The sequence below is a fragment of the Natator depressus genome, chromosome 7 (assembly GCF_965152275.1).
Source record: "Natator depressus isolate rNatDep1 chromosome 7, rNatDep2.hap1, whole genome shotgun sequence".
Classification (NCBI taxonomy): Eukaryota; Metazoa; Chordata; order Testudines; family Cheloniidae; genus Natator; species Natator depressus.
The window spans coordinates 19,608,120-19,680,208 of record NC_134240.1 but is presented as its reverse complement, the minus strand read 5'-3'; the positions used below and the strand labels follow the sequence as shown (position 1 = coordinate 19,680,208).

General features: G+C 42.7%; 2 protein-coding genes across 5 annotated transcripts in view; both read left to right on the top strand.

Annotated features, from left to right (window-relative positions):
• The window catches only part of CCDC174 (coiled-coil domain containing 174), a 39,172-nt gene extending 30,359 nt beyond the window's left edge, over window positions 1-8,813 (top strand). The window contains exons 10-11 of one of the 4 annotated variants that reach the window (XM_074957603.1): window positions 1,541-1,690; window positions 5,765-8,813. In XM_074957603.1, coding sequence (XP_074813704.1) covers window positions 1,541-1,690; window positions 5,765-6,039 — 425 coding nt within the window. In that variant the 3' untranslated portion in view covers window positions 6,040-8,813. Of the gene's footprint in view, window positions 1-1,537; window positions 1,691-5,764 lie in introns of all 4 variants that reach the window. The other 3 variants (XM_074957602.1, XM_074957605.1, XM_074957604.1) reach the window with 3 other exon arrangements.
• Window positions 8,814-12,432: 3,619 nt separating this feature from the next.
• C7H3orf20 (chromosome 7 C3orf20 homolog) lies at window positions 12,433-60,339 on the top strand. Its single transcript, XM_074959685.1, has 15 exons — window positions 12,433-12,862; window positions 13,734-13,844; window positions 14,598-14,714; window positions 15,707-15,809; window positions 17,438-17,629; window positions 22,563-22,715; window positions 24,719-24,839; window positions 25,965-26,096; window positions 31,369-31,489; window positions 32,756-33,011; window positions 34,120-34,432; window positions 36,489-36,605; window positions 45,219-45,361; window positions 57,269-57,394; window positions 60,193-60,339. Exons 1-15 carry the CDS (start codon window positions 12,433-12,435, stop codon window positions 60,317-60,319), a joined length of 2,562 nt encoding a protein of 853 aa, XP_074815786.1. The 3' UTR covers window positions 60,320-60,339.
• The last annotated feature ends 11,750 nt before the right edge of the window (window positions 60,340-72,089 follow it).

Sequence of the window (72,089 nt, the reverse complement as noted above, 5' to 3'; positions counted from 1 at the left end):
TCCCTCAGTATCGTGGAAAAAATATTCTGCTCAGATGGAATATCTGTGTTTGAATACCAACATTATATATTTTGAATATATTAAATTATATGGCTTTGAAAAAATTAACAGTTTAAATTAATTGCACATAGGTATAAAATCATATATACTAAAAATAGTGCTTCCCGTGGAGAGGCAAGTGTTGTGTTGTGTGCATTGTACTGCCTTTTAGGTTCACACATGCCAGGAAGAATTATGCAGGTCATTCTAAGCTAGAATTGCATGTATTAAATGGTGATTTTTAAGATAGCCAATTACTTGAGGTATGAAGAAATACAAGCAATTTGTGTAGAGTTATCTTGTCAGCAATGTCAGATACTGTATATTCATAAAATTAAAATGATTGCAGGTGGTAATTAAGGGCCAGAATCTGTATTCAGATGACTGTGCACAACATACATTTTCTATTAAGCCTATAGCTTAATTTATGTATGCAGAAAAACCCCTTCTGCCATGTGATTTTTGTGAGAGTTGTTTTAAGTAAAAGGTTCAGTACGTACAAATGGACACATTCCAAAGCTTATTTGTAAGTTGGTGGTACAAAAAAGAGTTGTAGTACCCTCTAGTAACAGCAGTCTGTGGGTGAACATGATGAGATTATGTCTTCACTGCAGAGTTAAATTGAGTTATCCACACTTAAATTAGCTCCACTTGAGTGAGAGTGGCCACACTGTGGAATCACATTCAAGCTACACAGAGTGGTTGTGTTAGTGGCTAAGTTGTACCAACTCAAGCTTTAGCCTAGACCCTCTGATGGATCAGCCACCACACTCAAATTAAGAGTTTTTGGGTGGATGAAATTCAAATTAGGGGCAACACTCAAGTTACAAGCTCTGAAAAAGGTGAATGTCAGAAATCATGTAAAGGGAATGTGGCCTCATTTCACAACTTGCAGACATAAATTTTTGAGTTCTAATCCCAGCTCTACACTGGCTCCATCTATGGTATTGAGTCACGCTATCTGCTTCCTCATCTGTCAAATAGAATTAGTACTTTCCACCACCCAGTAATGAGAGAGTGCTTAAATGTAAAGTGCTTTGGAAATGCAGAACAGTAGTATATCAGTGTTAAGTATTATTCTTACAGAGAAGAATAAGAACACAACTTTTTTCTAAGATCACTGAAGCGGAGATACATGCAGTGATATTTTCACTCTTCCCTAATTTCCCATCGTCAGTAGACCACTCAGCCTATTCCTAGGTATGTTATTAGGTAATACGTTTCCAGCAGTCTCTTCTTTTACACTCAAAAGCTAATGAAGGGTTGTGGATTCATTTCTAGATTATCTGGCTTATCCACTATGGCTTATGAACTAATACACAGTAAATTAACAAACAAACAAACAAACACCTCCCCAGTCAGATGTATTTCATTCTGATTAGATAACTGCTGTAGACGTTATCAGTGTGAATGTGGAGTAGCTCTTGTCATGTATCCTATGATATTTGAAAAATAAACCTATATCCTGTTAACAAATTTCTTTTCCCTTTTTCAAAAGAAGAGGAAGCAGTTATTGGACCACTACCAGCTGAACCAGAAGCCCCTGTGGCTCCAAGAGTTGCAGAAAGTAGAAAAGTGGAGGTCATCATTCAGGAGAGAAAAGATACAAAGGCTGGTGTGCCCTATGTTCGAGAGTGGGATAAAGGGAAAGGTAAGAAAACTGAACTATAAACGTAGCATGGTATAGTCAAAAACACTGTTTATTAATGGGCTCAGCACTACTGTCATTTTTATACATGATGAAGCTGAAAAGTAAAGAAATATACTTTCCCTTTCCCTGTCAGATTTACATTGTCATTACTTTATAGTGAGCCTAGAAAGAGATTGACAGCCTTGACCATGACATGAGCAGCTGCTGTAACATATCCTAGTTTTACCATTCACACAGGTTATTGGGTTCCATACAAAGATACTGATGGAGGAAGGTTGCAGTGTGAATTATTTTAGTTTGTAACCTATCCTGATATGCAAAATAATTGCTGTAACTTTATACGATGTGGTATAGATGGGCAGGATGTGTCACACAGAAGAGCCTAAACTCTAAATGCATGAGTAGGTAGAGTATTGCACTAAATTACATAAACAGACACCATGGAGGCAGATGGAGTAGTGCGAGGTCACTTTCCCTAAAATGCTTCATGGTCAAAGTGAATTTTGAGGGAAGGATTTGAGGGAAAAGCAGAAAGGCTCTTGGCACACAGCAAGTGGAGGCTGTTCCATGATTCTTGTGGAAAAAGGTGCAGGTAAGAAGATAAGAAAAGGAGGAAAAAGAGGAAACAGTGAGAGAGATGTAGGCAGCATTGGGCAGATCCTTAAAGGTGTGGACAAGCAGTTTGAACTTAATGCAAAAGAAGTGTAAGTGTTTGTGTAATAGAAAATAGTAAATTTGGAACTGAAGTGAGGGCCCTCCCTCCTAATGAGGTATAGGTAAATATGTGGCTACAGCAATTTGTATCAAATTGTCAAGAGTTAAGTGATGTAGTTAAGACCACCATATTAATTTATACTGAATAAAAATGATATTTGACTTTTGGCCTTCTGATTATGAGGTGACATCAACCCCACTACAGCACATGAGGGTAACTTAGTTTAACTGGCCAAACTTTTTCTGAGAAGTGAACAGAAGTGCTCTATGAAGAAAGTAAGTAACTTTATATCTCAATCATTAATGTACAAGTGCCCTCCGCTCTTCCCATGCCTTTATTCATGCTGTGGTTACACATGGAAGCATCTTCCTTTTCCTGAATGCCAAGTGACTTTGCTGTCCTTCAGATCCTTTCTCAAAACTCACTCCTTTCATCTCACTCCCTGCCATTAATCTAATCTCCGGTACTCTGGCCTGAGAGCGCCGAAGGAGCATTGTGACACAACGCCTGACCTCTAGGCGCTAGAAAACCACTCGAACAACACTGGGATTTACAAAGCCTGAGTTAGGCACTTAGGCACTTTAGACCAGGGGTGGGCAAACTTTTTGGCCTGAGGGCCAAATCGGGTTTCCAAAATTGTATGGAGGGCCGGTTAGGGGAGGCTCTGCCTCCCCAAACAGCAAGGTGTAGCCCAGCCCCCGACCCCTATCCACCCCCCCCGCTTCTCACCTCCTGATGGCCCACCCCCGGGACTCCTGCCCCATCCACCACCCCCTGTCCCCTGGCCGCCCCTGAACCCCCCTTCCCTGACTGCCCCCGGCCTCCCCATTCAACCCCTCCTATCCTTCCTGACTGTCCTTCCAGGACCCTGCCCCCGGCCCCTGACCACCACCCCAAACTCCCCTGCCCTATATCCAACGCCCCCTGCCCCCTTACCTCGCTGCCTGGAGCACTGGTGGCTGGCGGTGCGGCTGCACTAGGACAGGCTGGGCTCTGCAGCTGCGCTGCCACCGGAGCTCACAGCCAGTTGTCCTGAAAATTTAGACAGTGAGTTTAGGTGCCTATAGGGGTGTCACAGTTCTCAGGCTGTTGACAGGCACCTCCTACTGGGCTGGCACTGAAAAATCCTTAGGGCTCTCCCATCTGCCTAGGTAGGGGTCCCTATGATACGAATTGTGTTACAGTCCTTTTATGTTGAAGTGACTCTTGGCTCCCATTCCCCAAGTCCGTTGTGTATGGTCTCAGATCCCTAACCCCAGAAGGGGGTAGCGCCACCAACTGCCTGTTATGTTCACCTTGGGACTTGCTGACCCTACTGTATGTGGCCAGTACCCCAGGGTTGTTGTCTCCTTGTAGGCACAAGGTGAGGGGCTCCCTGAGCTGTTCCCGGAAGGCTTCCAGAAGTCATCTTCGGGAGCTGTAGAGCAGCCATCTGCTCTCTCCCAGACCTGCCCAGAACCTGTTGGGAACTTCCTGGTTTTAAGCCCTTTATTCCACCCTTGACATGATTGATAGGGCCGGAGGAGTGGGGCCAGCCTTGCCCACAGCAGCTCTTTAACCCCTTCCTTACCGGTTCAGTGTTTATACCTCCTGTCACAGAAGTTTAGGCAGCAGTTTTGTGCATCGCACAGGAGCCAAAACTAGGTCTTAGGTACCTAAATTAGGGAATTAGGTACTTAACTCCTTTTGAGCATTCAGGCCTCTCGCTTCACATTCTGGCACCTGGTTGTTAAATAAAATAAAAACAGATGACGTATATTAATCATGTACCGTCTACAGTATTCCCCTCCTATTGGTTATTTGTGCATCTCCTACCTTCCTGCCCTTAGCCAACATGATCTCTTGTCATTATTCTTTGCTCTGTCTTTGTGGTTAGATTGTAAGGACCTCCGGCGCTCTGACAAAAACTTTGTCACCCTATATAACTTGGGGAAAAAATGTTAGTTAAGCCCCCTGCGCTCATACTTGTGGGGGTCATCTTTTTTTTTTTTTAGTCTGTGTTTGTACAGCACCTACTACAATGGGACATGAGCTATGACCGGGGCTCCTAGATGCTCCTAGATGCAAGAAGTAATGGGCTTAAATTGCAGCAAGGGAGATTTAGGTTAGACATTAGGAAAAATTTCCTAAGTGTAAGGATATTTAAGCACTGGAACAAATTACCTCGGGCGCTTGTGGAATCTCTGTCCGTGGAGGTTTTTAGGAGCAGGTTCGACAAACACCTGTCAGGGATGGTCTAGGTCAAGGGTTCTCAACCTTTTTCTTTTGAAGCTCCCGCAGCAGGCTGTAAAAACCCCACTGCCTACCTGTGCTACAACAACTGGTTTATCTGCATATAAAAGCCAGGGCCGGTGTTAGGGGTAGCAAACAGGGCAGTTGCTCGGGGCCTCATGCCACAGGGGGCCCTGCAAAGCTAAGTTGCTCAGGCTTTGGCTTCAGCCCCAGGCGGTGAGGCTTTGGCTTTCTGCCCTGGGCCCCAGCAAGTTTAATGCCAGCCCTGCGTGGCGGACCCCCTGAAACCTGCTCGCGCCCCCTTGTTGAGAACCACTGCTCTACAAATAGTGCATAGACCTAAATTACAAATAAAATTCGAAAAAATAGTTACAAATCAGTGATTTGTAAATCAGTTTGTACAGTGTAAGATGTGCAGTTCCTTGCTCTGTTTCGAAACTTTTGTTTGCTACAGTTAATATTTGTATTGGAGTAGTGTAAAAAAGCCGTCTTCAGAACTAGAGCCCCTTTTTGCTATATGTTGTACAAACCCACAGCACCTGCCCCCAGGAGCTTATAATCAGTTGACAGGTTCCTGTATCACTGTACATGGGGTCAAAAGCTGTTCAGTTCAGCTTCAAAATAAAACGTATTTATCGTGAACTTGAGCTGTTGTCACATCATTTTGTAGCTACTTTTAAAAATTTGTCATGGGAAATGATTGAGAGTAACAGAAGTTAAAATGCCTACCACCGGAGGGTATAGCAAATTCTGACATTGTTGACTACCCAAGCATAATAGTCATTTTTTAATATTTTTGGGTTCTTACTGCTTTGATCTCATTTAGAAGGTGGGCTTCCCCTTATAATTAGCAACTTTCTTCTTAAAATAACCAACATTCTTTAAGATAAAGGGTAAAAGTTGTCTTTAAAATTTTAAGTGATTTGGTTCCTGAGGTTTGAAGCAAGTGGAGTGTCAACTTAATACTGAGGAAATTAAGTGAAAGGCTCTGTTGCAGACTATTTCAAGCAATTCAGTTTTCCATTTCTGTTAAACGTTGAAGGAGAAATTCCTTCACAGGAAGGGAACATAAATGATCTTTGTACAGTAAAATTTGTTTAAGTTACCATGTTTTTCCTATCTAATAGAGTTTACTTTTGGACAATGGTCAAAGAAATGTGCAGATGAACGAGATCCAGAATTTGCACCACCTTCCAATTACTTTGTTTGTCAAAAGAAAGCCAATAACTACCAAAGCCAGAGTTGGAACAAGCTTGGATCCTCTCCTGAGAAACTGGGACAGGAATCAACACAGAACAAGCAGTTTCCATCGATGCAGAATTACCGCAACAGCTCAGAGGATCAACAACCAGTTTACCAAAGTCTAGATGACATGTTGTCTTACTACAAACAAATGACTTGAGCTTATCAAAAGCATAAGCAAGAATCTTAACTTAAATAAGTGAAATAGAATTATGTTCTTAGCATTCACCTATTGTTTTCCCCAGATTTGGGGGAAATAAGGTTCCTGTAAGTAGATATCTTATTAATTAAAGAAATCTGTTATGTGAAGTAAGGCTGTCTGAACTGTATCACACAACAGCCACGCATTTGCTCCATCAGTCCTGTATTGTATTAAAAGGATACGTTTTGATGGTGGTATTTGATTGTGGAATTTGACACTTATTCTTTACTCTCTAACCCTATTCTTTGTTATTGTCCTGCATTTTGCCCCTATTTTGAAATTTACAAATAGAGATGTTATTTTAATTAGATAAAGCTTGTTTTAGTCCTTTTTTCAATGACACTTCCTCTCCCCCCTGCCCAAAAAAAAAGGGATGTTGTTATAAGAGCTAACTTCGAAGAAGTGTCAAATTGAGAATACTCTGACAAACTGAAAATCAAGTCCATTGATAATATGGTCAGATACTTCTAAAGAAACAACATGCAGCCAGTTACCCCTATTTACTAATTAAACCATCTAGTGTTAAATACAAAACCCATTTACCAACATGCCGACATTACTTTTATATGCTATTGCAATAATTGTCGTATAACCAAATTGATGTGCACACTACTACTACACTTCAATTAGCTAAATAGACAGTGGGCGGTGGTTGATATTTAGAAAAAATAAATTCTGATTTCAGGGGGCAATTTGGATCATTGGAGTTTGTATTTTGAAAGCTTATACAAGGACACCAAGATAGAAGAGTAAATTTTGAAATGAAATTTCCCAAATTGATAGTATTTATAAGGTTAAGTGACAGTGGCAAAGTGATAAGCACGGCAGCAAACACTGCAGTGGGCATGGAGACAATCAATGTTTTATTCTTGTAATAGTGCTTTTCATCCTAGAGTCTCAGAGTGCTTTGCAAAGGTTGGTAAATAAGAGTATCCCCATTTTACCAATAGAGTCAGGAGTGCCAAAGTAACTTTGGTTTCATATTTCTGTTAAATAGATTTAGTGCTTGTAAAAGGTGCTGCAGATTGAAAAGTTTAATCCACCCAGTGTGTACAGTTCAGCTAACAGTGCAAACTTCTATGCCTTCCTCTCTGATGTTTCAACCCTGACCGGGACCCATTTTTAAGGGTTGAGAGGGGACGTCCATCCCCCTATCCCTTTCATACTCTGAGTTTCTCCCAGTGTGAAAGAATTTGAAGCAGCAAACTAGAAGCAAACTGTTTTGATAATAATTGTTTGGGCCATCCAGTCACCTCTCTCCTTCCTGCAAAACAAAAACACATAACCATGGATTTCTTTCTAAAGAACTCAAAACAATTAGCCAGTTTACACTGAAGTAAAATGAGAGGAAACCGTTCTAAATCTGGCCACTTTTATTGACAGTCAAATTTTTAAACTTTTTTTATAGTGATAAGGTGGCACAACAAAAATGGATGTTTTTCAGCTCTGATCTCTCTGGTTTGTGTCAAAATTAATGCCCACCAGATGGCAGCCTACTACTTACTTGCTAGTAACAACTCACTGCAATTGTTTTCATCCATGTGGACAATTTATGTACCATTCCCTTCCCAGTAGGATTTGAGGAATTACCTGTATGCATCTCCAGTACATTGACAGACTATTATAGAACCCATAACAATTATCCCAAATGCTACACTGAACAATGTATAGCTCAGGATCTCTGGGCTAGTACGCAGCCCTCTCTACATTTAGGCAGCTGCATTCAAGAACGACACCTGCAGATGGAACCCAGAGCTGAACGTGGAACGGGCAGGGCAGTCTCAATGGAGTGCCATTAGTTGTGGAATTTGCAGACGTTATGCTGAGGTTAAATCTTGCAAACTTTAGGAACTAATGCATTTTTGAACTCATGTAGCAAATAGCTCAGCTATACGATGTCCCCAGCACTGTGCCCCTGGAATAAATAACCTAGATTCCTCTTATAAATAAAAAGCTTCAGTGTATGGGGGACGGGAGAATGGTTTGTTAGCCTAGAAATGTTGACATATCATTTAAAGAATGTAATGGTAGCTAGAATGTATGGCAGTGGAATCTGTTGAAAAACACAATTGGCTTTTGATCAGAGATTCAAGTGTCAAAGTCCTTTACAAATATTAACTAAACACCTTCAGGAGGTAGGGAAGTAAATAGTACCATCTCCATTTTATGAGAAGGGAAATTGAGACCGGTTATGTGACATGTTCAAGGCCACAAAGAACCATCAGAGGAGGATAAGGATTTGGGAGTTCCTGATTCCCAGTCCTATGTTCTGGCCACTAAGCCACGCTAACACTGTACTCCTATATAATTCTGAGGCTCTCTTTTCCCCTAATTTACTGCTTGTCAATTTACCAATCAAAATATGGGGAGGACTCTTCTCCCCTCGCAGAATCAATTGAAGCCTAAGCCCATTGTGCACATTCTTAAATTCCTCTTAAATTTTAGGCCAGAGTAGTTTTGAAACGTAGGTGAGCAATGCTGTGTAAAAAGCAAGTGGTTTATACTATAGGGTTCTGACCTATTGTGACATGTAAATGTTCAAGTTTTAGAATGTAGAACTTGGAGCAAATACCCTGTTCTGTTCTCTTTGGCAACTAATATAGCTTATAATAGCAACATTCGTGTTCGGATTACCTTTTACAGGGTTGGGTTTTTTTAATCAAGAGTAGGCTGCATTTAAAGCTGTGGGTTTGATGCATCTTAAATGATCGAGGTAAGAAATTCAAGATATTTTACTGCAAAAAGTTCTAATCTACTGCTGGTTCCCATTTTGAAGCTGTGTTTTGTCATTACTTACTGAAAAATAAAATCTCTGGTGTTCATTAACTAGATGCTAAATTGTACTTAGTATTTGTACTAGACTTGTGTTCTGATCAAAACCACATCCGGAGTACCAAATAAAACCGGTTAGGAAAACCAACAGTTGGTTGCAGCTAAGTGAGCAAATCACCCAGGCTGGAAAAGGGTTATGGCCTGATTAAAACACAAGACGCAATTAGAGCTAATAAACATGATGTTTAGAGGCCCAATGCAGATTTCCTTGTCTGAATGTCTTGAATAATTTGGTATTGGACTTGTGCATGTGAGCTCACTAGTGGATTTTTCTGCACATATATCACAATCTGGCCCTAAATATCTTGCGCAATTAGGAATAAAGGGTAGGTTTTTAAAAGTGCCAGGCACCCAACTCTTGCTAAATTTTAGTGGGATTTAGGTACCTAACTCCCCTGGGCCTCTTTAAAAATCCTAGCCTAAAGGTATAAGCTGAGCCCACAGAAAGATATGGCAGCTAGAAAGTAGCAAAATACCTTGTGTGGGGGACATTTAACATTCTTTTAAAGTGGAAAAGTCGACGTGACTGCTGTAATAGACCTGCAGCAGTATGTCATCTAGTCCATTCGTCTTCCACTGTAGGAGTGTCTCCGCCAGCCCAGACTTCAGTACTTTGTCCAATTCAGCTTTAAATGACCCAAGCAATGGGGCTCATTAGGGTGTTAATCATGGAATCCTACTCAAATTCCAGGAGGAGACAACCTGCATAGTTTAAACACCACACTAGCATTTATTTATTGTCCTAAGCTGGTGTGCAGTGTTGCTATACACTTTTACACTGCCTTTGGATTCCACACCAGAAGTGGCTGCATTTCTGCAATGGGTGAAGCAATTCCTGCATGCAAGTTTTTATCATCTTTCTGGGTAATATGTTTGCACTACTACTTTCCTCCTAGGATCTCAACACTTTGCAAATATTCAGGAATCAAGACTTGCATCCCTGTTCTGAAGTAGGGGAGTTTTGCTGTCCCCACTTTACAGATGAAGTGAAATTGTAGCACACTATGTCTATCATTCAAAGTCACAACACGTCTGTGGCGGAGCAGAGCCTTGAACTCAGGTCTCTTGTCTCCCAGGTCTGCATTATTTGGAGTAGAAACAGAGATTTAATTGGATCTGAGCAGACTCCTGCAAAACAGCAGCCAGAATGTTTTAAATTTTGGGCTGAACTTGAATAACAAGTTGTTCGTTATTGTTTCCTTTGAACTCTATTCACATCTGTTCCTGTTCTATGTTCCTATTTTGCCTCCCATTTTAATCACTGACATTAAGCTTTCCACCATCCCCATTCCACTCAGACTTCCTGTTTTCTGGACCTTTCTGTTTTTTGGGTATATGTGACTTGGGAACTGTAATGTCCTGGGTTTGGTTCTGAAAACGTGCCTAAAAAGCTAGACTTGGAATAAAGTAGAATAACTGAAGGCAAAGGGTACTGATTTCCCATCCTATATAGTAAACATGGCAGAACAGAAATTAAAATGAATGTAAAAATTCATCAGGAGCCAATTTGCATGCCGATGTCTGGATTAGCTAGCCCTTAGCCAGCCACAGAAATTTGAACTTTCATAAAAATTAGCGTGACGCTTCATTAGTTCCAGCTGAAAGTTTACTTTGTAATTAAGAAAATTTGCTTCCTTTTCCTAATTAACCTAAATGTAATTGATCTTCCACACTGAGGCACCTGCAACTATATTTAGAATAAAAGTAAGGGCTACCACTCTGGAAAGTTTAAAATATCTTTAGTTGCATGATGGTAGCCTGGTCTAGACAGGAGACCAGACTTGTGCTCTGCCACTAACTCACTCAATGGCTTGATTTGTGGCACAGATGTACTTTGCAATAGCCACCTTTATAAATTCACTAATTAATTAATGGGAAAGTGCAAGCTGATGGTGACCTTATAATCAGTTGCATTTTAGTCTCTTGAAACCCAGTCTTTGCCCTGGACTCTGCTGTTATCAAAGTGGTAAGGTAGGCATGTTCATGCTGAAGAGGTGTGCTCACCCTTGCTTCTTAATGGCCTAAAGTCTTTATCATCTCCTCCTCCTCCTCTTCTGTTATTCTTAGCCTCCTTGCCCACTTCTGTATCTGTAATTCACTCTCCAGGACTCATACCGTTCTCAGCATCTCTGCTGGGGCTGCCAACAAGAGTACCTAACTGTGGGAGCCGATTCTGTGAGGTGCATAGCTGTGTAGCAGGAACTACAGCAGCCATCTTACTTCCTATACCACCAAAAGCTGTCAGAAGGTAATAACTTTGAAAAACAGGCCTAAAAATAAATAAATGATATTCAATGCATCAGATAGTTTAGCACCCAAGTGTGCACCCAATATTTCAAATGCCAGTACTATGACTACACACAAGTATTTGTGCATGCAATTAGCTAATTAAATACACCTGTGCGTGAAACAGCTATATGTTGGTATAGCAGCTGTCTATGCAAATTAGGGACACAGCTGTGCATGCATTTTGCACCTACAGTTGCATACCTCAACTTTATGAAAATCAAACCCTATTTTTCAATTATCTAAATATGCACACACAGATCAGGCATCAAATACATAGTACTGGCCAAACAAATACTCATATACTCAATTAAGAGAACCTGGTGTAGCCTCATGTATACAGAACAGGGGTTGTCAAAATCATCTGTAGAAGTGGTCTGTATGTTTATGACAAGCACTGCAGTTTGACAGCCTCTGAGACTTGGTACCACAAGTGATACATATTCAGAAAATGGTTTTTATATCTCATATACACTTAAATTCCCTTTGCTGTTTCAACTGCATATGATATTCCCATTCACTTTGTCCTTCAGCTGAGACATGGCACTAGATTCTGTTCTCATTAATACTAATGTAAGTCAAACTGATTTATCTAAGATACTTGTAGCATGCAAAACATTAATTTTTAGGTGCCAAATCCAGAGTAGCTCCAGTGTATCAGGATTTGGCCCACTGTCCATAAATTTGAATACATTAATTTTAAAAAGTCAAAATGAGACAAGTACATCGCAATTATAGATATCTTTTATTATCTTTCACCTTTCTACCCTTTGTTCTCTCCCATGCTTTACCCCATCCCTCATTTTGATGTTTTCAGCTTAAATTGTATACTCATGCACACCAGGGCATGCTTGAAACAACAAGAAAACAGTCTGAAATTCCTGTGTGGTATTGCTGTGTGCTGTTAAATAACTGCCACATTCCAACAGAGGTGGCTTCATTTCAATACTGGGGGAAGCAATCCATTTGTACATCAGTTTAGTTAGTTTGCAAAGCTAATCCACTTCGCAGTCCACCCGGATCAATTAATACCTTAGACTGTAAACTATTATTATTATTCAAATGTAACCATTACTAGCACTTTTTACTATTATTCCAGTGGAACATATTCCTTTTGGTCACCTTGTCTGCAGCATAGGCCTATGATGGAAGATAGATTTTTGTTTCATCATCTGTTTTCCCATAGATCACATCAAATGAAATACCCACAAGTGAAATAGCCACAGGGGTGATATGAGTGCCAAAAGGAGTGATGCCAAGTTGTATGAAAAGTTTAAAGTGGCAGCACCGGAAATGCTGGCTCAAATCATCCAGCTGCTTGCATTGTGCCATAAAATGAACATCCATGTGCCACGAGGGGTCAAGAACCTCTTTGAGTTCACATGGGAGGAGCTAACAGTAATGACAGAAAGGAAAGCCATCACTGGAGAATACTATCCTGTGGTCTATTTAGTCCCCACTATGGAATCATCTTTCTCTAGCACGACCTACAAGAGCCATACGGGGACGAAATCTATCCCCAAAGGCACAATTCCAGAGCCCAGCTATCTGTCTCCTTCAGCAGAAAATCAACAAATACTCCTCAAGTTCCAGCGAAGGTCAGTCCACCTGCTGAGCGAACTCCTCAAGCTGAAGATGAAGGTGATGATTGATTCTGTTACTGGTAAGGACACCTGAGTAATGTAATTACGTAAGTTTTCTTTCGCTACACCGACAGAACACCACAATGGAACCTGCCCCTGGCCTGGGAAACTGTGCTAGAATCTTTATGGTATTGCTCCCATTAACCATGTTGAAATATGATTGTAGCAAGTTTGCCTGTGACCCTAGCATGGAGAGGCCCTTAGACAGTCATTCAACCCAGTTATCTCTACATCTGTTCAATGCCTTTGAGCAGGTATGGCAATTCAGGTAACTTTCTACATAGTTGTCAGTCACAGAGTTTAAGGCCAGACGGGACCCACAGATCATCTAATCTGACCTCCTGCACATCAGATCACTACCCACACCTAGTTACTCTTGCACTGAGCCCAATGACCTGGATTAGACTGAAGTCTTACAGCCCTCTGGAGAGTAAACTATTGTGTGCCACAGGCAGAGAATGGGAGGGAGCTAGGTGCATCGATGCCTGAGGCCCCTGCAATGGCAGAGAACCGATGTGGTGAGTGTGCCCAGATGAGCCTAGTAAGCAACCTCCCATCCAGCATGCTAGAGGAAGGTGAAACCCCCACTCTCCAAGGTCCCTGCCAATCTGACCTGGGGGAAACTTCATTCCCACTTCCTAAAATGGTGATCCCAAGCATGTGAGCAAGACCCAACAGCTAAGCATCTGAGAGAGACCATTCTCTGTACTGCCTCAGTTAAACTGATCTGATATGTCAAACTTTTCAAATGACACCATCAGCTCTGGAGGAGACAGCATATTAACACTTCTATGCACTTGTTATCTTAGGGAGAAACTGATTTATTGATAGAAGATGGCATTAACAGAGAGAGACCTCTAATTTTTTTCTACATGATTTTTTTCCCCTCAGGATGTAGTTCCGATGAGGTTACCAGAAAGTTTTTGGAGGCAGGTCAGCTGCTATGTCCCAAGAACCAGGAGGAGGCTACTGAATTAATGGCACAAGCACCCAAAAAAAGAGGTGGGGGTAGAAAACAGTATCCATGTTTTTGAAGGCTGTGATACAATTGTATCCTTCTTATGGGAAATAAAATAAATAAGCTTAATAGTTTGCCTGTATAAGTGGGCCTTTTCTTACAAGGATCTCAAAAGGGCTTTACACATGCTAATGAATTCTCACAATACTCCATGAAGGTATCCATTTTACAGAGAAGGGGGACTGAGGCACTGAGATATTACCTGACAGAAAATTAATGGCAGAGCTTGGGAAAGAACCCAGGATTCCTCAGTTCTAGCGCCCTCCTCTGTCCACAATAAATAGATTTCCCACCTCTTTGGTACTCTTCACTGTTCTAAATTCATTATTATTAAGGGCTCCAAACAAGTGTGGGACCCTACTGTACTAAGTTGTGAACAAAGAAGAGCTCCCAGGCTACATAGGCAAGACAAACAAAGGGCATGGAGAAGAAATTATAATCATAACCCCATTTTATGGATGAGGCAAAGAGAGATTGAGTGACTTGCCCAAGGTCATGCAAAAGGCTATGAAAAGTAGGGAATTGAGCCCAGATCTCCTGAGTCCCAGTCCAGTGCTTTAACCCCAGGAACATCTTTCCTCTCTTCCTCCGGCCCCAGGTTTATAAACCAGGCTGACAAGACTTGTGACACAACTGAGGCGTCTGTCTTTATTTCCATAGCTATTTTCATTTGAAAGTTCTTGGTTGGTTTTAACTTCTAAACCCCTAATTAAGTTTCTGCTTAATCCCAGTGTCAGCCAGCACCTGCAAGCCCATCCCTATTTCCTCCACCATCCAACTAATACACCAAGTCTCTGTGTCCTGCCTAACCTTCTCACTCGCTTCAAAGGAAAACAAACTACCAAAGGCCCCAGGTAAGTGTGATTCCTAGGGAACGCCTCACCCTCACCATGAATAGCAAGTGCTTTACCCTCAGCCAAAAGAAAGGCCCATATAGGAGTCTGTGACAGGCAGGGTGGGGGATCCCTCATCTGCATTATTAATATCAGCATCACTCCCAACTACACAGGCAAATATACCAGCAAACGATGGGAGATGCTATACAGCCTGGGTGAAGTTTTGACTGAACTATCTATCTTAGTGTAGTAACGGGAGCCATATATGTACCTAAGTGCCTTACAATCTTTTTTAACACATTTATTTACCCACCCAATGCCCCTGTGAGATAGGTCAGTGCTATTCTCTCCATTTTACGGATGGAGAAGTAAGGCACAGAAAGGCTAAGTGACTTGTCCAAGCTCATACAGGAGATCTGTAGCAGAGCAAGGAACTGACCCCACATCTCCTGATTTCCCGGCTAGCATCCTAACTCCTGGATCATCTTTTCTCCCCGCCCCCAAACAAGCAATCTTCAGGATCTTTTTATTCAGATGAATGTAGAACTGTATTCCATTTTGGTATTCTGCTTTTTTCCCTTCAAGGCTCCTTCCTGAAATCCCTTCTACTGTTCCCATGTGTGTGTTCCATATACTGACTTCTGCTTTATTCCATTACAGTTACAACTGCTCAGAAATTTCCTGATGAAAAAGGGGAGAATATTTTCATGAAAAATATCCCCATTTTTCAGATGGCTTTAAAATTACAGTGGTTTGTAGATGTGATGGAGCAGGGTCTGAAAAGGGTACTATGGCCATTCAGAAACAAGCTACTGCTTCTTATTATTTTTAGGGCGGAAATTAATATAGCTTTCAGACAGGTACAACTTGTCCATGGTGAAAAGGGGGTTAATGTAATCTCAGCTCCCGCATCCCTTTGCACAGATAAGATTCTCAGGGCAAGGGCAATAAGAGGGACTGTTTAGGAGACTAGCTGCTTTTAGCCTTTGTCCCAACATTTACTTTTGCAGGTTCCTCTAAATTCAAACCTATGCAGGAAGTGATAAATGTTGACCATCAGCATGACCCGTGCCCTGAAGCCAGGCAGAAGCTCAGAGAAATGTGCCGACATATGTAAGCATCTCCAATGGCCAAGGCTAAAGCCTAAGACATTGGTGGGAAAAAGACTAAAGTGGTGGGATAGGAACATAGAAAAGTCCATGCCAGATCAGATTTATGGTCAGTCTTGTTCAATATCATGTCTCCAGCAGTGGCCAGCAATAGATTTTTGATCGGAAGGCAAATCCATAAGGGACAATTATGGAATAATCTACCCACAAAAGTTTCTTCCTAATTCCTCTCAGTTAGTGGCTGGTTTACAATGAAGCATGAGGGCTCATATCTCTAAAACTGTTTTTGACTGATAGGTTTCTCTTGTCTGATTAACTTCAGGTTTCAAGGAAATATGCATTTTAAAGAGTTGTGTTTGTTTATCTGGCACAGAAACAAACACTCTGAGAACATCTGTATTGGCCATGAAGCTATAGGCCCTCCCTCCCAGGTAGCTGACTTGAATTGAAAGACTAGAATGCCAGCAAGGTTCTCTGGAAGATAACTTTTCACAACAGTTTATGATAGATATATATATAACTAGTGCTTGTCATCCTGAGATACCCCAAAATGCTTTAAAGACCACAAAGATTTCAGCCATCTCTGGAGCAGAACATAATATCCAATCTGCGTCCCACAACAGTGTCAGAGGAGGGGAAGCAAAAGGTTAGTTTTTTAAATTGAAACTGCAGGGGGAATTTGTGATGACACAATCTGTAATTACCCAAATTGGAATTTAATGAGGATGCTATGGTTAAGGCTCCTATTTGTGAGAAATGTTCCCTTTGATCTTTCCTGACCACAGGAAGATAGGATCTATAAACAACTATTAGAAATGTAAAGAGGGGGAAATGATCAGTATTAGTAAATGGAAGGGGATGAACTCAGTAGGGGAATAGAATATTATCTTCAAGATGTATAGAGTATTACATCACTGGGGGGGTTAAAAAGAAAATAAAAACTATAGCAAATAAAGTGCTATAAAAAGAAGAAGGAATGGGTGGCTCAGAGAATTGCTAGTGAGGAATGAACTTTTCATGCCTATATTGACAGGCTGATAGTTGTTACCATCGGATGGCTAGTTGGTGACCAGTCTCACATCTGGTTCCCATTGGCTAAATATCCACATGACAGAAAATTGGCACTGAAGGATGCCCTTCGTGGTAGTCCCAATAGAGAGGCCAAGAACTGACTGAAAGAGCATCCCTCTCACTTCTAGAGATGTCCCCCCCCCCGACCCAGGTCAGGGATGAAGCACGTTAGCGAGTGGAAAGGCTCGGCAGTAGCTTGCACTGTATCTCATTGTGTGTTACTTGTTTTGTGGATGCATTTCTTTTCATCCAGTACCTTTCAGAAGCAGTAAACTCACTACTTTAAAACAGAAAGTGAGAGAGAGAAAAAAATTAGTAAGATTCTCTAAAAAGAAAAGGGGGCAGGGCCCTTTCTTGACAAAGGTGTCCCCCCCCACCCCCCGAAAAAAAAAAAAGCCTGACTTGTACAGTAGTAATCTTAAAATAAATGCAGAGGGCCAGACCCTCAGCTGGTATAAATTAATGAAATCAATAGAGCCACACCTGTTCATGCCAGCTGAGGGCCTCACGAGTTTGGAATGTTTCAGAGACAGACAACTCCTTTATTCCTATTCACTTTAGAGAGGAAGAGAAGGCTGCAATGAAAGCAAAGGGCCACACCAAACCCCTAATAGTGCAAAACTATGCCGCTGTGCTCGGGTCACCGTCCATCTCCTCTAGGAAAAGTGGGCAGCTGGTCCCACCGCCAACAGAACGCAAGCCTAAACCACCAAGGCTCTATTTTGCCTTTCCTGATGGGACAGCATTTATTTTGTATCCTTCTATTGAAACCAAGGGAATAGGATGGTTTATAACAGGATTTACAGGGAGATGCTTCTTCTGTGCTACTCCACAGCCACGAACTGGTCACGCAATATCAGGCCCTAGATTAACATAGGCTCCCCCGATACTAATCCCCCTGAACCACATAGTAGCGACACAAGTACCATTGCCTTTTCTTGGTGAAGTATCAAAATGTACAGAACATGGTGCAAAGAAAGAGTTGCTGAGGGAGCCAGGCTTTCGGGTTAGTTCCCTATGGATGTCCAAAGAGGAACAAAATATTGTAGATAGTTACTGAATGCTCATTCTAAAGAGAAATCAACCCCTGGTATATCCTAGGGGAAAATAGTGTTCATCCATGAGTTAGATATTTTTTTGGTGAGGGACTGGGAGGGGAGGATTTATAGTGGCAAGATTAATAGACGCTAAGGTTGACTGCCTTCCAATGTGTCTTGAAGCGAAAGGAGAATAGTGCTTTTTCATGGGCTAAGAGAAAATTCAGACTGGAAAGTGATCAGATTTAGTTAGACACACACGAACACATTCCTGCCTATAACACACCCTTGTACCACATAACAACCCAGGATAACATAGTTGAGAGAGAAGATGAGTTCTCCAGGTGCTTTGAGGCTCAGTGGATTCCTGGAGACTACTTTGATCTGATTTCCTGTGAGCACCCAATGACAGATTAACCTTTCCTATTCCCTCAATTGAAACTAACTTGTTCCCCCTGCATTTGTTCCTACTGCATTTGTCTTGATCCTAGAGATCAGAGAGCCAGCCAATGGGTTCTAACAAAAGGTGTGCTCAAGCCACACTGAAACAAAAAGTGGAAGCATTGTCTATAAAAGCATTGTATAGTATTTGCTTTGGTTCTTGCCTGACTGCTGGATGAAGTCCCACATTTAGGACCTAATCTCACGCTGATTGAAGTCAGTGGGAATGGAGAAGGTCATTGGCTTTTGCCATGTGAACATAAGAACGGCTAGACTAGGTCAGACCAATGATCCATCTAGCCCAGTAGCCTGTCTTCCGACAGTGGCCAATGCCAGGTGCTTCAGAGGGAATGAACAGAACAGGTAACCATCAAGTGATCCATCCCCTGTCGCCCATCTGGTCCTTACATGAACCATTGCTAGGGATGGGTGAACGCCAGAAGACTCAAAGGTTTGGTTTACCAAGCACTAAGAAGCTCAGATTACTCAGCCAAACCTCACCTAAGGCATCCAGGTATCATTGGCCTGCTAGACTGTGATGTGACTCTCATGGGAGCAGGTGATTTCTAGGGCTTTTTCCTGGGCTGGAAAGACCATAAGAAAAGCCCCTTTTGCGACATTTACAATGGTCACACTTAAAATGTTTCTATTCATTTGAAAGATTTTACTGGCCGGAGAGAGATTTCTATTATAACTGGTAGACTCTCTCAAACTGGTAGAAAGTGCAACCACTGTTAGTGCTCAGCTGCCAGGATGATTAGGGTGGTGTAAACATTTAGGTTAGATAGATGGAATAGATTAAATTAGATTTTGTCCCTTTTGCTTCTGGTCCTAATTATGATCAGGAAGTTCAAAGACATGGAAGTTATTATTATTCATACGGTAGCAGCACCTGGGAGCCCCAGGCATGGAGCAAGACCCCTTTGTGCTAGGTGCTGTACAAACACAGAACAAAAAGATGGTCCCTGCCCGAAAGCACTAACAATCTAAGCATGCGCTTTTGTACGTTTAGAAATGTAACCAAGCTGTTTTGAATCCCCAGATAATTCCAGTTCAGGTTCAAAGAACACATCAAGTTTTGGATCCATTTTTTGTGCTACCCAAGCAAGTTTTCCCAATGCTAATTGTAGGCCAGTGATTTTCACTGAAAACCCCTTTGCCTAGCACAGCTGGAAATGTTGGCATTCCACTGTCATTCATAATTAATAACCCCGTCCATCCCCCAAAAGACCCTGAAGTTGTTGGGGATAGTGGGGAGACATGCAGCGTCTTTCCCAGCATAATTTAATTTTCATACATTAAACTTTCAGTTCCAGTCCTTCAGGAGGTTCACAGACTGTTAAAAGGCAAGGGGGGGACAAGGGTGCTGTCTGAACTACTCTTGACTCCTTCCCTCCATCTCTCAGGCAATTTCTGCCCACTACCTTTCTCCAAAGGAACTCCATTGCAGTTCAATTTGTGGTTGTTTCACAAGAGCTCATGTTCAGTTTGACCTTTTGACTGAACTGGGAATTAAGAATTTAAAGCAGCTAGTCAAAAAATTCGTATCATTTCTCTAGTTTAAATGAATCCATTCATCACATTTTATCCAGTCTCTGCTTTCTAATACCTTTCTAATATAAATGCTTTCTAATATAAAACACAAAGGGCTCATTTGGCGACATTCTTCCTTTTTTTATTCTGTTTCTAGCTCCTCACTTTGGTTAATAGAATCAATTGCTGCAGTGTTGGTTGTGACGATGTCAGTGAATTAAGCCCTTAAAGAACTGGCGCTCGAGCGAGAGACAGACCCTGTGCTCAGTCAGACAATCTTTATTCAGCTGTCTGTAATTCAACCTATCTCTAATAGTTTAGCAAAATGCACATATCATCAATACTAAGGATGGAAAGGCGTTTTGGAAGTATTTGCAGCCAGGATCGGGTGTTTGCCACTATGCCAAGATGCTATATAATGGGAGTAATTGGTAGCACAGCAGTAACTTTGTAGCTGATAGTTATTTCTAGATGGAGGAATTGCTCTTATGTTTTTCTACACACAAATATCCACCCAATTACCTTTCAGGCTGAGTGACTTATTTTAGCATCAGAAAAGCATCAAGAAAGAACAAAAGTAAAGTTTCCATGGTGTATGTCACCCTCTTTGTGATAGTCTGCAGCAGAACTGGTTGGAAAATGATTTTTTTAAAACACATCCACAATTTTCATTAACATTTTTAAAAAATCATTCTTGTCAAAATGGTCATTCCAAAATTTTGACTTTTTTGAAAAGCTTAACCCCCCAAATTTTTTGGCAAACACACTGTCAAACACCCAAAAATGTTCAGAACCAAAAACATGTAGATTTTTGACTGGAAATTTTCAGGTGTTTTGTTTTCTGATGAAAAATTAACCATTTTCAAGGAGACAGACACTCTGCACAAATTTTCACATTGTCAAATTTTATGTCGAAAAATAGTTTTGACCAAAGATCTTCATCTAGCTCTCATCTGCCTCAACCATGAGAACACAATGGCTACTGTCTCTACACATAAAAACGGTCCTTAGTCCACTACACATAAACACGGTCCACTTCTCATGAAGTACATGAGAAAAGGCATTACAGCTTCCTAACTACAGACACCATACTTATTATTTATTTTAGTAATCTATACTGGTGCTGTTCATCAGTAAAGCTGCCAATTGCAAAAGACATTTTAACAAATGCCTTGCTTCCTAAGAAAATTTCCTTGTTCCTTGATATTACAAAAGTTTGATCAAACTGTCAGGGTTCCTTCCCCACTCTGAACTCTAGGGTGCAGATGTGGGGACCCGCATGAAAGACCCCCTAAGCTTATTCTTACCAGCTTAGGTTAAAAACTTCCGCAAGGTACAAACTTTGCCTTGTCCTTGAACAGTATGCTGCCTCCACCAAGCGTTTTAAACAAAGAACAGGGAAAGAGACCACTTGGAGACATCTTCCCCCCAAAATATCCTCCTAAGCCGCGCACCCCCTTTCCTGGGGAGGCTTGAGAATAGTATCCTAGCCAATTGGTTACACAATCATCAAAGACCCAAACCCCTGGATTTTGGAACAATGGAAAAATCAGTCAGGTTCTTAAAAGAAGGGTTTTATTAAAAGAATGGTAAAAATCATCTCTGTAAAATCAGGATGGAAAATACTTTACAGGGTATTTAGATTCAAAACACAGAGGATCCCCCTCTGGGCAAAACCTTAAAGTTACAGAAAACAGGAATAAACCTCCCTCTTAACACAGGGAAAATTCACATAAAACAAAAGATAAACTAATCCGCCTTGCCTGGCTTACCTATACTGGTTGCAATATTGGAGACTTGGATTAGGATGGGTTGGAGAAGATGGATTTCTCTCTGGCCTCTCTCAGTCCCAAGAGAGAACTACCACTTAAAAAGCACAAAACAAAAGCCTTCCTCCCCACCCCCACCCAAGATTTGAAAGTATCTTGTCCCCTTATTGGTCCTTTGGGTCAGGTGCCAGCCAGGTGAGCTGAGCTTCTTAACCTTTACAGGTAACACGATGTTGCCTCTGGCCAGGAGGGATTTTAAAGCACTGTATACAGCAAGGTGGTTACCCTTCCCTTTATATTTATGACATAGCCAAAAATCATAGATCTTGTACTGTGCCCTGAATATTGTCAAACTCTGGTTCTAGTGGCCATATGAATGGAGCTGGTTCCAGAGATGTAGGACAAAGGTATTCCCTTAGAGACTATTCTGTGGTACAGAACTTATGCTTCTGCCAGGGTACTGTTAGGTACTGAGTTTCAGGAAATGGGGCTAGTGTGATGGTGGGGGAGGAAGGGAACAAAACAAATATGGTTGCCTTGGGAGGCCAAAAATGTCTTGGGCACTGTGAGGTCCAAATGCAAGAACTGGAGTTGGTGCTTCTTCTAATGTGGCAAGATGCAGTTGGACAGAGCATCCCAGAAGGTCTCTTATATGTAAGTAAAAAGAAAAGGAGGACTTGTGGCACCTTAGAGACTAACACATTTATTATAGTATAAGCTTTCGTGAGCTACAGCTCACTTCATCGGATGCATGCCGATGAAGTGAGCTGTAGCTCACGAAAGCTTATGCTCTAATAAATTTGTTAATCTTGAAGGTGCCACAAGTCCTCCTTTTCTTTCTGTAACACGGCTGCTACTCTGAGACCTTATATGTAAGTGTTGACAGTACTTGACAGTATGTATAAGTTACCCAACAGGAAATATTGCTGCTTGCCAGTTCCCCATGTGCTGTGTGGGAAAAACAATCACCCTTCTCTTTAATAATGCTCCAAGTCTAGCTCTTCTGGCCTCTTTTATAGCTGACTACCAGGCATGTGTGCATTATTCCTTCAAAGCCAGGTGAGTGAATTTTAACCTACTTCTATAGTGTAGATAATTCATGGGGTAGGGGGAAGGGGCAAAGTACTGATGCCCGTTTTCCAGAGCTGTTGAGCAGCTCCCATTAAATCCTGGGAAATGTGGGAATTCAACACCTCTGAAAATCAGGCCGGGGGATCTAATATAAGTGACTGACTGAGTCCCCAACAACCGGAAATGGTGGCTTATTGCACTGGTGTAGATGGTGGTGGAAACAGTGGACGGAGCAGTACATGATACAGTGTCATGTATCAAAAGCAGACTGAAAGAAACAATAACCATAGCTCTAAAACAGAAGAGCACATGTTGTGAGAGAGCTTAAAATATTTGCAGCTAACATTATAACCCGTGCATTACATAAAGCCTATTGATACCTAGTGCATGCAATGACTTTCTATTACAGGTGCAACCCTGTCAGAACACAGAGCTGACACATTGCAACCGTAGGGGTTTGAAATCATCCAGAGGGGTGGTGTCAATGGGGCAAGGGGGAGAAATCTTTCTAAACTGTAACATTTAATTTCTAAGGTATGAGGACTTGCCAGTGCTCTTGGATTATGGTTTTTCATACTTTATTATTGTCTATTTGTTTGTATTACCATAGCACCTAGCAGCCCCAGACTTGGATCCGGACCCCCTTCTCTATTGTATCAAACAGATGCTGCTTGTCTTTACTTTCAAGGCCCTTGCAGGCCTTTCCCCTCTTCTGCTTTGGACATTCATTAGGCAATGTTGCCATATCAGTTCAAGAAGAGGTGTGCAAGGACATTTGAATGAATTAGTAGGTGGTTTTTGTTGTGTTCTCGTCAGTTTAGGCCTCAATCCTGCAAACACTTAGGCACCCAAGTAACCTTATGCACGTGTGCAACAATCCCATTGACAACTCATGCATAAATTTACTCATGTGCTCAAGTGTTTGCAAGACTGGGTTCTTGGTAATTCTGTATTGCTTCCATTTGGGTTGTGCGTAAGACTCTAGGCTCCTGGAGTGCTTTTCCAGCTAAGGACACCAGCATACTTTACAAATATTACCTAAGCAAGCCTCTGAACCCTGTGAGGTAGACATTATCATCTCTATTTTACAGATGGGTAGACTGAAGGCACAGAGAAGTTAAAGATTCACATAGCTAATTGATAATGAACAAAGGAACACAACCCAGAGGTCTCAACTCCAATCGAATGGTTCCTTCTCATTAATAATAACTGAATATACTATAAAAAAGAGTCTCCTATAACTAAGGATAGGATTCTGCCATGGAAGCCACGCCGAATAGCTGGCCGGTGGTCAGCCTGGGGCAGTGGCAGCGGTCAGTCCTGGGGCTGCCAGAGCAGCAGTCCCCAGCCTGCAGACCAGTGGGGACCGCTTTATCTGGGGCTGAAGCAGCAGCGGTCAGCCCTGCCGCAGGAGCAGTGGTGGAGCTGGAGCAGCTGCAAGCCCTGGGAGTGCTGTGTTTCTACCCACAGGGTATTTTTAGTGAAAGTCAGGGACAGGTCACGGGCTTCCGTGCAATTTTTTATTTATTGCTTGCAACCTGCCCCTGACTTTTACTAAAAATACCCGTGATAGAATCTCACCCTGACCTATTACTTACTGTTTATGCTTATCATCCCCATCATTCTTTCTGGAAGAAAGATAATTAATTCTCCTGACCCTTAGTCTTTGCACAGAATGGTATTGGTGCTTATTAATGGTGCATGTAAGAGTTTGATCCCAGTGGGTGTAACTGATGGTTACAGTGCATGCCATAGCTCAGGTAGAAAAGGTCATCAGAGAGCTGAGCAATGTGTATGAAAGGGAAGGGGAGCAGAACAGAGCAAATCTGTTCGAGTAGTGGTGCTCAGGGTTGCACTGGGTTTATGTGATTCTCCGTAAGAGTGTAAAGATCTTAGTTGAGAATTCTCCCCTGAGTGTTGGATGTTTATTATGATCATTCCAGCCAATCAACACAAAGTCTAACTAGTATTTCCCCTTCTGTCCTGCCCAGCTGTTCACTTGCATTGATGATGGATCTTGAAGGAGGAGCAGTCAGGGACAGAGATGGATATTTGACTCACAAGTGGAGCTGGGCTTCAAAGACCCAGACTTTTCAGTCTTTAGAATTTCAGGTACAAAACTGAACTCTTGCTAAGTGCCAATATTCACAGACCTAATAGAGTCAAAAATTATGAACATTCCCAGACTTCAGAATAGCTGTCTGTGTAGTGTGGTTTTGCACCAGGAACACTTTTGATCCTGTCTGAGTTCTTCTGTTCGATGTGATGGTGGTAGATGCGTTGTATTTTATTTCTGCCTATTCCCTCTGATATTACTTTGGCACCCAGTCTTAATCTGCAGATTATTTCTAATGTATCAAACCTGAAATAATATGGCCTTGGAAAGATGTCACTTGTCATCTCATTTTCCGGCTATAGCTTCTTGAAAAAGATGGGTCTGCGGCATTATTAGTTCGAAAAGAAGCTGTGTGCCACCAGGCTGAGGAGACCTTCTTAAATGAAGGCTGAAATTTTCAAAGTCTCCTAAGAGATATGGGTGCCTAATTCTGATTACTGTTTATGGAAATTTGGCATCCAAATCACTTGGGTGGCTCTAAAAATCTCAGCTGAATTGTTTAACGCTAACTCAGATAGGACAGATTGAATGGACTGAAGATTTGTGAACCAGAAGCTTCACTGGTTTGCGCTCACTGAAGAAAATGTAGCTGACGCTAGGCTATCTCCCAAGAATTAATTACCCCAGGATGCTAATTGTTTCTGTTTGAGGGTGTTCTCATGGAATACTGCAGACTAAAGCCCAAACCCTGTGAGATGTTGTTTTGAGTACCCTCAACTTCTGGTCTGAATGAAGCAACCCTACAAGTCGGAAATCACAATCCTGTGGGGCTGTGACAAATTCACAGAATTTAACTTTGAGGAGTTTGTCATACGTCACTTCATTTTCAGAACCCCCTGTATTTCCTTTTAGTCACAGTTTTGACAGAAGAGAGATTTTCCCATCAAAATCATTTGAATTTCTGCATGTTTTCAATATAGAAACCTGCCCCTGATTAACAAATGAACTCAGTTTTGCTCCAAGGAGGCAAAAACTCTGGCAAAATGTGTTAGAGGTGTTTCACAGACCTGGGAAGCTGTCAGGTGGAGAGATGGATACAAATCTCCTGGAGTAGCATGTAGTAGGAAAATGGTGGCAGCAAAAATGAAGGCATAATTTACCTTGTCCATTATCTTCCTCAGATAAATGAACAGCTAAAACTGAAGGTACTTGGTCAAAATTCCATTACTCTTTCTTTTTCCTGTTCGAATGAGACCATCAATATGTCTTTGTCAAGAACTCCATGTGCACACACACCCAAAGCTGAAAAATGGGTAAGCAGCAGTAATGTATATATGAATTACATCCAGGAGGATGGCTGATGGGTGCCCCACTAATTGCTAGCCAGTTTTAAATCCATTAACCAACCATAGTATGTGAAATATGGCTAAAATATTGCTATTTTCACAAACCTAGTCAAGCCTATTTACTAGAGTGATAAAATAAGGACAGATCCTAAACTTGAACCAAACATAAAACTTGTTTTGTACAGTGGAAGTCATTAAAACTCTCAGTGTTTGTTCACCTCTCCCTCTCTCAGGCTTTACAAAGGTGCATGTCACCATGGGACACAGTGCAAATTACAAAGGAGCTATCTCCTCTTCTAAGAATAGGAAGGTACCATAGAATCATAGAATATCAGGGTTGGAAGGGACCTCAGGAGGTCATCTAGTCCAACCCCCTGCTCAAAGCAGGACCAATCCCCAACTAAATCAGGACCATAATCATTGCAGGGGACTAGAGAGGCAAATGTTGAGGTTTTAATGGTATCTACTCTAGTTTTAGATAAGTTCAGTTAATATTTTGAACTATTGTTTTGCATGTGACTTTGCATTTCTTGTTTTTGAAGGGGACCAGAAGCAGAAACAATTCAGTATCGAGCCTGATCCTGCATTCCTTATATATCCCAAATGCCCAATGAACCATCAAACCGTACTGGTGCTGCACCTAGTGCAACTGAGAAAGGGGCAAAGATAACTTTTTGCTGCCTCTGTGCCCCCAATCCAGTGACTGACCTGGTATCTGATCCCTCATGGCCACACCAAGCTGTGGTCAGCTACAACAGAGACCCCCCGGGTTGTTCTTGCACCACTTGTGCCATCTTTCCCTGACCTTGCTGCCCTCTACGTAGGGATTGAGAAGAGGATGGGTGTAGAATCATTGTACCAGTTCTGTTCCACCCATGGCTTCTCCTTACCCTGGCTTTCTGATTACAGTGTGCTGCTGAAGCAGTGCAAAGGAGCAGAGGGAGGGACTACAGGAGGGAGCTGAAGATCTGGCCTTAGGTGTGCAAAAAATGCAGGATCAGGCCCATAGTGAGGCATGAATGACCTATTTCTAAACTACGGGGTGTTATCAGAGACATTCTTTACATTTGTAAGTCTTAGACTGTGAGCTCTTCAGGCAGGGATGGTATGGAAGGTACTTATTGCACTGTGGGTATTACTATAATACAAATATTAAGAATAATCAGCAATATTTCCCACTGACTTGCAACCAGAAATGCTAGAATTCACATGAAAGGGTGGTTTTCTTCCAATTTCCAGCCTAGTTTCCTAATCTGAGGGTGTAGCTAAACCGTGGGTTATGCTTCACCCACCCTTCCTATGCACTAGTGGTGACATTTACTCCAGGACAAGGGGGCTAGTGCCAAGCCTTAAGCACTTGAAATCCTGTATTAAGGGTCTGGCTGAGTGGGGCTTTTATGGTACATAAGTAAGTAGTCAGCAGGAATAAACCTTGCATGGGACCTCTGTACTGGAGTGAATTGCCCCCTGAGCCCCAGGCATTACAGTATAGTGCTGTTTTGCTTGCAAATGCTTTTACCTCAGGTTTTGACTTATCAGCAAAAGCAAACATTACATTTAAGGAAAGTAGATAAACAATACATCCCCCTGTTTTAAGACTGGATGTTTTTAAATTGCTTCCCAAGGCTCCCATTGACCTTTGAAAAGTAACCCCTAGGAACTACATTGAAACCTGCCTTAAAGACAACCCTCTCTTTTAAGAATCATTCCCAGGTCCTTTCCTAAATATTTATATTGTGGATGCACTTTTATCGAAAGACAGTCTTTCAATTAAAATGCTTTATTAGCCCAGAGGCTGCCTTCATAGGCTGCCTGAGTGACATATTTCTCCACCATTTGGTATTAATTGGGCCAGACTTTATACTTAGAATTCATCATCCTCCCAGCTGGCATTTTTGTTTTTACTGTTTTCACTTTTAGAAGACAGATAAAATAAAATAAAAGGTTTATTCATCATACAGAGAGGAATCTGTCAACTTCAAAACCAAACAGTATGTGGCAAATAAATACATGTCTTTACTTGCTGCTAACCTCTTAGCCAATTTAAGCTGAACGAATGTTTGAAATCCCATTTCCTTTTAAAATCTTTTCTTTACTTTTTGCATTTCCCTCTCAGTGACATGCCCTCTCAGTGATATGGTCAACTTCATTTTCAGGTTTTCAGTGCTGAAAAGGCAGGACTGCAGGGGAATGTCTATTTGATGGGAAAATGAATGTTACCATTGAATTAAGAGAGGGTAAAATCTTGGAAGCATTTTTTAGTGGTGATAGATTTGTAAAAGCTTGTCTAAATTTTGGGCCTGATTGTAGTGTCCTTTAAGAACTTTAGATTTGGTGTGGAATGCTAGCTTCATTTTTCTAGTATCTGAGAACGGGCCAGATCTTCAGGTGTAAATTAGTGTTGCTCCAGTGACTTCAGTTTACACTAATTAGGGATCTGGCCAATTTAAATCACATATATGTAGATGCTAGACATTCTGGATAGCTTTCAAAATGTTCTTGCTCTCCATGTTTGAAAATGCAAGTTTCACTGAAATATATAAATTTCTATGAAATATTTAAAAATCTATTCTCACTATAGTCAAGGAGAGTTTGCATTCAGTAGGAAACATTCTTCATAGGTCAGTGCTGAGTCAATATGGAACTGTTATGCTGTAGGAGGTCATAGAATTTAACGCCAGAAGGGACCACCAGATCATCTAGTCTGACCTCCTGTATATCACAGGCCACCAACTCCACCCAGCACCCGCTCACTAAACCCAACAACTGAAATTAGCTCAAAGTATTACAGCCCACAGAAGACTAGACTATTATGTGTCACGGGCAGAGAACAGGAAGGACAGGTGCACCAATGCCTGAGGCCCCTCAATGGCAGCAAATTGTTTACGTGAGATGTACCCAAAGGATCCTGGCAAGCAAGCAACATCCACACACTGCAGGGGAAGGCCAAAAAAACCCCTAATGTCACTGCCAATCTGACCTGGGGGGAAAATCCCTTCCCAAATGCGTATATGACAATCATTAGACCCTGAGCATGTGAGCAAGAACAAGCCAGTGAAGCATGAGAGAGAGAGAGAATGCATGGTGTCACCTCAGAGCACTGGTTCATCCTGTCCAAGTTCTCATCTCCAGCTGTGACCATCTCTGATGCTTTGTAGGAAGGAGACAAAAACCCCAGAACACATTGCAGGGGGCGGGGGGACAGGAGGGCAAGATCCATTCCTGATCTCTGCAGGTGACTGGCTGAAGGCTTGAAGCAGGAAATTTTAGGAACATCCCACATGAACCAGAAGGGACCCTCGCGGCTGCCAAGCCCTGCCCTCCACCATCACAAGCGACACTGTCATACAATCCCACTCTTACATTTGTCCAGCTCTCTCTCAAAAATAATCCCTCCACTTATTTGATTCTCTGTGGACTTGGTCTCTTCTTTTACATACCACAAACTCTTCATAGTTAGTGGTCATTCTCACTTTGTACAGCACTGTAGGGTAACTTCAATGCCCTCTGTCAGAGTTAAATCCTCTCTAAAGTTCACCTGAAAACTTCAGTTTACTTTGTTTAAAATGGACACATTTCTACTCCGCTTTCCCTTTCCATAATTACATCCTTCAAGACATCTCTCACTACAAATAAATACAATAATCAGCCTGTAGGAATATTTACCTCCATCTTTTATCCCATTTAAATTTCCATTTAAAACAAGATCACTGTTTCAGTTTTGTACATCACTTTCCTTTTCTCTGTATCCAACTCTGTCAAATTTTTCTATTTCACCTCTCACTGTAGTGCTTAATACTCGGTAGGAAAGAAAGTATATACACATTTATGACGTATGCATAGTGCCTCTATTTTTTTTAAGAGTTTTTGGTTTATTGTTCTAAATAAACTATTTTATGCAAAACAGTAATAAGTAACAATATCAGACCTACATCTTTGTGTCTTAACCAATATATATTAATTAATAAAATCCAACAATAAACTGAACTCTCTTCCCACTAGACCCAGAGACCACCCTTTCCCTCCTTCACATGGAAACAACCAGAAAGTGTTCATAGGGGTGAATTATGGAAATCCTAGATGCTAAGGGCTCCTTCCCCAAAGCACCCAGCATCAGGTACAGCTCATCCCTCTTACTGTGTACCCAGAGGATGCACATGTAACACCAGGCCCTGTAGACGCCAGTTTCCTTCCCATGTAGGAAACAGTAGTAGAAGCCAGGAGAAGCTCAGACAGGAAGACTACAGAAAGCCCCAGACTTTCAAGGCTCCTTCCTCAAAGCAGTGAGTATGAGATACAGTCAGGTGTGAAGTGATAAACCAGGGCCTCCTCACCTCTGAGATCGAGAACAGCAGTAGCCAGGAGGAGCCTTCACAGCCTCATGACACCATTTGCTCAACACTGAAACCTGGATGCTGGATTTGTCCTTTTCATTTCATAGAAACATAGAAATGTAGGACTGGAAGGGACCTCAATAGGTCATCTAGTCCAGCCCCCTCCACTGAGGCAGGACTAAGTATTATCTAGACCATCCCTGATAGGTGTTTATCTGACCTGTTCTTAAAAACCTCCAGTGATGTAGATTCCACAACCTCCCTATCTGTCTGCACTTGTGTGCATAAAGGTCCTTCTACCATTCTCAACCAATCTGCAGAAGAGAGCGGCCTTTCAAACTGCATTTTTCTCTAGCTGTTCGTGGCCCTAAAATAAAACTGAATCAAAAATTTAGTTTATAAATTCTAAAGAGCTGTGAGAATTTTAAGGCATTTCCATCCATAGGGTTTCAAGATGCAAAGGCATTGGAGAAAAGAGGGAGGTTGATTATTTGGCTAACTTATTTTTGATGTCACGTTTCCATTGGAAAGGAAAGAGGAACAACACAGGAGGGATGTGATTAGGTGATTTAGCTCCGATATATTTCTGCTACCTAATATCAACTATTATCAACAGAGGACAGGGATTAAAAGAGAAGATAAGGGAAAGTGAAATCATCACCTAGTCATCCTCATCCTGGGATGGGCGACCAGTTACGTGGGTAAAAGATCCACTCTTTCTGTGAGATTTGAACACAGGACCTTGGATCATAACTAGGAAGTAAGACTGTTATCAACGGAACAGGTCTCTAACAGGACTGCACCAGCCTCCCCTCAATCATAATGTCATTCAAAGTTTGCAGTGCTGGAAACATGATTCCAATCTTAACTAACAATGGTTGGGTTTCTCCTTTCACTCTTTAAAGATACGTGCAAAGGCAAGTGACGGTGAAGAGAAGGAACAACTGGAGAGAGCCTTGGAAGAGATTAAGAAGCGATTTCAGAAGACAGTGAAACAATTTATAAATGCCATTTTGATAGCTTCAGGTATCGTATTTTTTGCTGAGTGCCAACAAAGTGGTTACTCCTGTACATATGTATAATAAGTTCTGGTGTCTCCGCCAAAGGACTTACAGTTTAGCTTCGACACATATTAATGCAAGGATGATGATGTATGGTCAAAGTACTGGAGAGGCTGGGAGAGAGAATTGCAGAAAGGTTTTCTGGAAGAGTTGGGCTCAAAGGAGTGAGTTGAAGGGAAAGAACGATGTGGGTACTGAATAAAGCAGAGCAAATAATTGATTTCTGGTTTAGTGGCTGAACCAAAAAAAATCAACTGGGATTGACCCCAAATGGAAATGTTTTGGCGTTTTTTGCTGAAACAAAAAACCTGAAAAAATCTTGTTTTGGGTCAAATGAAATGTTTTGTTAGACCTGAAATGATTCCCCCTCCCGCCCCCAGTTCTTTGGTTTTGTTTTTGGGTGTCTTTATCCTTTTTTTAATTTGTTAAATTTCGAAACAAAATATTGTTTCAAAACTAAAAGTTACATTTCCAAAATGGAACGTATCAAAATGTTTTGATTTTTTGAACATCTTTTCTTTTTTGGAGCCAAAACTATTATCCCTATCTGACCTGAATTCGTGAATACATTTGACTGACACTGAATTTTTCAAGGAATGATTTTTTTCATCCAGAAAATTTCACCCAGCACTAGAGCTGAAGTTACTTTAATTAAAATATTTGAAGTCATTTAATACTGAAATATCAATGGATATGTTGAACAGCAGATTTGAAGGGGGTGAACTAGAAGACCTAATAGAAAATTTGAATAAAGCCATACAAGTTAGAGGTAGACTGAGTAACTCCAGAATACCTACATACACTTGGGAAGGTACATGAATCAACAAGTTACTCAGTGTCCCATTCACCTTTGGGAACCTTGTTCAAGTTGTCTTCCGGTCCCAAGTGAACATATCCCATTTTTGCTTCATCAAACTATCATGGAACTCAAGGCTGAGTGAACAAGATGCACTAATTTTAAAAAGTGACTTAAGAGCATCCAATATGTGCAGCCAGGGCAAGGCCAATCATGCACAACCTGTCAGAAAGAGGGGAGTGCAGGCATAGTGCTTCCAGGGCTGGTTAGATTTCATAGGTCAACAGCTAAACAGTCACTCTGGTTGTATGAATTTCTGCAGGCATAAAACTCTTGGGGCCTTTCAAACCAAAAGCCCAAACCATCCCCTTCAACTTGAGCTAAAGAAAATTCTCTAAACAAGCACATCCTTAAGTGTTGTTTTTTATTTGGCAGGTATGATTCCTATAGGATATCCAATTCTAGAAGGAGCAAAGTATGTCAAATTTAAAAGGAAGGAACCGTCATCTCAAGCCTGGGCTAAAAGAGTGAACGAACGTGCTCCAATAGCTTCAGAAATGAAAAGGCCTCAAAAACCTCCTAGCAGACCGATTGACCAAAGGATTCCTCCCAAGCCTTCTCGCAGACCCGTGGATCAAAGGAAACCTTCCAGTCACTTGGATACCGTGACCCAACCAAAGCCTGCACCAAGGTTTGCTTGGTGATGCCTACACTCTTCCTGATTGGGGAGAGGACACAGTGTCACTGAAATTTTGGGTTCACAGTTTATTTTGATCATAGAGGAAATGGTTGTGTGGTGAATGAGGTAAGCAGGCAGCTGGCAGGATTAAACTGGATTCTTTGAGCCAGATCCTTAGTTGGTGTTCATCAGCATAGCTCTAATGGGTTCAATGGAACTCTGCTGACATACACTACCTGAGGAGCTGGCCCTTTACATAATATAATGGCATCATCTTGCCTTCTTTTTCAACCTGCTCCACTATTCTTGCTGCAGTTCCCGCTAGAATTCCTAAGTGCGTAGTACATTTATTCCTCAGTGGGTAGATGAAATCCCCATAAATCTCTATACACAGGAAGACTGAAAAGAGTTTTATGATCACATCCTAGAGAGAACATTTAACAGTTGCCCAGTTTGTTTGATGGGTCGGAATATCTGTACCACCACAAGCCCTAGAAATTGAATATTCCTGTAAGATAAAGCTTAGGTTCTACAAGAACTGGTAAAGGGCCATCAAAAGAGTGCTGGTATAGGCCCTGATCCTGCATTAGTAGAATCAATGGGAGCTTCACCATTGACTTCAAAGAGTGTAGGATCAAGCCTTTGTGAACCAGCTCAATCTGACCTGATGCCCGAGTATCAGTTTCCAAGGGTTTGTCTGCATCTGTTGGAGGATTCTTCCCCTCTGTCACACATTCCTGAATGAACACAACTGTTAGTGAGAGAGAAGTTTTGCATCTTCTGCCTCTCAAGAGCCACTTTCCTTTGATGTTAGGGAATATGATGCTTTTTAAGTTGAGACAGCCCCAAGTTGCAAAATCAGGGTCTGGATGCAGGTTCAAAGCCTTCTGCAAAATTTGGGAGGTTCAACTGAATGGGTTTTTGGTGGGTTTTTTTAAGCCTTTCTCTATTTTACATGCAAGCCGACTCAACTTTTTAAAGGGTCAGATTTCCATGTCTTAGGTATACTGGAGCCTCTGCCTGAAATCATGGTAACAAAGTGACCTGTATTTAAATATCTACTGTATATTATGTACTCCTGGTATGAATGTATCTAAACTGAACTTTATATGTCTTGCAGAGTTAAAACCAGTTCAGCTGCAGGGGCACGCCCTGCCAGTACCTGGGCATCGTCTATTGCTGACTGCCCAATTGTGCTCCGGAGGCTACTCTCCAAACAGGACACTGGCCTGGGCTGCAAGTGCGTCGTGAAAATTCCATTTGTTACTGACTTGGAGTTTGACAAGTTTATTTCAGCCCCCAGAAAGTCCGATCAGATCCTGGTGATCTTTGTCTTGTCATCCCAAAACCCTTCCTATTCTCCCTTCTTGGAATGGATGTTACAAAGCCTGTACATGGAAAAACAGCATGGCCGCCCATCCCCTTGTGTTCAGGTAAATTGTGGTTGGGGAGAAGAATTGGAGGACAGGAAACGCACGTAGGCGACCCACAGCAAAGGGGGACTGCCTCATGCTTTTCAAGAAACATAACGTTCAGATTTCAGAGTAGCAGCCGCATTAAAAAGAAAAGGAGGACTTGTGGCACCTTAGAGATGAGCATAAGCTTTTGTAGGCTACAGCTCACTTCATCGGAGAGTGAGTGACACTAGTGAATACTATTAGACTGACAGTCTTGGGGATTATTTTGGGGAAGATCTATGGCCTGTGTTATGCAGGAGGTCAGACGAGATGGTCACAGTGGCCCCTTCTGGCCTTGGAATCTATGAATCTGAGACGGAAGAGCTCTTCGTGGAGCAGCTACAACACACAGCAGCAGCAGTTCAAGTTTTCTCATGCTGTCCACTAATGTGCTCCAACTTTGACCTCGGGCGCGGAGGAACCATTACTAGCGATGAGTGGGGGAGTTCAGACTCCACGTTCATTAAAGTCACTGTTAAGTTATAAAATTTGTCCCTAAACTACTTGATCATTTCCCCTTGAAATGATAAATATGAGGCTTTCTGCTTACCACTGAGCTGCAGAATGTCACTGGTGTGATAACATGCATAGACCAGGCAGAAGAGACGTCTAACCAACACAAGATGTCCTTCTGATTGCTACCATTAAAAGATAAAGCTTAATAATGACTGCACCCACATTTTGCAAACTAGCCACCAGGATGTACTAGCCACCAGGATGTGTTCTAGTAGAAACAACTGCAAGTGCAATTATCTTAATCTCACTAGGGGTCACTATTGATGTCTCAGAACCAGCTGCATGTGCAATTATATGGCAATTATAAGAAAAACAGCCCTTAAAGAGAGAGACTCAAACTGTACATCAGTGTCTCCAGTCCAGTTCAAATATTGAGGATGTTGCTACATCCGTATTATACATATTCAGAAGATAGGTTCTACTCAAATGAGAGTATCAGATTAATTACTGAGTTAACACTTTATGGTGAAAGTCATTCCAGACTGGATTAATAATAAAACCAAGCAAGTTTCACTCAACAGTGACAGTGAAATGGTATAGCAGTGTCAGAGCTCAGAGCCAGCATATATGTAAGGATTTGGGAATTGTATTTCCAACCGTTTTTATACACAGTCCTACAATTAAATGCTGGCCTGAGTTCCAGACGTGGTTACAGTCCTGTATATACACAACTCTGTGTCAAGTCTGCAATTCCCAGCATTCTTTAGCTTATCTGGCAAAGTGTCACAGTCAGCGAGAAGAAATAAATGATACAATCAAAGAGCATTTTGTGTACCGCTAAGGCTATATAAATGACATACCTTTTGCTGCAGTGCTTCAAGGGCCTGATCCAAAACAACCTTGCATCTGGCCACAAATGTGGCAGAGTAATTAGACTGTAATTTCATAACACTGTACTCCTAAACCCCGACCCCCACAAAAAATCAAAACCCCACTCCTCCCCACACCTTGAAAAGGGAGAAGTGCCAGAGACTCCAGGAAGTCCAGTTGGGACTTTGATTGTTCCTATTGATTTTATATGGAAGGCGCTCAAGTACTATGGTGATGTGCAGCAGTAGAAAACCCTAAAATAGACAGATGTCAACCTCTTCTGCTCCAACAAATGCAGTGCAGCAACTCATTTCTATCGAAACCTTCCCAGATAAAATATTTTGGTGACCCCTGTTAACTAGTGCTATGTCACTTGTATCTAAAACTAGACTGGATATGTCCCTCACAAATACTGCTAAGGAGCAATAGCTTTTCGTCGGTGGGATTGACAAAAATCACTTACATTCTTCTCCATCGTCAATTTCAGTGATTCTAACACATTCCATTTTAAAATGATAACAACCAACACTAGGGCTTTATTTTTTAGCTGAGACCCCCCACTAGAGTTCCCAAAGACCTATTTTATTCTATTCAAGTTTTTATACTGTGCGCATCACTATAGTATTAGCCCCTTCCATTAGTGCATTAAGCCACGTGGCTACACATCTGTTACCTAGAAAGAATGAATGTGTTTGTCCATCTCTAGTGCAGGTGTGACCCTTACCGCTTGCTGAGGTACAACATGGACAGTGTCATGAGAAAAAAGCCCCCCCTGCCACCTCTGCTTGTGCGGAAGCATGCTGTCACTCCGGGAATGGTGCTGGTAAGTCTGGAAGTTTTGCCACTTGGAAGGACCCTGAACCTTTGACTCAGTGACTCAATCAGAACACTATGTCTCTATGATGTATGGTACTCATGAGTGACTACATTATACATAGTGCTGCCTGCCGGCCAGCTCCATTGTAAATGAGGCTGAGTACCAGCCTGATCTGAAGGAGAAAGAGTCACTGACTCATTAAAACATCTGTTTGTTGGCTATGAATCACATTAACTCTAGGAAGGATGGTGGTTTAAGGCAGGAGAGAAGTTCCTTTACAAAAAGTTGAGATGGGCCAAAGCTGCAATATTTCAATATGGATCCTGATCCAAACTTCCCCACATTTGGGTGGATTCAGCTCTAATGTCATACAGTTCAAATCCATCTTATAAAGATGGGCCCACACCATGAATTTCCCCCAAAATTTGAAGAAGGCTGAATCCAATGCCTCTAAGAGGAACCCAAGGCCACGCTGTATATGTTCCTCCAGTGCACATCTTGTCTCCGTTCATTATCCATATGCATTACCAAATCAGGAGGTGAATGTGTGACAGGAGAGTGTCTACAACTGAAGAACAGAAGGTACTTTTCTGTTTGGTCACCAGTCACGTTCCTGTTTGGCTGTAGAAGTCTTCCTTATTTTGTTTTTACCAATACAATAGCTATTCAGCTTCATCCAGCACCTTTTGTCCTAGGCTGTCTGAGCACAAACTTACAGTGACGTACAATCTATGTCAGGACTCATTTTACCCCTCCCTGAAATGAAGCCACTTCTGGGGTGGTGTGCATCAGAGCAAGACTACACAGCCCAGCAAGACTACTGAACACTTTAGGATAGGAACTGAAGAATAACATATCTGGATGAAACCGCAGTAGCAGTTTAGGGTGGCAGAATGTTACCCACACTGGAATTTGGCTAGGACACTGGGGTTGGCATCCTTATATTATGAAAAGTTTCTAAAGGGCTTTTAGTGACCACAAGTGGCCCTGTCTCACCTGAGTAATGGATTTTATTGTGAAATACTCACTCTGATTCTGCTCCCACTGAAGTCAATGGCAAAACTCCCATCTAGTGTTGCAGGGTCAAGCTGTCTATGTGGTTATGTAATAAAATTTGTCCCTAAACTACTTGATCATTTCCCCTTGAAATGATAAATATGAGGCTTTATGTGTGCCTCATAAATATGTGCCTATATAGCCCCCATCTAGCCTAACATTTAAGCACATGTCTAAAGTGAAATAAGTAACCCTAATGAGCACTCACTTATGATTAAAACACCCTACAAATAATAGATACAGCCATCTCAACCCTAACAGTAACAGCTACCTCACTGAATAAATAAGTATTCATCAGATATTCTAGATAATCCCTGTGGGTCAAATCTCTTGTTCACTTCAATGAGAGTTTTAACCAAATAAGGACTTCGGGATTTTGCCTTCAATATTTAAGCGCTCAATGAATTTCTATTAGTATAGACTCTTCAGCTGTTCTACTCCAAAAATGTGCCAGTCAGTGTCAGTATGTTGGCTATTCCTAATCATCTGATGACTGTGAATAATTTCACCAGCCCTCTCTGATATCCAGCCAAAACCCTGTCCTCACCCAGTCTCTGCTGGTACATGGCACTGTCTATCCAAAGATCACACAATTTACAATGAATCCAGTCTTTCAAGCTGCTCTGTGAAATAAGCACCATCTCCATTTAACAGCTTGGGAAACGGAGGCAGGAAGGAATTAAGGGCTTTGCCCATACTGCACACTGAGTCAGTGGCAGAGCTGGGACTAGAACTCACTTGCCAAAGGCCCATGTTTTGTACAGAAGAAATACCGTGCTATTGAACGGCTAGACATTCCACTGCTTTGGGAAGGGCTATTTCCATGGAAGTACAGTTCCCTTCTTGGGAGTCCTGGCTCACACAGGTTTTTATTTGGGTTCATTGAAAGAGGCGCCAAGTCAGATAAGGCTGTATAAGAGAGCCTTTTAATGAATGCCCTACTGTGTTCTAGAATGGCTCTTTTACAGCCCTGTAAATCTCTGACTGTTGAAGTGTAACACTCTTGTCTCACTGGACAGACAAGACCAGGGATTGGAATGGTTATAAGGCTATTATTCATTCCATTTAGCAACCAGAATCCGTCGGCTGACCTCTGCAACACACTTAAGCTTATTGTTAACATACAGTCTGGATGTACAGGCAAATAAGATGTTATGGTCAAAACAGAGGTCATTGCAGAAGCATTTGAACTTCATGAAGTGGTTTTGTTTGAAAGGACTTTGATTTGTGGAACCAAGAATTTACTGCTAAAGTTTTTCCAAAGGAAGGACCTAGATGAAGGGATGAAATTTTAATGACAGATTTGTTTAAGTGTAGTTATTAAAATAAGGTTTTGATCATTTTTTGACATGAGTAACTTTAAAGCACAAGGGAAGGGGGGAGGATTACAGTTTTGAAAAGAAAACTAGGGATGGCTGAGGGAGACAGAAATATAGAAAAACTGAGCCACGCCAAGGAAACAGCATGAAAATCAGGCAACCTGGCGTCTCACTGCAGCTTTGCTACTGACTCACTGTATGTCTTTGGGCAAGCCACTTAACTTCTCTGTGCCTCAGCTTCTCCATCTGTAAAATGGACACGATAATATTAATTTGCCATTTTGTAAAGTGCTTTGATAGCCTGGAATGACAGCTGCTGAATAAGTGCCAGTTATTCCAATTGTGCTTGAGTAGGCAGATGTACAATAGCTCTTGCTATGCCTGTTTAATCTCCCCTCCATGTGACACATTGCACCAATTCTCATCATGCCACTAAGCCCAGCTCCCACACCCTTGTTCCTGCCCCACACATTTTTTTTATCTTTGCTGCCAGCAGTAAACAGATCCCGCACATGCCCATGTCTGACCCCATGAAATGCACCAAATCCCTTGGGAGGATTTAAAAAGCCCTGTGTGGGTGGTGGCAGGAGAGGGGAGAGGAGTGTCTAGGAAAGGTCAGTTGGTCTGCTCGGCTGGGCTGCATGTTGTGATTTCTTCCTGGACAAATGCCACTGTTTGAAAATGTGTAAATGCCTCTTAACAGCCACTGCATTGGTGGGTATTATGTGCTCTGCTGAATAACTGAGCTGAGCTAATGCAGAGAGCTGGAGTAGAAAGCAAAATTGTAAGGCTCTCGCCCAGGGAGGAGTTCTTTGTCGAGGAGTATTTGAACAGATGAAGCTGACGTTGGCCATTCCACTCTAAATGACCCTTCCTGATTCCCCTTCCTCTTCCATGACAGTTACAGAGAGACTGACTCTTACGGACTGATAATGGAGCTTTACCTTACCGAACCTCTTGCACAGGGCTGCTTGTGGACCTGTGCTCTACTAGGTACTAGTGTGATGGAAACCACCCAATTGTCTTTTGTGACATTTGCAGAAATGAGTTTGGTCCTGAGATGCTGTTACTGCCTGACATCTCCTTCATTCTCCTTAGGGTAGGCCTCCTGACCCTTGTACCTAGTGCTTAATGTGTAATGAAAGAGGTATAGGGATTCAAGCAATTAGGTACTTGAGGCTCAAGCAATTTTTTTTTTTTACTTTCAAAACTGACGCAGCAAGCCCCAGAGATGCCGGGGCTCAGCCCTGGCAAGCCTTGGCATAAATTAAGCACTGCTTGTACCCCCAGTGTAATTAGCACTGAGCTTAATAGTTCGTTAATCACTTGAAGAATTCTCCTGCCTAGCCCCACAGCAAAGAAATATCAGTTGGAGCAGAGCTGGACAAACACTGCCCTGAGGGTTTTGTAAATAATTTGGTGACATCTAAATTAAGTTCCATTCCACATCATGCACATCCCTTTCCCACAAACACTCCTACATGCCTGCAAGCCATTTCTTTTCCTGTTTGTGCACAGCAAAAGCACTCAGGTAATGCCCCGAGTACAGATTTGGGGGTAGAGAGGGTTTATCTGCGGACACCTGTGTGACTGTGTTTGCATGAAGGTTCACTATAGGAGTGCTCAGGTGGCCATCTTGAAATGTCTGTCAGGGCTAGAAACAGGCCCGTGCAACTTAGGTGACCAATTCTGTAGTGTGATTATCATATTGTGACTATCCCGTACTTAGAAGAATTCTTACACTGAAGACTTCCTGAACAAACGGTATGTTGGCATTTTGTTTGTGAATAGCCAACACACTTGTAAGGAATGTCCTTGCTGGACAATAAGAGTGTGGCTCCAAAAGACCCGACAAACCCTCCTCAGATCGTGCTGTCTCCACAGAAGTGGAAGGGACTTTTAAATGTCTAATAGCTGCAGTCATTTTACTGAACTGTTGCTTTGCCTGCAGGTGGGCTGGGAAATTAAATATTGCCCTGAAAGGGGCTTATGAGTAAATAGATTGATAGGGTCAGATCCTCAGCAGGTGTCCATTGGTGTAGCTTCATTGCCTCCTTTGGTTTACATGGAGCTACACCTGCTTAGGAATTGTCCCATAACATATAAAATTAAGTAGGGAATCTTGATTATTTTTCTTAGTACCTTCCTATTAGTTGTTTTTCCTGCTAAGTCCCTTCTGCCAGAAGCACACACAATGTCACGGAATGAGCTAGGAATAGAATCCAGGAGTCCTCATCCTCCATCCCCCGTTGAAGCTACCAGACTGTTGTTGGGGCTGCTTCAACACAGCTGTTAATTGAATGTCTGCTAAACTAGCTGAGGTTTGCTGCGGGATCTGTAGATGCAAAGAGTTGGACTTAACTTGATAACTGGTGAAAATGACATTGTTTGCTATGAGCCTTCCAACAACGAGGCCCTGCTGTTGCCTCCTTCGATGGTGAACCTGAACTCTATCATCCGTAACATTCCTGTGGAACGCAGTTGTTGCACTTAAAGGTGGAAAAGGAGATGGTGCCGGGGATAACATGGTCCTTCCCCTTTCCAGGGCTTAGAAGCTAAGAAACAGACTCTTGAACATTGTGCAGGGTCTGATGGGCAGCCAACATAGATCATACATTGGGGACATTAATCACTCTGGTTGGCTTGCTCCTTTTAGCAGACAGGCTGCTGCATGTTCACCCATCTGTAGCTTGCAGGTGGTCACTGGGGACAGGCCAAATTAGACAGAGTTGCTCCAGCCTCAAGGTAATAAGCTAATTCATTCAACACTACTGCATTCCCTCAGTGCCTGCAGTCCCCTGTGCTCCAGAAGTTGATGAATACGGCAGCCAGAGATGCAAAATACTTGGGCACATTGAGACTGATTCCAATTTAGAAAGGCCACCCTGCAATAAGGAAGATATTTCAACTCCCAACCCCCCTATGTCTCCCACCTCTTTCACACAGAGGGTAGATCTAATGGGAGAAATCAAGATATGTATCTATAACTATGTCAGGAGACATCGAGTGGCATATTAGCTTTGTTCAAATGGACATGGAAACATCTACCCAATATTGTAAAGTGTGGGTAGGCAGGATAGGAACACAGCAATTCAGCTTGAAAGTTTTTCAAGTAAATGGGTATATTGCACGTTGGTTTCAGACACACCTGCTCCTTTTCCAGATCCTGTAGTTAGATGCCTGATGTCTTTGGCTTTCTAAACATGCAGCCCTTCTGGCTTTCCTTTTGTGAGAAGATATGAAAGTGCTGGTAACAATCCTAACACCAGCGCTGGCTTTCAGTGCCTTTCTACACCCTTTGCTGCTGCTCCTCGCAGTTCAGAGAGATTAATCAGATAACACCAGAGGGAGCTGCTGGCGTTCAGAACTCAGGCCAGCTGCCCACACACGGCACTTTGACCAGAAGAGAGAGTAACTTGTGAGGCAATCAGTGAGCTTCAGCTTTGAAACAACCCTTTTCTTTCTCACACAGATGTACAAATAGAGCAAGTGTGTGATCCAGTAACAACCACTGACAATTGATCATGCACTTTCCATATCTCCCTGCATTCTGTGCCCCACCATCCTGATCTCTCATCCTTCTACTCCCCTTTCCCGGCCCTCCACCCATTCACTCCACTCCTTTTGTCACACTCTGCATATATCCACCTACTCTCTGTCTCCATCCTATTGCTCTGACCTCATGTCTTCCTATCCCACCCCGTTCCCCCTGCCTAATCGTTGTGCTCCTTCAGTCTCCACCCTGCTGCTCTGATCTCATATCCACTGACTCACTCTACTCCACAGGTCTCCACACCCGTTGTCCCCCACATCCACTTGCCATCTCACTTCTCCACCTGTCTTTGCCACCTTCATTCCAGATCTCCTCCCCACGGTGGTCTACAGCTGGAGCAAGGTGGCTCCTTCATTTGTGCTACCCCTGGGCTGTGTTCCACTGAATCACTTCTCCTCCATTAAGTCTTGGCTTGAAATCGTCCCTTTCTCTTATGATTCTATGTGCAAATGACACCATGGAAAAAATAGAATGCACAGTGTTGAATTGTAATGCATCTCCTTCTGCACTGCCCCACTCAGGGAACAGAGTTTTTAGGGCTGTCAAGGCTATATTAATATTTCATATGGATCAGGTATATATCTATTCATTGCAAATCCTGAACAACCCAAAAGCTGCTGCAGAATGTATCCTGCTGTAAGTAGAAGGTGGAAGTTGAAGGACCGTGCTGTGCCTAGCAGGAGGCTCAGCCCAGGAGAGGTGGGTGCAAAGGTAGCTTTGTGATAACTCTTCACCTCTGATATTCCAGGCTACTTTGAGGATAGGGATTTGGCCCCCAATGTAAGCTAGAGCAGATCCTAAGGCTGCTCTAACTGATGGTAGTTGCCATCAGCCACTGCTAGGCTGTTCTGTATTCCACAACAAATGAAGTACTCCATATTCTAGGCACTTCTCCCTTCTCCCTTCCTGCCCTCAGCCAGCCCCTTGTGCTGGGGGCTGCACGGGAGTGCTCTAGGACTACCTATGTCACCCCCTTCCTGGGGGAATTCTCCACAGGCCCATTTCACCCCTTTTTGACACATATACATCACAGGAGTGGCATGAAGAAATGGCAGAGAGGGCCAGAAGACTCCCTGTAGTAGAGACTGATGAACCTCAGCAGACTCAAGAGGTTCAGCTTGGGTTTATACCCAAGAATTTAGAACCCAGATTTGCAGAAAGTTGCAAATCTGTGCCCAGCTTTGGACTGATTTCTGAGCTAGAGTAGAAAAACCAGGAAGCTCTGGATTCACATGGTTTCTAACTAGGGATCAGACCATGCAATGTAAGCAGAGGTACCCATTACTAAAAAGGTTACCCACAATCCCCGGTTACCTGGAGGTTTCAGTTAAAATGGTCAGCAGTGAAACAGTTACGTTTCAGAGTTAACTTGTCATTGATTAAAAAGGGTGAAATGTTCATGTATATTTTTTGTGAAAAATACATCCCATTTTTCATCTAGCTCTAGAGCTGCTTGAAAACATTCACATTTTGATTTTTTCCCCAGTTAAATTGATGAATTTTTGCAAAAGTTTTTCTAAAAAATCTTGCTATTTTTCAGCTGGCTGCATTTTCATCCCAACCCAGGAAAAATACAGCTGTTTCCAGTGGGTATCAGTTTGAGCATTTGGGTTCATTTGGCCTTAAATTCCAGGGGAAGGGGTTAATAAACCCACACAGACTGAAACAAATGATCAAAAGAAAATGTAAATAACCCTTAATTTTTGCACAAACTCTAGTGCTTCCTTGATCCTCTGATCTGCAAGGTTAGACTTGAGGTCTCAAGAAAACAGGGCCCAGGAGGTACCTGATATCATATAAACAGCATCCATCTTGAACGTTCATGCTTCTGTTTCTATTCCTAGCCAGCACTTATATGTAAAGTGAGGCATGCAAATGGAAAAAAGTTGTCGTGTATTGACACACTCACATCACCAGCTTCACATTAGTCCCATGTACACGTCTATTAATTGCTCAGCCATCCTCTCCTCCGCCTCTGTGATGCTTACAACAGCTGTTCCAGAGGAAGAAGAGGGAATGTTTTGAGATTTGAGGTTGGCTCAAACAAAACTCATTGGGTATAAACCCACCACAAATCAGAACCTACAATGTTTCCCCCCAAAAAAACTCCTGACCAGGAAACCACCAAACTCTGCCCAGCTCTACGACCTTGAATAGCTCCAGAATTCATGCAGCCATACGTATGTTACACTCACATCCAGGGCAGGCTCTAGGTTTTTTGCCGCCCCAAGCGAAAAAAAAAAAAGGGGGTGGCCGGAATGCCGCCCCTGGAATTGTGCCGCCCCAAGCACGTGCTTGCTTTGCTGGTGCCTAGAGCCGGTCCTGCTCTCGATCAATCTACCCTACTCTATTCCTAAAGCACAGTGTAGCGTCTAGTTGTCACTAATGTCCAGCGGTTCATAGAAACATTGCCGGCAAAAGGGCTTTCACAGTGTGGAGGACAGTCCCATACTTTTCCACTCCAAAAGTAAGTTGAATTCCAGTCAGCACTGATGGTGTTAACTGCTCTGAAGGCAGAAAGTGTGTTTGCAGCACTCAGAGGCCCTAACCACTGGGTGAAAACATCTAAGAGTCCTGTGCAAAACAGGAAAAGGAAGCCATTTGGCCCAAGCTTTCACGCTTGGTTTTATTTTTTTTTATGGTAAAGCATTTTTTTTTTCCTCTTTCTTCTTCCTGCCTGTTTGTCAACAGATGTACGCTGGAGGGAAGCTGCTCTTCGGGGGCTGTGTTTTCAACGGATATGGCTGCACCAAGAAGGACCTGCTGAAACAGATCAGCCAAGCTCGCCTCGACTGCAAGATGGGTCACTTCCTGCCAGAGAGTTTCAAATTTAGGTAAAGCAGGAAATGCTGGGAAGGGGGCCCCATGTCACACTGAGGTCTGTTTGTGACATGAACCTGGCTAACTAGGCGAAATTGAGGGGGCTGTGATAAGGAGCGTGGGGGCATTGATAAGGTTATTATCGGCCATTCCAGTTAATAAACAGCATGAACGGAAAAAATAATGGAAGAAAAAAAGTAGGACCAAGTGGAATATTCTTCCCTCACGTGTTTCCGGGAGCTCCTTAATTCAGAGCACTGTGACTCGATAGACAAAGGCATAACTAAGAGCTTGATCAATCACCCCTACTATGTGGGCATGCCCAGAGCACAGACACAACTCCCTAAGATCTGGCCTAGCATGTACTAGGAGGGATGTGGAGGAGATGTAGCCATGCTGTTACATTTCAGTTAACAAAGTCAGTGGGCTGCCTTACAAATTTGTGTTGAGCTTTTCAAAGCCAATTGGATTTAACCACAACTGAACATCTCCATCTTGACTGCCTGAGATTTCATTTCAACAACCCCTTACTCCTGCCAACTATGCCTGCCATCGAGACACAGATATTTTGCCACACTGAGGTGTTCACCTTTATTCTGGTATTTGAGGGTTTCCTTATCTTTGGAATGGGAATCTGTTCAATTTAGTTACTGCTGGGAGTCAAACTGCAGTTTTTAATGGCCCGCCACTATTCCGCGGGGAGCTATATCTTAACTGAGATCTATCCCCCTTGTAGTTCAGAGACATAGCTGAACTATACGACAGGTAGGGCATGTCTCCAGTGAGAATTTAATTCACATTAAGGTAGGGTGTGAATTTAACGCAAAATAATTATTCCGTATTAACTCCATGTGTGGATGCTCTTATTCCAGAAGAATTCTGAATTAAACTGATTTGGAATAAGGCACTCTCATTCCAGAATAAGGGCATCCACACAAGGAGTTATTCAGGAATAGATATTCCAAAATAATTCCCTGTGTAGACAAGTCCTTAAACTCTCCCATACTTCAGGGTGTATCTCTTAGGTAGGGAGATGCATTTATTGGACTCACCTTGAGACATTTACTACTATGCGTATATTTTCACATTCATTTTGCAGGTTTTTCCCCCTGAATAACTGAAGAATATATATATTTTTTAAATGTAGCCCTTAAATTGTAACCAGCAGGCAGTTATCTACTTCACTGCACCACTGGCCTCTGTGCTCTAGCCATGGTGTTTTAGTGATCCACGGAGGTTCCAAGGGAACTGCTTGGCACATGCAAGCTGCATCAGGTGTGTGCTTGTTTGCCCAATTTACATGACATATTAGATGCCAAGGAAATGGCAGTTTTATCACTTAATTCAAAGCCAGATATACAGGCAGGATGGGAACCTAGTTCCCTCAAGCACAGCCCAGGCCTTTGAGGGTGCTTCAGTATCAACTCTCTTCTCCTCTCTGTTTTACAGCAAGGCTGGAGTCTGAGCTCCGGGACCTGACTCAAAGGTTTGGGTTGTGCTATTGAGTATCCTGACTTCAGTGTCTACAATCCAGATGCGTGGAAGGATTTCCCCACTCTGAGCCCCTTTGGTTTAAGAGGCAAATCCTGCTCCCCTTCTCCCACCCCACAGGCATAGAAAAATCCAGAGGTCACTTTGATCTAGCAAACAATATCAGTGAAGCCAGGGCAGCACAGGCTGCACAAGCCTGCCTAGGACCCTGGCTATGTACTCAAGCAGCTATCAATCTGATTTTCAATGAGATTTGTGCTCCTGAGTCAGGGTTTGTCTACAGGGGGACAACCAGGAAAGTTAATCCAAATCAACAAAAGGTGTGAATTTGAAGTGGGCTAGTCAAACCGCATTAAGTTCTTGTACAGATGCTGTTATTCAGAATTAAAGTGGCCTTAATTCAGTTTATCTTAATTCACTTCCAAAGTGAATGTCCACACATGCTGCAGTCACACCTCTGGTTACAGTGGGCACATGTCTACTTTTGAAAATCCCATTCTAAATCCAATTAAATGGCTGCACAAAAGGTGCACAAGGCAAATCAAAACCACAGCTCGGCTATAACTAAAATAAAATAAATGAAATCTACAATAAAGAAATAAATATACAAATGAATCAAATAAACGCAATATTCAAGAGGTAACAGCCTACTTGAACTGGGAGGCATCATGGCCCAATGGATAGGACCTGTACTGCTAATGCAGAGATCTCAATACTAGTTCCCACTCTGCCACCCTCTTAATGTGTGACCCTGGGCAAGTCACAAGGTAGCTTTTCAAAAGCAGCTAATGGATTTAGGCGCCCAATTACTTTCGGTGAGATGTCTGCTCCATAAAATCCCCATGTGTAAAATGATGACAATAATGCTGAATCACCTTTGTAAAGCACTTACAGATTCCAGAGGAAAAGCATTAAACATGAGCTGTTATTTAGAATGGGTAGCTCCAAATAAACGCCTTTCCAGTGCTTTAAGGGGATATCTCATGCTGTGCATGCCGCGGGCATTGGTCTGTAAACTAGCAATGAGAGGTACATGCCAAGATTCCATCCACAATCGCTGCACTACGCCAAACCGGGTGCCCCAAAGAGCACATCTCGCATTCAAAGGGTTAATTGGTGCTGCGTGTCGGGAGTTTATTAGGCCAGATGAGAAAATCCTTAGCTGCACGTATGATATAGGAAGGGTATGAACTCATTTTCAGTCTCTTACAGTAACCCTTCCCCACCGCTGACTAATGCCTGTTCGTTCCTGTGGTATGTAATGTTCTCTGCCGTCATGTTCATGGAGGCCGAAGTTATTTTTAATGCAGCTGTAATATGGGTAGCAAAAATATCCAGGAGCAGTGTTAACTTGTTTTCTTTTTCACTTTAATCTTGCTGCTCTTGGACAGGAAACACAGACTACACTGTGTACTGGAACCTGTCTACTGAGTGTAGTAGATTGATACAGCAAGGGTGATTGACCCTTTCACTGCTGGGCACTAGTGGTTTGCTTGCAGGAGCTTTTATGCCTTTGAAGGACTAAGGTAATTGAAATCTCTGTAACTGCAGGTTCCCTTTGAAACTGAAAAGGTCAGTGCACACACTCTCTTTCTTTCTCTTTCTTTGTTGTTCATCTTCTTTCTTGGCATCTTATATTTCTGATCTGTACTAAAATTTGAGGGCCAGATATTTTATTCAGTCCTTGCTCCAAGCAACATTCCCATTGACTTCAATGGATGTTTGTCTGAGTAAGGACATCAGGTTTAGGAAGACATTTTCTCTTTGGGCAGGTTATTCCATAACTGTTTTCTATGAGGTTTCCTGCACCTTCCTCCAAACCATCTGATGTTGCCCATCACCAGAGACATAATATTGGATTAGATGGACCTTGGGTCTGATGTGATATGGCAGTTCCTATGTTACTGTGAATATAACATAGAAAATCCTGCAGGTTCTATATTGGGGTCTCAAAGTCTCAGCCCGTGGGCCATTTGTGGCACAAGAACCTCCGTACTGCAGCCCATGGAAACTTTTAAAAAAGTTATTTCATCTGGCCCCCATGGCTGCCAGCTGGGGGGAGGAGGGGCAGGAGGGGAGCGGGCAGGAGAGATTTGCATGCCCCTCCCCCCGGACGAGAGACCCATGCAGCCACGCTGCTGGCTCTGTCTGCTGCAGGTGCTGCTCCCCCTTCCCCCCGCCGCAGCTCCCATCGGCTGGGGGAGAGGGACAGAGGTATCATAACTAGTCGCTGGGCAGAGTCAGCCATGGAGGCAGCGTCACTAGTCGCCGGGCAGAGTCAGCCAGGACTGTGTGAGGCCAAGGGAGCGAAGTGACATTATTGGCCCGCTGGGAGGATTTGAGGACTGGCACTGGCCCTAAGGTAAACTAAGTTTGAGACCTCTGTTCTATATTGTATAGGGCTAAACTGATCAGTCCTTTTAAACCCAGGACCATAGACATTTTCCAGGCTGCTTACATGTAGTAGGAGTCACCACAAAGTGGCACTACTTTGCATGACCTCAAGGCAGACAGAGCAAGTTATCAAGTTTTGTCTGGGGACCATCATACTTTCACAGCGATTCTCACTGTGTGTTTGTGTATAAAGGTTTAATAAAATGCATTCTCAGAGCCGTGAGGAAAGCTGCTGACCCAAAGCATGCACATTCTGCAAACCCCCTCTCTAAAGGAGGAGAGCTCAGTGCTGCTTGGCTGTATGACTTGGGGGTGGGGGTGATGGTCAGTCAAGAGTAACACAAAGCGCTCGGGTCCAAATCCATCCCTGCTCCATGTCCATTCATGTCAACGGGCCTAAACCTGGGGTAGATTTCGCCCCATTTGTCCTCCGGGTCTGAGTGTGTTCCCAGCCCTTGGCATTTGGAATGGATTTGAGAGCTTACATGTGAGGCTGTGCGCACTGTGGAGGGAAATGGGGGGCCAGCCCGATAGTCTTAAAATAAAGGCACAGGATAGATTAAATTGCATTAAAAAGATGGTAGAGGAACCTCATCTGGATGGACTTTTCAGTCACAGCCAGGCACTAACCAAGTGCAATGAGGCTCAGATATCTGGGGCGGGGGGTTGTCTGTGCAGAAGGCACAATGATGGCACAAGACTCAGGTATATCTGAGTGACCCGCAGTAGCGATGTTTGCTGTATTTCAGACCATACCGTGTTTCACACAGCCCCAGGGCAGAACACTAAAGAGCCCCAGACAGTCCCATGTTGCAGCACTGCATCCCCTTGGAGTGGGGCGGTAGCATGCTGATAACAAGATGTCTCCGTGCGATGGGGACGGCAGAGCTGTAGGAATCAGGAAGCCATTTTACGTCACCGGGGCTTGTCCGTGATCTTACACTCGGACTGACGGATGAGGCTGAGATAAGGGAGGAAGCAGAGAAACATTGCATCGTGGCTGCAAGCATTCATTCTCCCTGCAGAATGTGACGAATGGGGAGGAAGGACGGGTGGGAGAGTGAGGTGGAATGTGGCTCCTCCTCACCCAACCTCTCCCATGGTCATAAATAGATTGGCTCACAAAAACGAGAGTGAGGATCAACTGTTTGTTCCTAAGGGCTTCCACCTTCTCTTCTGCTGGTCTGAAGCCAGGAGTTTGTAGTGTGGAAAATGTAGAAATGTAAGCCAAAATTTTCCCTCCTGCCTCAGCTGTGGACTCCTGACCTGCAGCATGGTGTAGAGACTACAGCAGACGCAGGTGAGACAGGGAAGAGGGCTCAGCCAATGGCGAGTCTTTTAGCTGTCAGACTGGAGAAGAAAGCACAGATTGGCTAGATGCTGTGGTGGAAGAACAAATAGGGTTTGGTGACAGCCTAGAGGTGCGAGTGATATGAACAGGGCTAAATCTGATAGCAGTGCCCTTCCAAACATGGGTAATGGGATGGAAGATGGCACATCTGGTGATGGAGAAAGGAGACAGTGGAGGAGTTCAGTTCCAGTTGTGCTGAAGTTGACTTGGTAGTGGGAGAGTAATTGGAGATGTGGGACCATGCAGAAGGGGAGAGGTCAGGGCCATCAAGTTTTACATGAACCCAATAATTAGAACATGGCTTGTCATAGACAAGACAAGAACAAGGGCTGCAGTCAATGGCTGGAGTCTCCCAAGGATTTAACACAGGTCAGTGGTGGTGTGTTTTTACAAAACAAACAAGAAAACAGAACCGTGCTACCAAGTTCAGCCAGTAACAGGAAAGCACCACAGCTGTGTTCTCTTCTGGGCGTGCCATTGTGAACTGCCTGGGGCGTGGGCAGGAAAATAAGCCAAAGGCTTGTGTAATAGGATGCATTCAACATAGAAAAGGAATGCTAGAAAGTGGCAAAAAAAAGGAAAACCTATCAGTCTGAAGGACAGTGAGACAAATCTCTGGCACTGAGTTTTCAGGAAAGGTCAAAGGTAGTGGAACTGTTTATGAAACGTTTAAAGACAGGTCCATATCCCACCCCACCCGCTTGGATTCCTAAGAAGTCATAGCAAGCGATCAATATTTGTCTTGTTGAAACAAGTCAGAGAGTGGGAGTAAGAAGAAGGTGAATACATCATGGTGTTGTCATAAGACAAATAGACAATCTAAGACAGACTCGCGCTTCCTAGAGTACTGGCCATTTAGTAGTAATTATTTTAAAGGCTCAGCATGACAGCAGCAAAATATGCAGAAGTCATAAGATTTGCTCAGCTGCTTTAAGAGTCTGAGGTCCCTGCTGTTTCTCAGTGCTATTCCTATTAGTTTTTATTAGCACTAATAATATTGCAATAGTGTTACTATTGCATTGAATGCACCTACAGTGAAATTTATCCCAGGACAGGGCATGCAGAAAACAATACAAGACTGTGTCTCGGGCAACCACAGGTGCCTTAAAACCCACAGAGACTAAGGAACTGGGTTATCCAGTTAATGTTTCAGGTAGTGATGGATTATGCATTGCACATTTATCGTAAGTAAAGTCCCTGAGTTTCTGCTGGTCTGCATAATCGGCTGTAATAAATTATCAAAGAGCCAGCCGCCCCCATTCCTAAACTGCATTAATGCTTGTGCAGTCCGTCAATGTCTCTGTCCATTGCTGTGAATAATTGAGTGCAGTGACACAGGCTGGAACCTTGCTAATAGTTAAAATGCTTTCAAATTAAAGCAAGTAATGGAGGGAACAAAGAAGACCGACTGCAAACCATGTCCATAGGTGGGTCATTTGGAGCTTTATTCCTGTTGCTGGAAGTTCGAATAGCCCTCCATATACATTCCCCAACTTTCTGACATCCCCCAAAATCAAACCAAAACAACTTCTGCTTTGTAAAGGCTCTTGGATAAAGCCAATGTTGATTTGATCCCAGCTTTTCTTTTCTTCTGACATTCATTTTCGTATTGCATTTCTTTACTGTTGCTTCCATTCTTCAGTGTTCTGGAGGAAACTTTCAAAGCACCATACAGGAGAATCCTGAGAATGATGTTACTTCAAGCATTAATTTTGTGGGAATATTCCCTGAAAAGCACAGCCCACTGAAAACTGAATCCAGGTTTTTAGAGAACTTGAGTTCTGACTGATCTTAGTGCTTAAAACCACAGGAAATCCTCTCCCATAGTATGCAACCACAGAGCAATTTCTTGCTCAGGCAAATACCAGATGGCAAGAGTCCATGCTGGCATGAAGGATTTCCTCAGCTTTATAGCACTTTATAGGATGCTTTTCATTCATGGCTTTCAAAGCACTTTACTCCACTGAGAAAGTGTCATCTCCATTCTTCAGGGAAATTGCAGTGTAAAGAGATTTAGTACGGTTGGCCAAAAATATTCTGTCAAAACTGTTTTTCGATGGAAAATTTGTTTTTTGACAGAATGAACCTTTTGGTGAAGTGTCACCTTTCTCTGGAAATGTTTGATTTTTTTCATCAAACAGGTACCCCAAAACTGAAAAGTGTGTTGTTTTTGGCTGAAAACTGAATGGAGTTTAGTTGCAACATGTCCCCATTCTCCTCCCTGGGCTGGGCTCTTCAGCTAAACTTCATCTTCTGTGATGAACTGTGGCCATGGGCCTTACCTGATGTACTGCCTTCCCTCGAGCAAAGGGTGTGATTCATCATGAGAAATGTAGTCGGATCAGGGAGCCTGGCCTATAGAGGAGAATGGGAGCATGGGACACCCAAACTGTAACTCTCATGAGGCACAGCCCCTGCATTTCCACACTGAATATTTCATTTTCCATCTGAAAGATTTTGGTTTTTGATTTTTGGCCAAAAAGTCAAAATTTTCAGCAGAACTGAAACAGTTCTGCTCCAACCTCCTCCAATAGTTCCAACCAGTTCTATTATCAAGTGACTTTCCCAAGCCCAGTCAGGGGCAAATCTGTGAACAAAGCCTAGATCTCCTGTCTCCCAGTCCTTTGTCTTCGCCTCTCAATCACAGTGCCTCCAACTTCTGAATAATGTGGACATTGTTAGAAGAAACAGAAAAAGAAGATGTAAAAGACTGCTAATTGCTCCCCACACTCTGGCATTGGTAATAAACAGGTCATATAGAATGTGCCTGTCTGAGCCAAATGGGCAGCCTCTGCCCACTGCTCTGAAAGCAGGGTTACAGCTGACCATTTAAAATGTGTATCAGACTTGCTGATCCATCAGCCTCCTTTTTGCAATATCCCCATAAGTCTCCTGAGGTACAGTCACCCTCGCACACAATATGATCATTGACACAGTTGGTGCAGTTAGTTGGAAAGACCCAGTACTAATGTTAATAAAAATTCTGACAAGAATAATGAAAAACCTGCCCGTTGCAATACAAAATATTGCTCTTCTGGGAAATTAAAGGTTTTATTCTATGGTGGTATCCATGACGTATACCCACCTACACCCATGTTGCACAGGAAGACAACAACAAAACCCTAAAGCCTATGTGAATACATTTTCCCCAACCTGGGACTCAGTTTAACCGTGCCCACGTTGACAGGAATCACCATGGCTAAGCATCTCATTACATTACGCACAAGATACTATCAGTATCTAAATAACAGGCCACGGCAGCTGGAGCACTGGAAATTGAAGCTGTTACCTCTTGATTGGAAAGGGCAGCAGCTCCAAGGCATGGTCTCACCTGTGGACGGCTGGCTCTCCTTGGATAGCAGCAATTTCTGTTGCTTGAGCTGCAAGTCCCTTTATGGATACTTCAACGAGAAATCTCATTTTGTTTTATCAGGAACAATCCAAGATAAAATGAGGCAAGTAGTGAAAAATAAAGCCCAAAGCATTTCCACCCTTAATGTCAGAGATCCTCCATCAAGCTGTGATTTTCCACAATCTATCCTGCAAAACAGCATGTGATAACTATATCAGGTCACTGAAAAATGGGACTAAACTTTCAATATCTTCCTCCCAGGGATCTCATAAAGCAGGCTGATTGGGACACCTCTCAATGAATGTGCCTCCCTTGGCACTGCCATTGTATTATATAGCTGAGGCCATTGATATGATGTTATATACTGAGGGCTCTTTGCTAGCGTCTAGCTCTCCAGATGTGGTACAGAGTCTCCTTTGACATGTTTTCCTCATCAATTTCAGTTGCAACTCTGCAGTCCCTCTCTCTTGCCCCATACACCAGAATCTGTCTATATACATGCTCAGATGATACCACAGTGGAAGGTGCCTTAGAAAAACCTCAGCTAGATGGGTCACAGTGACCTTGGGTATAGCAAAACTCCTCTTGTGGCAAAGTAGAATGAAAGCCCTGACTTATTTCAATGCATTATAGTGTGCAGACATCTACTTATAGCTGGATGAGACCTCTGCCTGCCATGTAAGTCTTCTGTGGGGATAAAAAATTACTTCTCTGTGAGCCCTATCCTGAAAAAGTGAGCAAACCCCAGTTAAAGGAGTAGCATGAAAATGTGCTAAAGCACAGCAGGGCTGAAGGGATGGATCCCCATCCCAATGTCGATCATAGGGCCTGGTATACGTGTCCAGCCAGCTTGCTGATGGCTAGTGCTGGGTGTTAGGCTATGGGAGTCTAATACTGAGTGCGTGATACTTTAGAGAGGCAAATGACTAAATGTCCTGCCCTGTGAAGATTATACTCTACATAGGCATGGGTGCAGTTCTCATCTGTCCCCTCCATAAGGTAGATCCATATTGTCTTTGGACCACGTGGCCATTTCTCATTCATGGCCGTTTCTCATTCATTTCTCCCCGCTCCATTTCCCTGGAAGGAGACAGCATGGCTATCACTTTCCCAGCATGCAGAGTGGGTGTACTGTTTCCCAGATAGGTTCTCTGCTGCTTTGCTCCCCTTCCCTCCCCAAGCCAATAGAAACACATCACTTCCACTGTTTTAGGCCCTTATGCACCCATTTAAAATTCCTGATGATTTCACCCTATAAAGAGGGTTCACGTGTGCATGGGTCTGTGACTGTCCATATTTACCATAGCATACAATTTTTTAATGGTTTGTGTTTAGCTACAAATGGTTTGGGTAAGCTACAGCGAGTGTCCAGATCATGGACAACAGAGCTAAGACCCGTGAAGTCCTGTAACGCAGCCAGCCTAATTGCTGATACAGGGTGCTGCCTACGAGGAGTTGTCAGTGCAGTCTTTACTTGAGCAAAGTTTGATGCCTATGATCCAGATGGTCTGTTTCAAGTACTAGTGCTAAACTGTACATCAGGAACCTGCTGGGATTGTGAGTAATCAGGCTTATGAATTAATTTAGCTAGGAAAAAATAAACGACGCAAAGTAAGAACCTATTAGAAGGGAATTGCAGGTATGCATTCTCCCTTAACAAGAGAATGCGATCACAGGTGTATTTCATAATGGACTCTGCTCATCACTTCATTACACAAAAGCTATCAGCCCCATTTAGTGTAATGAAGTTTCACTATTCACTTCACCCTTTAGCAGCCCTCTGGAAATTCGGTTTCTTGTAAAGCTGTGTGCTTTATCTGGGGGCTAGCAAGGGTATAAAGAAGTAGTTAGGAAAAATGCATTTTAAAGGGAAATTGTTAAGCTTAATGAGCCCCAAACTTGACTTTTGTCTCATTTTGTTCTCTTTGATTCTTACATGCGATTTCCCCCCCACCCCCCATGCTCTCTTTTCTATAAACAGTGCCAGCTACCCAGTCCTAAAATCTATCACACCACCACAGTAACCCTAGGACCACAAACTACTGGCCCTGGCTTAGTTCTCATGAGTCACACTGCAAAAATGAACTAAAGTCTAGCACTTATAAGCAGACCTCCTTATCAGCACAGATCTGAAAGTGATTTACAAGGATGAATAAACATAATTGTCTCCATTTTACAGGTGTTCAGAGAGGTTTACCTTTGCTAATACGGTGAGATAGTGGCACAGCTGGGAATAAGACCCAAATCTTCAGGCACTGTGTGCACTATCCACAGAACGATGGTGTCTCTCACACAAGCCACTGTGAGCATCTAGGGGGAATTCGAAATGGGTGGTAAGGTTTTAGTTCCAGCTTGCAAGGAGCGGTTATGAGGAACAGTGTGTTTGTTTTCATTTTAAATAATGTCGCATTTAAAGACCATTCGCTTATTCTGAGGCATGATTCCACTCACAGCTCTGTGAGCATTCAGGACAAACTTTGGATCATTTCCACCAGTGAATATGTTGCTTCACTGGGAACAAGGCAACATATCAACTTGGGCAAAAGCTTTCTTTTCTCCCTTTTGATTCCACGCAGAAAATTTTTGCCATTTTCCATGGTGAAGCCCAGTTTTGTTTAACAAATTGGCAGGGATTTAATCTCCCTCACTTTTATAGAAACCAGATAGAGAGTGGGCAAGATTCAGAACTGGTGTAACTGGGTGCAACAAGAACAATGCTGGAGTAAATGGTGTGTATGTGGACACACTAACTCTGAATTTTACTGCTACCATTTATATTACAGTAGCATCTGCAGGCCCCAACTGAGATCAAGGTCCCATTGTGGTAGGTGCTGTACAAACACAGAGTAAGACATAATCCCTGTCCCAAATTGCTTACAGTTCAAATACACAAGACAGACAAAGGGTAGGATGGGAAACAGGGTCAGAGAGAGGTGACGTGACTTGCCCGAGATCACACAGCTAGTCAGTGGTAGAGCTGGGAATAAAATTCAGCTCTCCTGACTCCCAGTCCAGTGTTCTGTCTACCAGATCATGTTGCCCTTCTCCATTTGGCTATTGATGGAATTCAGAAAAGGGCTAGATAATTTTAGATCCAATATTTAGTGGCTGTTTAGGCTTAGGTAATAAGAGTTATAAAAACTCATTCTTCAGGATGTAAGATGATGATCTTGTGGTCAAGGCAGCAGACTATGGATTCTGCTCCTGGCTTTGCCCTAGACTTCCTGTGTTCAGGTCTGGACATGTGGTTCTGGCTCTCCACTGGCAATGCTGAACAGATGCTCTTGAAATGCTAGTTGGCATTACCGAATGCAATTCTTTTTGTCTTTGCAGTTCTATCCCTGTGGAGGACCCTGACCAGGACAAATTGAATAGCCAACAAGATTCAGTGGAGACAACTAGTGAAGAGCCTTCTTTAGTGCCCAAGGGGGAAGATACTCCCCGCTCAAAGCTAAAGATGTAAGTCCAGGGAAGGCTGCCCCTGAAAAAGCCAGGAATTAGCTGAAACGTCTGCAGGTGTTCCCTATTAGCTGCCCTCAGTTAAAGACTTTTTTTAAATCAAGGGTTTGGTCTTTAGAGAAAGAAGAAGCATGGGAGTGACTTATTTTGCAGGCCTCCTGGGCTTTCTGCTAGCTCCTCTCTAACCCTGATTGTAAACGACATCTTTTTTTAAAATTGGTGCAGAGAGAAGCTAAGGAAAGGATTGGTGTCTTTTTAGCTTAGGATGCCATTTCTCTCCCTCCACAACTTGCTGCAGCGGGAGTGGCGAGTTTAATGGAAAAGGTGACTCTGTGTAATCTGACCTTTCCTTAAAAGTGCTGTAGGGAATGTGGTGATGCACAGAGATCCTCAGGAAAACATGCCATTTGTTTTTGTGCCTGCACCCCTATGTTAGTGAAGAGGAACTTTTAAACACTCCTTGTTTGGAGTGAGGAGGGACTAGATGGGGGTCTCTCCTCTGCCTCACCCTTCACCCACTGATTCCATTTGGATCTCATGCCACCGTGTGATACCTCTTGGTAGCTGCTGACTTTAGCACAGTGACCATGGAACTGAGCTCAAGTCAGTAGAAGATTTGCTTGTGAGAGGCATCATATACATATGAGAGTTTTGGAAGGACAGAGCTGTATTCTGCCACTGGGCTCAGTTAAGCCCTCACTTGCTCTCATTGAAGTAAATGGGGCTGCGTTGCATGAAGAACTGGGTTCATTGATTTCATGGTACTTTCAGCACCTAAACATGGGCTTCAACCATGTTACCTAAAGGAGAACCCTTCTAGTTGTGAAATAGTAGGAGGTTCCATAATCACTAGAACTAACCAGTGGAGTGAGACATTATCTCGTGCATTAGGCCAGTGAATTATCTCAGATACTATGATGATGTGCACCCTAGAATTGTGATGGCTGATACTGATGACAGGGTGGATGTGGGGATCAGTTATGGCTGATGAAGTTTTTCCCACTATTTCAAAGGTGCTGAATGCTCCGACAAGCTATCTTGGTGTTCCAAATTAATTTTCCATCAGTGGCTTCCATAACTACGATTGCCCAAATTCAAGTCAACCCAAAATTTGTTTTATTTGAGGTCTCAACATAATTTCCATACCTGTCCATCACTCAACTGCCTCAGCATTTAGCATAAATGATATGTGTTCTGCTTAGGAGAAGCCCAGCAGTGGAGTTAACAAGGGGTAAAACAGGTCAGGTGTGAGGCACGCTGGCAGACTGGTGTAGAGTTCTGAAGATTGCAACAGGGGATATGTGGGGCTATGTGCCATGATGCTGAGATGCATTTACCGAGCTATGGGTGGGTGAGGAGAGCCTACGCATAAGTGGGGGAGGCCCCTTGATCCTGTACTTCAGCTGACCAGGACATCACCTCTTAGATGTTGGACTCTTAGATTTTCTTGTTCTGATGAGTCAGTACTGATTACATCAGTCAAGTTACTGTAGTCAGTATTAAAACAGGACTGACCAACAGACTGGACATTCACTCCCGGGGAATTTAAAAACATGCTTTTCTAAAAGGAGTAAAATAGCATTGTCTTGTGGAAAGCCACTTGCAAATTAATTCTTTTTAAATTAATGACACAGTTTTTAGTACTTCCACAATAAGGGGGAGAAGGGAATCTGATTTTGTGCCTCTGAAGCCTCTAATAAGTTAAGTGATGTGTCTAGAGAAACATCCCCCTCATCTGTAGAGTTCAAGTTTTAGAGGAGTGCTGTCTAAACTTTTAGGCACCCTAAATATGTAGAACTTTTTGCAATCATCATAATCCTTGGTAAGGGCGAGAAATTGTTTAGAGTGGCCCATAGGATTTAACGAGGAGCAGTGGGAGGAAACTGAAAAAATAATATGTAGGGTGATTATTAGTAAAAGTATCTTCACAGTGAGGTCTCAGACTGTAGGATAATATGCCTGGGATAGAAACTCCATCCCTCAAGTTGTTTAGAACTAGCCTAGACAAAGCAATTGACTGTACACTCCAGAAAATGGTTCTGGATGGACAGGTGAATATTATCACACAGTAGGCCACTCCCAACTCTAAATTTCTGTGGGTCAGATTCCACTCTGACATATGTCTGTGAATCTCCCACTGGACACAATGGGAATCTGCCCATGAATATACATAAGGACAGAATGTAGCCCAAAGAACCTATCAAAGCCTAAAATGAGACCTTAGATAGAGGCTGAATTCTGCTCTAAGGGCATGTCTACACTGCCCTGCAGTTTGGACTGTGAGGGTGTGAATAGCAGCATGCACCAAAATGCTGCACTGTAACTCCCCCATGTGGATGCTGTGGGCTCATATTTACATATCCCTAGTTCACGCTAATGTCCTTCTCCTCAGTTGGGACTAATTGATTTGACAGGAGTTTCTCTGGTGTAACAGAGAGCTAAATTCAACCTTATGTTGCTGCTTTGGTTTGGTTTGTTGCACTTTGCTCCAACCCCCACAGTTAAGACTAATCTAGTCCTCTCCTGTTTTCTAATCAGAACCCCAATGGGTGGAGTAGGAGTGTGGGGTCAGGTCAAATAAGACATAATTAGGACTGTCTTGGGCATTTAAATGAGTTAGCCCATTTCTAAGGAGGCTGTTTTAATAGGTATCATATCTTTATATTGCTGAACTGTGCTTTTCCTAACACGGCTTTATTTTTCCCATATGAAATATTTAGGATCTGATTTATAGATACCTTCCCTCAAACTACAAGACAACTCAACCCCCTTTACCCTCTCTGTATTTTCCTTACTAGATTAAAGACTTTGACAGCCATGAAGTGCATCTTTTCAATGCAGCAGCAGCAGAAGCAGAAGAAAAACCTAAAACCTCAAATAGCACAAGCAAAAGACAACAGAAGAACCAGTGAGGCTAGAAAATAGACACCCCAGGCATCTACTTCACACAGAGATACCTGTCCATAGCTACATCTTTCTAAACCTACTCTGCCATTTTGTCCAATCTGTTATATTTTGATTGTTAGTAACAGGAAATATTTACTTTTAAAATCTCAATATAAAATTGCAGTCAGCAAATGCTTCTTGGTTTGCTTGGTCTTGTTTTCCTCACTTAAAGAAGGTTCCTCCCCATGTACACTGACCCCAGTGATTGCACAATGCCTGGAGAATTCCAGCTCGACAGAAGAACCAGAGAGAAACCAAATCATTGAGGATTCATGTGAACTAAGTGTCTGCTTTAACAAGTGTCCAAAGACATCCTAGAATGTCTTTGCAATGGAGGTAGGGGAATAAGCTAACACTGAACAAGTCCAGGTGAGCCAGGAACATAGAGGAATCTCTGCGGTAAGCTTGTTGGAGTATCTGCATTTTCGAGGGCTTGCCATAAAGGTGCAAGAAGCAGAAAAGGGAGGATAACAGCCTGTTTAGGTAATACTCTGGCAACCAGTATGATAGTACACTCAGTTCTATATGACTGGAGTGGCCCAGGACTGGGATAAACAAGAGATGCTGGCAAGCAGTACTGAGGTGCCCTGGCAGAGTTGTGAGAAGGGGGCTCTCCAAAATAAATAGGAATAAAGCAGGTCGGGATAGAGGGATTTTGACAGAGCTGTGGGGGTGACCCCACAATTGGAAAAGAACTGATACAGGTCAGGATGAAGGCATATTGGCAAAGATACTTCAGTGCATCTCCAGGCAACCCCAACCAGTGGGCTCCTGCCATGTGGTGCTCTGGTCAGAATTAAAGCTGCCACCCACCCCCTGAAATAGGATTCCAATCCAGTGCAACAGCCCCTGTGTCTGTCAGGAGGACATTTCACATCCCTTTGCCAGCAGGAGTGAATCTGCCCCATTGTCTGCAGATAAAAGAGGAAGGACATCAGGGAAGAGCTCCCAGCTGATTGGAGGTGGAATTTATCTAACGTTAAACACATAACAAAACTGCACTGGCATAATGCCCTTGTTTTTAAATACATATGGAGAGCTACCTACCAACGACATTTAATGAGAAAAGGTGGGTGAGGTAATATCTTTCACTGGACCAACTTCTGTTAGTCAGGGAAACAAGCTTCTGAGCTTATATGAACCTGAAGAAGAGTCTCTCTAATATCCTGGGACAGACCCAGCTACAACACAACTGCGGTGGTATTTAAGGCAGGCTTCTTTCCTCATCAGAACGTATAGGTAGGCTTTTCTCCAGCACATTTAATCAAACTCACTTGGCTTCCAGGGGCACAGCAGTCTCAAAGAAGCCAGCTCAGAGTCAGCCACTGCAATAGCTGTAGATGCCAATGTTTCTTTAGCAATATTTGTTGTTTGCTTTTTATTGATACATTTGTTATCAACATCTGTCCAGACAATGGGTGGTAGAAAAATTTTGGCTCTTTCATTTAAGCACATAGTCTGGCATGCACTTCAGCAATTGGCTTTGTATATGTATAAAAAAAAATCCACCCTCATCTCATCCTCTCACATCCTTTTGAGATGATACCTATTTTTAGGGGTGTCCATCTCTCTTTGCCATCCCATGAGCTCTTGTCTTATTGGACTTGAATTGTCCAGTAAGTCATCACCAATTACACAGATTTGGATTTTCCTCTTGTATTAAAGTATCCCTTCAGGGCTCCCAACTATTGTCCATTTGTCTAGGAGCCAAAGGAGTAAGAGGGTATCCTCAAGCAGTGGGAGGCACCTCTACTTTAAAAGAAGGAATGGGTGAAACAAAATGAACATGATCACTGTCTAACTATAAGAAAAGTAAAAGAGGTTAAGATTTTCATAGGCTAAGGGATTTAGATTTCAGAAGTCTTGAACAGATATTGTACCTTTGGGTCAGTTTGATTAATGAACCTAGCTGAATAGCAAAAATTGAAAATCATCTTGCAATGAATGCATGTGCTGCAGACAGACAATTTCTGTATAAACTGCACACCCACCCATGTGGGGAACTGAGCCCAGAACCTCAGCCTTAGTGCCAAAAAACACGGCCTTCTGCCACTTGAGATCTCCTTCAGCTAGTAGCAGTAGCAGAACTCTTATCTTCTCTCTGTGGCAGACAGTGGAGATCAATATTTCTCATTCATTCATACACCCATACAGAGTATTTCAGTATTTCTTTCTTTCATCACATTTTTTAGTGTAACATTTTTCTGTCGACCATTAAGGACATCCGTCATTATATTTAAAGGGACATTACCACAATTCAGATTTTGGATTTTTAAACAGTGTTTTATACAAATTGGCTAACATACAGCAATTTGGATATCTCTGAAGAACTGTGTAAGTTGTAAATATTATCTAATGTAGTATACTAAGACCTAATCTGCTTAGAACATTTTTGTTTCATTTAAACATTCGCACACATCATTTGCAACTCAAAAGAGTATCAGAATTGCCTTAGGGCTGCTGAAAAACCTAAAAGTGAAACCGATTATGACTGGGAAATGAAATTGATCCACTTAGTTTTACTGTCCAAGTTAAATGAAGTGTAAGTGGGGGAGGTGCAGGAAGGAAACAATAACAGTGAAGAAAACAAATTAGAATTTTTAAAATTCTTTCATCTTTCTGTTACTGGTATCACAGATAAAGCTTTTTCTGTTACATTTCTAGGTCTAGAATTTGCCCTGATTTACACTGTAATTTCTGTTCTCATGATGTCCCTTTAATTTGTTCACTTAAAGGTAACTGAAAAAAGCTAATGACTAGAACTGGGTGTGAGTGCACTGCTAAAGCACAGATGCATGTGGTGGGGAGAGCAAGAGAGTTATGTGCTCCCCAGGAAGGGCCCCATCCTTACCAGTGCTGAGCACCTCCTGGAAGGTGCTGAATACCCTCAACTGCCTTGGCGAGTTGAGAATGCGCAGCTCCTCACAGGATGGGGACCCAACCTTGAGTACTTGGGAGACACCTCTGTGTTTCAGTAATTGAAGGGGAGTGCAGGGCTGAAGAGTCTCCCCTGCCAGCAGCTTGTTGCGTTGATTTTATTCTTGACTTCATTTGATTATTTCCCTGTCGTGTTTTGTTAGTGTCAGCAAGGAAGAAAATCAGTGCCATGAACTATCCATCAGACTTACAAGTTGCCCTCCAAGCCATAATGCCTAATTATTATCCAGCTGCTGCATGTATCCTGTGTGGATTGACAGTGCAGATGGGCACGAGAGTGAGATGTACTAAGCCATTGTCTGAAATGTGCTGTGACCTTTATTCCTTTGTTCACTTTTTTTCTTCTCTAGGAATAAAGATACCTCAGGAGCAAAACATGGATCTTTAAATAGCACAAAGGGTACAAATAAAAAGCCCCTGCCATGAGAAATGTGCTTGCCAAAAGAGCTTGTGAAGAGTGCACATTGCAACCATAGCGATCATGGATTAGAGTGCTGACCTTTTAAATGATAATATTCTATCAGCATAACATGATGTACAGCTGGGATGTCAGGGTTGCATTCCCATTATTGTTCCTTATTATGAAGCATATAATAATGTGTTGCACTAACATAGCACCTTTCAGCCGAGGATCGCAAAGCAATTTAGAAATAATTATTAGCCCCATTTTACAGATGGAGAAAATGAAGTAAACAGAGATTAAAATGCCCTGCACAAAGACACCCAGGATATGTTCACATTGCATGGTAAATCTGGGCTTACAATTGCTGGACTTGGGTGTCACAGACAGGCTAACACGGCCATACTGCACTACGAAGACCTTCTGATATGGGTCTGCAGCTTGATCTGCATCCACACTGCAAAATGACAGGACTTGGACCCGAGTTATAGCAGGACTCAAGCTGTGATCCACCCTCCTAGCGGGGTTCTAGGACCTAGGTCCTGAGTGCTTGCTGACCTGAGTCGGATTGACTTGTGTGTGGACGGAAGCACAGGCTTGGGCTCAAACCTGAGTCAGAGCCTGGACATAGCGTGCACTATAGACACACCCATCAAGACAAAGGTGAGATTTGAAGCCTGACTCCAAGTCACATGCTAGAATTACATAGCAATGCCACTTCTCTGGCTCATAATAGAAGAGAGTGAACCTCAACAGCTTTGGAGTTTTAGATAAGCATCAAAAGTTTGTACGTCCTTGTTCCATCTCAAACTGTGTCTCTTGGCTCCTCTTCTGTTCCTCAGTCTCTTTGAATGGGTCTTTTGTCTGCTTTTCTCCATACACAATTCACTTTGATGGCTCCTTTCATACCATCTCCCACTCCCACAGTGTGACAGATTTGCTTGTAAAAACATTTACAGTTGGAAAAGCAGATAAAATCAATGTGAACGTTTCCTCCGTCACTTTCTTCTGTCTCCGTTTCCTCTTTTAATTTTGACCTCAGCAACGGATGACAATAATAGTGTAAACATCTGGATTTTTTTTTCTACACCATAAGGTTCCCAAATGGAACCTTGAGAAGCACTGTGATTTCTGTGTCAGTGCATTCCCAATAGAAGGAGGGAAATGCTGTAAGGAAGGTGCTGACTGTAAACAGAGGTAACAAAACGGTGGTGACTGATCTTACATTTTCTGTGTGCTAAGAGTTTTAGTCTCCCCTGGTACTGTGTTGTAGTTTTATGATTCAGGATAATTGTTATGTGAAATTTTCCCTTTGAATTGTGACTCCAGCCCTACAGGTTCCTTGGGCTCTCTAGGGGTCAGTGAATAATTTCCAGAAGTCAGATATGTAAATGTGACCTAATAGTGTGGAGTGAGCTAAGCTTTCATTACTTCTTAGCCTTCCTCATACCAGAGCCAGGGCCAGGAGGCAGACTGGGATGGAACATCATTTGACTCTGTTTTGGTGATGCAGCCTTATGAGCCAGCATTACTTACAAGGGGTGAGTGAGGCATAATTGTTCAAACAAATGCTACAGGGGACTCCTATGGATGTTAATGGGTACCAGTGGGAAAGATTATACCTGTAATTTTCTGACTGCAGATTCTGAAAATTGGACATTTTTACCCAAGGGCACCACTACTGAGGAGAAGATACTAATGCAGATGGCATTAGGCATAAGTTAAGTAGGGTTGCCCATCTGGGGGATGTAGTACTGGGACCATCAGAGTCATGCAGGCCCAAACCTCCCTTCTTCAGCTGTAGAGCTTCTGCTTGCCCAAAATGGCATCATGTGCATCTGAGGCCTTTGATTCTCAGCTACATCTAAGAATAATTTTTGGAGTTCCTTAAAGCCAATGCAAAGGATTCTGGGGACCAGGTGAACATGACTGGAATAGAAACGGATGTCTTTGTGAGGGAAATGACACTGGGAAGGAACTTGTTATTTTGCTGAGCTGGACAAATTGATGGGGGACGAGAGGGGAAGCGGCTGGGATCAAGAGGCTCAGGTCCCCTCTTCACTTACCTCAGCTCCTGGGCCCTTTCTGGGAGCAGAAGTTTGAGCCCTTTCCTTGTTTTTGGAATGGGCCAGAGTTACTCCTCCTGACGCTCCTATTGGTGATCTTTAGTGGCTGCTTCCGTATCCATTCAATACAGATAGCAAGTTATCAAGATTGTGAGAACACGTATAAAATTCCTCTGCCAGCTCTCAGAGCTTTTTTTCTTCTTCACCTTTCAATAAAGCAGGCAAGTGCTGGATGCAATAGCTTCATAACAAAGTGCCCTCTGGAGCGTGTGATAAATTAATATGGGCCAGAAAACTGCCATAATTAAAACAACATTTTATTGCCGTAGCTGTCTATTTCTTCCCCATATTATCTAAGAGATGCTGTGTGATTTTACACAACTGATGCCTGTATTAATCCTGTGGGGCAGAGGAGGACAGAAAGGAATCTAGATGAATAGTTAAGATCACAAGGGAATAATTACCCTTTTGTTTATCATCTATCTATGATATTTTTGAGTCACTCACCATGGTATCTAGGCAGTATAATCACAATAGACCCAAGGGAAACAATCTACCCCACCATGCTCTTGGAGAACATAAAATCCTGGATTGCTACTACTAAACTCAGCCCTAAGATTTAATCTTTCTAAAGCAGTGAGCATGAAGATATTAGGCCTGATTCATGTCTCACTTGCAGTGATGAAAAACCAATTTAACTCCATTTAATTCAGTGGAGTTACACTGGGGTAAAACTGATGTGAGAGGAGAATCTAGCATCCCAGGACCTTTAAACAATAGCCCAATTATTTATCAAGGAACTACAGTCCCAAAGGGTGAAATTAATCTCTTCCCCTCACAAAGCCCAGGTAATCAGACTTCAGGCAATGAACTAGGCAGACATCAAGGGAATGGAATTCCCCAATACGGCACAGCCCCTCTGCAAGCTCATGGGCTGGAATAACAACTAGTGCCCATGCCCCTCTGTACCCCCTTCACGGAGGTTTTGGCTATTGGATCTATATAGTCACAGATCCTGTGGATCCCCTGAATTCCTGTCACAACCTCCTGCACCCACACTTTGTTCCAGCTTATCCAGAGTGCTGCTCTGGTGCACATTGGATATGGGTAATTCCTCAATGTACACCCAGCTTCAGCAGGACCAACAGTTGTCTGGATTGTCATCTCCAGGCATCTCCCTCCATCTGGAAACTGACAGCAGAGCCTCAACTCGGGCTGAGGCTTTGCTTCCGGGAAGTAAAATGAGGCAGACTCTCACCCACCACCCCTTGGGTTAGCCTTAAAGCTGTAGCTGCGCACTTTCCCATAGAATCATCTCTCACATGAAGAAAAAGCGCCCTCTCATCAGGGTGATTTCAAGTGAATTTTGTTGTATAGTTTCATAGTAGCTTCCTGAATCACAAGGATTGAAACAAGAGAGCTTTCGAGTCTGCCACAGCCTGCTGCCCTGAGAAAGGGATATCATCAGCCATGACGAAGACATGCTGCACCGTATCTCCCTACCAGAGACACTTACAATCTGTGCAACTCAGTGATGTGCTCTAGTAAGGGAACCCAGTGCCAGCTGGGAGAATGTAACTTATCTCAGCATGGGAAAATGTAACTTATCTCAGCAGCCTTAATCCATGTGGAACACATCCCAGCCATATATTCTGTAGACAGCCTGGATTATTTATACTGAAAATCTTTGGTGTGTAACAAATTCAAACTTCCATTTAGTACAACAGCATAAAAATCAATATATTTAGCGAGTGGCATGCACTCAACCGTGAGTGCCAACCTCAGGGCAGGCTGTCAAGAAGCAGGGCAGAGACCCCCAGGCTGGTTGTATGTTCTATAATTAGATTTTGCCAACCCATCAAGAGATGTGAACTCCTGAAGCCCTATAACAGTCTTACCACAGCGTCACAGCCAGTCCCTTTGGACACTCCAGTCTATCTTGCCACCCAAGCAAGCTGGACTTAGTTATAGTTGGTTGCTTCCTGTCTCAAGGGACCAGTCACTTAACCAACGTCATTGTCAATTTATACCCCATCTCTCACCAAAGACAATGCTTGTAGCCAATCCTGTAATAAACTAACTAAAGATTTATTAACTAGGAAAAATAAATGAGAGGAGTATTATAAAGTGAAAGCAAGAAAACACATATACACAAATGAGTTATAGTCTATGGCAGCGTTTCCCAAACTGTGTTCTGCAGAATGCTGGTGTTCCACACAATGTGAATAGGTGTTCCATGAAAGAATCTAGAATTAAATTTTGACTCTTGCACTTGATTTTTCTACTACTTTATATGCGCTTTCCAGCTAGAAATTGTTAGTTCAATTTATTTTAAATTTGTATTTTTGCTTTGTTTTATAAAATAAAATATATTTGAGCATAAATAACGCAATTTTTTATTTGAAAACCAGACGACTACAAAAATATATTTCAGTATTCCGTAATAGTCTAAAAAGTGTTCCATGGCCAAAAAAGTTTGGGAAACACTGGTCTATGGTTTTAAAAGGTGACAGAGTTCTAGTAATCTGTCAGCTCTGAATGGCTTTAGGACTAACCCAGGTTGACCCTGGGGAGCTCTGATTTTGTTTCATAGCTCTGGCCTTATGACAGTCCAAACAGCAAAGAGAGATGAAAAATTTTCTTGTCGGATGTTTTTATTTCCTTTGTCCAGAATTCAAGATAGTGGGACAATGCCTGTTGCACTACCCTCTTCATAAAAAGAAAAGGAGTACTAGTGGCACCTTAGAGACTCACCAATTTATTTGCTGTAGCTCACAAAAGCTTACGCTCAAATAAATTGGTTAGTCTCTAAGGTGCCACAAGTGCTCCTTTTCTTTTTGCGAATACAGACTAACACGGCTGCTACTCTGAAACCTACCGTCTTCATGCATGTGAAGAGGCAATTAACAAAGTCTTTGTATTGTGATGTCCGACAATGGCCCAGTTAGTTCTGATAGGCCTTCTTGATGGTTACAAGACAATCCCTCCTGACTGGGTTCACAGTTTCAGAACAAACATTTTTACAGGCCTAAAGAAAAAATGTAACTATTACCTTATAGCACATGATAACATATTATAAGTGAGATTAGCGCATGCAGCAATTTACAAGTCTTAACACATTTTTATAAATTCAATACCCATCTTAACAATACTAACAAACAGGTGAAACAGACTGGTTTGCAGCAGTGAATTTGTCAGTGCTCAGCGGAGGCCTAAAGCCTTGGCAGGAGTGGACACCTGTTCTGCCACAATCACAGACAACTGATATGCTCTGTGGGAATTTATAGTAATGGTGTCTGCTAATTAAAGCACAGGACCAGGGACCAAGAGGGCTAAACTCAGATTTTTAAAATTGTATACATTTTAAATTTGCATGTGCAGTTTTGCATAATTTGCATGTGCAGTTATCACAAATAGCCATGCAATTGCAGACATAAATAAAGCATACGTATAGCACTAAAAAAAACAGAGCCCCGCATTCACTCCATGTGAACTTGGGCAAGTCACTTAACGTCCCTGGGCCTCAGTTTCCCAATCTACAAAACAGGGATCATAAGAAGCTACGTCACAGGGCTGTTGCAAGGCTCAGTAATTAATGCCTTTAAAGCACTTTGATATGCTTGATGAAAGGCATAGAGAAACAAGAGCCATACTGTACACCCACTCTCCTGATTAAAAGATAACAAAGAACTGGCTTTCCAACCACTTTTAAACAGAATGCAGAGAATTCCAAAGGCTAACACCTGCAAGAAAATCTGAACAGCTCAGACAGTGAATGCACTCTTTTCTGTACACCTTCCTGGGTATGTTCTTCTAGTCCATTATTTAGGTGCCAGAATGAGTCAAGGTTTGCATATCTCATATCTGTGCTTGATGCTATAGGTCATCTCCTATACCATACACACACCCCATTTATAGCCATTCATTTACACCAGAAGCATTGCAATACGTAGTACCTTGTGACAGCTGTGAAGAAAGCTGTCCATCACCCCTGCAATGTAACAGCAACTTTGGAAGGCCAGGAATAGCCATATGAAGAAGTGAAATAACCAGGGTAAGGCTAATGGAGTTCCTACAGTCAAGATACAGCACATCTAGACGACTTCTGTTAGAGGGACCCCGTGTATATGTTCTGTTAAGAATTATGACTTCCCATACCGTGACACTAGACTTGACTGATTCTTGCTGTACAGTATGAAGGAGCACCTTCCAGATGACTGACCAAAACTAATTATTCATACATGTTTGAAAAAGCAAAGAAAGTGATGGTTCAAGGACAATAACACCCAATTACTGGATGTTCCCAGAGAGGTCCAGGACACTAATCCAATAGAAGAGGTTTGGTGCACAATGAAATCTCATCTGTGTATGTAAAATCATGTAAGGAGTTTAAAAAAAGCTCAATCAGAGTTACTGGATGCAATAAGGAAGGATGGAAAAAGTGGAGAGGTGGGGGAGATGTGTGGAAGAAATGTGGGCTAAACCCCCTCAGATTTACTGGCTGTAATAAGGCTAAAAAAACCCCAATTAATAGTGGACAGCTAAAGAAGATTCATTAATCACAGCCACATGGTTCTCTTAGCCTCAGCGGAGGAAACTGTTAGAAATTATAGATTGCAATGTTATCCTAAAGGCCACCCTTGCAATTGGCACCAAGTGCACCTGAGCAGAGATGCCCAAGATCGATGGGGCACAAAGACTCAATTATTATTTCAGCCCAGCAAGGGGTCCCTCCCAGTCTGGCAGGGCGGCACATTGCTGGGGTGCTGTGGGGAAGTTTTTATTGCTGCTGCTTAGGAAGACTGACACTTTTGACCACCACCACTAAGGCCCCAACTGAGCAAAGTAGCTATGCACTTGCTTCACTTGAAGAGTGTGTTTCTGTCCCATTGAAGTCAGTGGGCTTTAAGCCTGTGTTTAAATGTCTTTTGAATAGGGCTAGAGTTAAGCACATTAATTTTTAATTATTATTATTTGTATGGCAATAACGCCTAGGAGTGTGCTAGTCATGGACCAGGACCCCTTGTGCCAGGTGCTGTACAAATACAGAACAGACAGCCCCCAAAGAGCTTATGCTTAATATTAGCTTGTGTGTAAATGCTTTGCTGAAAGAACACCTAAATCATTCCTGACATACTGTATTATTGGGGGGGAGGGAAGGGGGAGAATCAACTGTAAGATGAAGTTGGTGAGATATTTTATTCATGCCAAACAAAACAGAATTCTAAGAATTCTGAACATCAGGGGAGTTTTCTAACTGCCTTCCAGTCAGACCGCACCCATCTTGTAACATAGGTACCGACTCTGTAGATGCTCCAGGGCTGGAGCACCCACTGAAAAAAAACAGTGGGTGCTCAGCACCCACTGGCAGCCCTGTGGGTCAGTGCCTCCCCCTCCCCCAGCGCCTCCCGCCCACTGATGGCCCCGCTGCTCAACACCTCCCCCTCCATCCCAGCACCTCCTGCCCACTGCGGATCAGCTGTTCTGCAGCATGCAGGAGGTGCTAGGAGGTGGGGGAGGAGCGGGGGCAGGAACAGGCGGGGAGGGAAGAGACAGGGTGGAGGGCGGGGGCTTGAAAGAAGGGATGGAGTGGAGGTAGTGCCTGGGGCAGAGGCGGGGTCGAGCACCCCCTGGATAGAGAGGAATTCGGCACCTCTCATAATAATAAATAGCCATATAACCCTAAGCCCAACGGAAAAGTTTCTGTTAATATTTAAAAACTCCAATCAAAACAACTGCTTTTAAATAGCCATTTTTTATTCCCCTGCTCTGTGTGCAACAAACATTTTTCAGGAATGAGAACCTGAAAGTGAACTGGAATATACACTAAAGTGAAGCTGACTTCATTGTGTTTCCTTTGCCACACTGAGAGAAGTATACAAAGCAAACAACAGGCACAAACCGTGAAAAGTAAATTGGGTTTTTAAAATTCTTGCAGCTGGTTACGTAGGTAAACTCATTTGTTATATGACTTAAATTGGCAGTGTCCCCTTAAAAAAAGGGGGCTGAAAATGCAGAAAGAACATACATTTGGAGTCCCATGTCTGTAACACTTTAAAGTAATGGTGACGCTAATGAATGCTAAATTACAGTGGAAATCCGATACAAGGATTCCTGGCACCTAGATTATAATGACAGGACTTCATAAGGCATAATGAATATACCATAGGAGTGAATAATGATTAGCTCATTATATTAAAATGTTACCTATTTTTCTCTATTAAGGAAACATTCATTCATTTGCTCTCCCAACAAAGCAAACACTTCAGGAGTCCCTGTTATTCTTTCTACAACGTTGTTTGGTTTGTCAGTGATAACCGTCTTCTTGGGAATTGTGATATATTGG

What these genes read in the sequence shown, in the direction of transcription:
- C7H3orf20 (XM_074959685.1), top strand. Translation starts at nt 12,433, where the DNA reads ATGAGTGCCAAAAGGAGTGATGCCAAGTTGTATGAAAAGTTTAAAGTG. An exon ending in CATTATTCCTTCAAAGCCAG is followed by an intron (nt 22,716 to 24,718) that starts GTGAGTGAATTT and finishes TGTCCTGCCCAG; the next exon opens with CTGTTCACTTGCATTGATGA. An exon ending in CCAGAGAGTTTCAAATTTAG is followed by an intron (nt 45,362 to 57,268) that starts GTAAAGCAGGAA and finishes TTGTCTTTGCAG; the next exon opens with TTCTATCCCTGTGGAGGACC.